This window comes from Salmo trutta, chromosome 14 (assembly GCF_901001165.1).
Source record: "Salmo trutta chromosome 14, fSalTru1.1, whole genome shotgun sequence".
Classification (NCBI taxonomy): domain Eukaryota; kingdom Metazoa; phylum Chordata; class Actinopteri; order Salmoniformes; family Salmonidae; genus Salmo; species Salmo trutta.
This window is the reverse complement of record NC_042970.1, coordinates 16,447,266-16,519,354: the sequence shown is the minus strand read 5'-3', so window position 1 is coordinate 16,519,354 and position 72,089 is coordinate 16,447,266. Positions and strand designations below refer to the sequence as shown.

At 44.1% G+C, this 72,089-nt stretch overlaps 2 protein-coding genes across 8 annotated transcripts in view; both read right to left on the bottom strand.

The window, feature by feature from the left end:
* LOC115207519 (proton-associated sugar transporter A) overlaps window positions 1-4,509 on the bottom strand; it is an 8,265-nt gene extending 3,756 nt beyond the window's left edge. For 2 of the 7 annotated variants that reach the window (XM_029774649.1, XM_029774656.1), the window contains exons 1-5: window positions 4,331-4,509; window positions 2,932-3,418; window positions 2,670-2,762; window positions 2,325-2,549; window positions 1-247 (exon numbers count right to left, since the gene is read on the bottom strand). The exon at window positions 1-247 is cut by the window's left edge and continues 559 nt beyond it. In XM_029774649.1, coding sequence (XP_029630509.1) covers window positions 1-247; window positions 2,325-2,549; window positions 2,670-2,762; window positions 2,932-3,367 — 1,001 coding nt within the window. In that variant the 5' untranslated portion in view covers window positions 3,368-3,418; window positions 4,331-4,509. Of the gene's footprint in view, window positions 248-2,324; window positions 2,550-2,669; window positions 2,763-2,931; window positions 3,420-3,697; window positions 3,820-4,330 lie in introns of those variants that run through there. The other 5 variants (XM_029774653.1, XM_029774654.1, XM_029774655.1 and 2 more) reach the window with 5 other exon arrangements.
* A 38,136-nt stretch (window positions 4,510-42,645) lies between these two features.
* Window positions 42,646-63,879, bottom strand: LOC115207518 (membrane metallo-endopeptidase-like 1). The gene is made up of 24 exons (XM_029774648.1): window positions 63,741-63,879; window positions 57,813-58,107; window positions 57,237-57,281; window positions 56,717-56,776; window positions 56,392-56,553; window positions 56,142-56,222; window positions 55,890-55,985; window positions 53,075-53,193; window positions 52,890-52,955; window positions 52,655-52,789; window positions 52,283-52,372; window positions 51,524-51,660; window positions 50,998-51,091; window positions 50,568-50,696; window positions 50,287-50,385; window positions 49,588-49,671; window positions 49,345-49,448; window positions 49,176-49,234; window positions 46,100-46,219; window positions 45,817-45,950; window positions 45,602-45,667; window positions 45,365-45,460; window positions 43,993-44,069; window positions 42,646-43,903 (listed from the first exon to the last, which is right to left on the bottom strand). The coding sequence occupies exons 2-24, from the start codon at window positions 57,967-57,969 to the stop codon at window positions 43,804-43,806; spliced, it is 2,310 nt and encodes a 769-aa protein (XP_029630508.1). The 5' UTR covers window positions 57,970-58,107; window positions 63,741-63,879; the 3' UTR covers window positions 42,646-43,803.
* Between the last annotated feature and the right edge of the window lie 8,210 nt (window positions 63,880-72,089).

The window sequence follows — 72,089 nt, the reverse complement described above, 5'->3', positions numbered from 1 at the left end:
CCTGCCCCCTGAGGGTCTGGGGGAGAGGGGGGTAGAGGGAGGCTGGGGCTCTTCAGGGAGCCCTTCTGAAGCTGCGTCTTTGGCAGGGGCCGCTCGGGGATGCTGTTGAGGGTCATGCATGTGGCAATGACCAAAGTGACACTGGTGAACATGTATATGACTCGAAGTTGACCTCCCATTGATCTCCCGAAATCAGTGTGGTCCCAGTTAATTCCACCCACGATGTACCCGAATCCACCACCCAGACCTGCATAGAGAGAGTGGGACATAATCATCATAGAGCCGATCATCATATCAATGACACCAATTATACTATCACATCTTAGATATACTGTATATGCTATCGCTATCACATCTTACATATACTGTATATGCTATCACATCTTAGATATACTGTATATGCTATCGCTATCACATCTTAGATATACTGTATATGCTATCACATCTTAGATATACTGTATATGCTATCACATCTTAGATATACTGTATATGCTATCGCATCTTAGATATACTGTAAATGCTATCACATCTTAGATATACTGTATATGCTATCGCTATCACATCTTAGATATACTGTATATACTATCACATCTTAGATATACTGTATATGCTATCGCTATCACATCTTAGATATACTGTATATGCTATCGCATCTTAGATATACTTTATATGCTATCACATCTTAGATATACTGTATATGCTATCACTATCACATCTTAGATATACTGTATATGCTATCGCTATCACATCTTAGATATACTGTATATGCTACCACATCTTAGATATACTGTATATGCTATCGCATCTTAGATATACTGTATATGCTATCACATCTTAGATATACTGTATATGCTATCGCTATCACATCTTAGATATACTGTATATGCTATCGCTATCACATCTTAGATATACTGTATATGCTATCACTATCACATCTTAGATATACTGTATATGCTATCACATCTTAGATATACTGTATATGCTATCACATCTTAGATATATGGTCGTATGTGGTCCCGTGTGGCTCAGTTGGTAGAGCATGGCGTTTGCAACGCCAGGGTTGTGGGTTCGATTCCCACGGGGGACCAGTATGGAGAAAAAAAAAAAGAATGTATATGAAATGTATGCATTCACTACTGTAAGTCGCTCTGGATAAGAGCGTCGACTAAAATGTAAAAAAAAAAGTAAAATATACTGTATATGCTATTGCTATCACATCTTAGATATACGGTATATACTATCACATCTTAGATATACTGTATATGCTATCACTATCACATCTTAGATATACTGTATATGCTATTGCTATCACATCTTAGATATACTGTATATGCTATCGCTATCACATCTTAGATATACTGTATATGCTATCGCTATCACATCTTAGGTATATGCTATCGCTATCACATCTTAGATATACTGTATATGCTATCACTATCACATCTTAGATATACTGTATATGCTATTGTAACCGATGTGAAATGGCTAGTTAGTTAGCGGTGGTGCGCGCTAATAGCATTTCAATCAGTGACGTCACTCGCTCTGAGACTTGAAGTAGGGTTTCCCCTTGTGTTGCAAGGGCCGCGGCTCTTGTGGCGCAATGGGTAACGATGCTTTGGCGGGGTGTCAGTTGTTGATGTGTGCAAGGGTCCCTGGTTCGAGGCCGGGTTGGGGCGAAGAGAGGGACGGAACCTACACTGTTACACTATCATATACTGTATATGCTATCACATCTTTGATATACTGTATATGCTATGTCTACATCGTCAGAACTGCTTTATATGTACATTTTACTGTCTCACATACCAGTAGTGAGTGTTAGAGCCTATTGGTATGTATGACGTTCTCTAACCTACCAGTAGTGTACAACATTTCCCTGACAGACCAGTTGTAAGTGTATAACTCTCTAACCTGCCAGTAGTGTACAACATTTCCCTGACAGACCAGTTGTAAGTGTATAACTCTCTAACCTGCCAGTAGTGTACAACATTTCCCTGACAGACCAGTTGTAAGTGTATAACTCTCTAACCTACCAGTAGTGTACAACATTTCCCTGACAGACCAGTTGTAAGTGTATAGTTCTCTAACCTGCCAGTAGTGTACAACATTTCCCTGACAGACCAGTTGTAAGTGTATAGTTCTCTAACCTGCCAGTAGTGTACAACATTTCCCTGACAGACCAGTTGTAAGTGTATAACTCTCTAACCTACCAGTAGTGTACAACATTTCCCTGACAGACCAGTTGTAAGTGTATAGTTCTCTAACCTGCCAGTAGTGTACAACATTTCCCTGACAGACCAGTTGTAAGTGTATAGTTCTCTAACCTGCCAGTAGTGCATGAATATTGAGGCCACGATCCTGGTCCTCTGGCAGACACACGTCCATCATGTAGGCATGGCTGGGGTTATCTGCCGAGTCCGCACTGAAGTCCATCAGAACCACTCCACAAATAGTCAGTATGATGCCCCACTTGTGATTGGTTGCTGTGTCTGCCACCGCAGCTCCAATGTCCCGCCCATTCAGCACCAGTGTTAAACCAAGCAGAGCTCCTACAAAGGTAAAACAGAGAACTCCATCACTTCAGGATTTCAATATTAGTTTAAAAACAGGAACCCAGTCGCACCAGAGGGGGAGAGCCATGCAAGAAGTGGATAGTGAATGTTCCTTACCTATAGCCAAGGCCAAAATAAACGGTCTCCGCCGGCCAAAGTGGGATGTACAGCGGTCACTCCAAGCTCCCAGGAGAGGCTGGACAAGGAATCCTTAAAACCAGGAAAAAAGGAGAAGGATTTAGGGGCACTCAATGGGAAATGCAGATGGGAACATCCATATAGTCTAACTATACTATTCAAAGTATAGTTAGGTATTATATGTCTTCCAATCAAACAGGACTTTCTGTATCTACTTCATCTCTCCCTGCCACTTCATTACCCAATATAGGACTGGTGAACCACACCAGGCTGTAGAACTGGTCTGGCAGACCCATCTGTAGCAGGACAGGAGTGACATAGGCCGTCTCCATGGCATAGCTGAACTCGATGCCAAACAGGACGCAGCCATTGAAGAGCAGCTCTGGGAAGGTGCGGCGAGGGGGTAGCTCACTGAGGTCCAGCTGATCCAGGGGGCAGGGGGTGTTGGGCGGTGGGGGTGGGGACGGTCTGATCAGCTTCCAACACTTCGGGGGTCTCTGGAAGTTGTTGGCACGGTGACTCAAGAGGCGCGTGGTAGACGATGGGAAGCTGGCCGTCTTGGGCATGGAGCTCCTCCAGAGGCCGTCATTTGTGGTACCCAATGGCCTCTCTGAAGACCTCCCTCCTGGGCTGGCCAAGAGAGGGTCACTGGGGGTGCCCATTCCTGGAGAGGACATCACTCTGCTGGGTGAGCCCAGTTTACTCTGCACACACTAGATGGTCATAAGCTAAAATGCAATCAAAGTTAGAAGACAAAAACTTTTTTTACGAGGAGGAAGAGGCATCTCAATAACATATGTGCAGTCATCATTACATCTATAAAGTACTGAATCATCATAATAGCCTTGGCAAGCTAATTTTAGAGGAAACTCAAGATCAAATCTGCTCATAAGGCTAGTACTGTAAAACAGGAGCTGAAGACACCAAGGTAACCGGCAGTATTAAAGGGATATGCTCCGAACAGGTGTTGTGCCGAAAATCTCCCCCTCCCCTTCGTGTGAACTCACACACACTCAATTCTTCAATGCTGAATCATTTTGGTTGCTCATGTTGACCAGTAGTGTGTGTCACAGAAAGTATTTGACTCTGGTGACAACATTAAGGAAATTAGAAGGGGGGGAATCAGTGAAATGCAGGCTAAACTGACAACGGAGTGAAGAGCACAAATCTCAACTAGCAAGCAAGTCGCAGCAATGAAGAATTGAGTGTGTGCGCGTTCACGCGAATTCCGCAGGAGGAGATGTCCGGCGCAAGACCTGCACGACGCACTGCTGCACTATACTGATGTCGCTATGTACAGCATCTCACAGAGGCTGTTTCCATCTTTCATGGATGTATTATTCCTTGTAAAAAATATATTCTGGTAGGACCTGTAAAAAAAATGTTATGACACGTTCGCCTCAAATAACACATGTTTTAAGATGCTAGGCTACACATTATATCGTTGTGAAACACGTCTTTAAACATGAAAAATATGTAAAACGTGACTGACTGGCTTGATGGGTCTGTTCTTTCCTTTCATTTTAGCTATTCAATTTCTTCCAAAATGTTTGTTCTCAAGGTGGTGATTATACAATTGAATTATCTCATGATCTTGCAGGACGAGGCGTGCATATTGAAACAACATGAAAGAAAATTACCTTATCAGTGTTTCTCTGTCATTTATGTCAGCATTCTCTGTTGGTGAACAAGTCAATCATATTTATGCTTATAATATTTACGTTGAATTAGATCATTCATATTTTTTTCCTGAGATGCATTCATCTCCCTGCTTTAACCTTGGTCCCTATTCCCCTCCGTTAGTCTGTCCCTCACACGTGACGTCACATAACCACTCCTGTTTCTGCGCTAGGTAGACACGCGTCATCAGCACCAACATGGCAGCTATCGCACCGCCATTATCATGAACCATATTTCAAATGATTGTCAACAGCACTGACCAAGAGTTAAAAATATTATATGGATGTGTCGACCATGGCTTATCTAATTTAACATAAAAAATTAACCTAGGTTACCAAGACCCAAACGTATTTACATAGTTGTTTGTGCTGTCCAAACAGGTTTACCTAAATATTTGCATAATAGGCAATAACTTTTCATAAAAAGCTTTCGGGTAGAAGTACAGTAGCCTAGTAGCTTTATTTTCATAAACCAACACGAGAAGCATGAAAGCAGATGCCATGCTGTTTGAGCTCCTTTGATCTCACCAACAGCTGTTCATCACTAGTTACCACAGCCACAAAGTAATAATTATGTCTAAACCCCGCCTATTTCTAAAATGTATCTTCTTAAAATCGGATTTGAAACCTAACCTTAACCCTAACCTTAACCACACTGCTATCTTATGCCTAGCCCTAACCTTAAAGCGGCAATCAGCACTTGAAACAATAACAAAGCTTACTCCCTGCCCATTTCGGTAAAAAGCTGAGGGATGGGACTGGAGAAATGTAACCACTCTCAGATTAATCGACAGAGCTATATATGCAAGGACTGGCCATCCATGATATCAAAACTATAGTTTTAACCATATTTTGAGGCTATATACAGTTTGTCAGAGGAAGGCCCTAAATATTGTCAAAGACTCCAGCCACCCTAGTCATAGATTGTTCTCTCTGCTACCACACAGGAAGCAGTACCGGAGCACCAAGTCTAGGTCCAAGAGGCTTCCCAACAGCTTCTACCCCCAAACCATAAGACTCCTGAACAGCTAATCAAATGGTTACCCAGACTATTTGCATTGCCCCCCCCCCTTTACACTTTTGCTATTCTCTGTTTACTATCTATGCATAGTCACTTTAACTCTACCTACATGTACATACTACCTCAACTAACCGGTGCCCCTGCACATTGACTCTGTACCGGTACCCCCTGTATATTGCTTCGCTATTGTTATTTACTGCTGCTCTTTCATTATTTGTTACTTTTATTTATTATTTTTTACTCATCTATTTTTTTTTACTTAACACGTATTTTTCTTAACACTGTGTTGTTGGTTAAGGGCTTGTAAAGTAAACATTTAACTGTAAGGTCTACACCAGTTGTATGTGGCGCATGTGACATACATTTTATTTTATTTGTTTACATTTACTTTGTTTACAAATATTGGAGCAAAACAATCTTATATTTGGAGTTCTGGTGGGGTACAAAATTTGAACTAACCTCATGAGGCATTTATAAGTTATATTCTTCAAGAATAAATGGGTTCATATAATTCATTTATAAGTTATATTCTTCAAGAATAAATGGGTTCATATAATTCATTTATAAGTAAAAAAAAATGGATGTAGCAACTGCAATAGGCGTGGTCGTTGCACAATCTAATAGTTTACTGCTGTAAGGTTCTGCATTTATTTTCTTAGTCAACCTTGTATTCTGTTTCGTTGTGTCCTTGAACGTAGCCCTGTTTCGTTGTGTCCTTGAACGTAGCCCTGTTTCTTTGTGTTCTTGAACGTAGCCCTGTTTCTTTGTGTTCTTGAACGTAGCCCTGTCTTTCATTTTTGTTCATTGATTTCACCTGTGTTAGTTACTCACCTGGTCTCATCATCACCTTATTTAGTTCAGTTCATTCTGTTTGTGCCTTTGTGAGGTATTGTTCGTTTTGACTCTACTAAGCCTTTTCCTAGCTCCTTTGTGAGAACCAGTTATAGCCTTCAGTCCTAGTTTTAATTCACCTGCCTGTTTGTCTACCTGTGTATGACCATTGCATGCCTGTGACCATGATTCCTGCCTTCTGCGAAGGCTTAATAAACACCTGCTGTGCTCTGCATGTGAATTTACACCTTTTTCTCCCTGAGTATTCATTACAACTCTCATGTCTGAGAAAATAGTTTTACTAATGTAGTCTCCAGTCAATTCAACACATTCAGTGTAAATGGCAAAGATTGAACTAAATCAAGTTGGAATGAACTTGAGTGTTTCTGGAGAGGTACAGTGAGGGGGGAAAAAGTATTTGATCCCCTGCTGATTTTGTTTGTTTGCCCACTGACAAAGAAATGATCAGTCTATAATTTTAATGGTAGGTTTATTTGAACAATGAGAGACAGAATAACAACAACAAAAATCCAGAAAAACGCATGTCAAAAATGTTATAAATTGATTTGCATTTTAATGAGGGAAATAAGTATTTGACCCCCTCTCAATCAGAAAGATTTCTGGCTCCCAGGTGTCTTTTATACAAGTAACGAGCTGAGATTAGGAGCACACTCTTAAAGGGAGTGCTCCTAATCTCAGCTTGTTACCTGTATAAAAGACACCTGTCCACAGAAGCAATCAATCAATCAGATTCCAAACTCTCCGCCAAGACCAAAGAGCTCTCCAAGGATGTCAGGGACAAGATTGTAGACCTACACAAGGTTGGAATGGGCTACAAGACCATCGCCAAGCAGCTTGGTGAGAAGGTGACAACAGTTGGTGCGATTATTCGCAAATGGAAGAAACACAAAAGAACTGTCAATCTCCCTCAGCCTGGGGCTCCATGCAAGATCTCACCTCGTGGAGTTGCAATGATCATGAGAACGGTGAGGAATCAGCCCAGAACTACATGGGAGGATCTTGTCAATGATCTAAAGGCAGCTGGGACCATAGTCACCAAGAAAACAATTGGTAACACACTACGCCGTGAAGGACTGAAATCCTGCAGCGTCCGCAAGGTCCCCTGCTCAAGAAAGCACATATACATGCCTGTCTGAAGTTTGCCAATGAACATCTGAATGACTCAGAGGACAACTGGTGAAAGTGTTGTGGTCAGATGAGACCAAAATGGAGCTCTTTGGCATCAACTCAACTCGCCGTGTTTGGAGGAGGAGGAATGCTGCCTATGACCCCAAGAATACCATCCCCACCGTCAAACATGGAGGTGGAAACATTATGCTTTGGGGGTGTTTTTCTGCTAAGTGGACAGGACAACTTCACCGCATCAAAGGGACGATTGGACGGGGCCATGTACCATCAAATCTTGGGTGAGAACCTCCTTCCCTCAGCCAGGGCATTGAAAATGGGTCGTGGATGGGTATTCCAGCATGACAATGACCCAAAACACACGGCCAAGGCAACAAAGGAGTGGCTCAAGAAGAAGCACATTAAGGTCCTGGAGTGGCCTAGCCAGTCTCCAGACCTTAATCCCATTGAAAATCTGTGGAGGGAGCTGAAGGTTCAAGTTGCCAAACATCAGCCTTGAAACCTTTGACTTGGAGAAGATCTGCAAAGAGGAGTGGGACGAAATCCCTCCTGAGATGTGTGCAAACCTGGTGGCCAACTACAAGAAACGTCTGACCTCTGTGATTGCCAACAAGGGTTTTGCCACCAAGTACTAAGTCATGTTTTGCAGAGGGGTCAAATACTTATTTCCCTCATTAAAATGCAAATCAATTTATAACATTTTTTATGTGTTTTTCTGGATTTTTTTGGTTGTTATTCTGTCTCTCACTGTTCAAATAAACCTACCATTAAAATTATAGGCTGATCCTTTCTTTGTCAGTGGGCAAACGTACAAAATCAGCAGGGGATCAAATACTTTTTTCCCTCACTCTGTTAAAGCGTCAATGTGTGTGAGATGATGGTGGGTTTAGTTTACTAACTAGCTGACTTGGAATTTATAAATGCATAAGCTACTATATTAAGATCAGGGAGGACAATTTAAAAAAAAGAATTCATGAGCATGGCCTTACTTCTATTACAGCATATTGGATGACTGTCATTCATATTACATTCACCCAGTTCAATGTTACATCGAAAGGTTTAGGCTACAACATGACACTAACATTTTCCTTGTACCCATCATGAGGTTGCTACAACCTAGCCTATGAAAAGTTTACAACAGTAGGTTGAGAGACAAATTTGAGTTGACATTCAATACCGCCTTGCACACTCTTGCCTGCATCTAGCTGCTATAGGGTGTAGTCATTAGTCCAACAGTTGCAAACAAGTTTCTATTGTCTTCCCTGTGGCTCAGTTGGTAGAGCATGGTGTGTGCAACGCCAGGGTTGTGGGTTTGTATTCCCACGTGGGGCCAGTACAATTTATTATTATTTTTAAATATATGAAATGTATGCATTCATTACTGTAAGTCGCTCTGGATAAGAGCGTCTGCTAAATGACTAAAATGTAAAATGTATTGGACAAATTCAGGTATGTTTATCCCCGTTTTGTTCTGTTTGCTTCAGTTTAAGAAATGTTTAACAGAATCAGCGGAATGAATACACCCCTGATCACGCGTAAACAGTTCACTTTCATAGCAGCCACATTGTATTCCTTCTCACATGCGCTCTCCTCTCACCTCTTTCCTTCGCTTGTGGACTTCAATGAACAACACATCAGCTGTATGTGACCAGGTGAGAGAACCTTTCCAAGCCAAACTGCTACACACAGCCTACATCGTTGTCACCATATTTTCCAAGGTAACGTCATAGTCATCATAGCTAATATAATTAACTCGTTAGTAAACCGCTTCAATCATGCAGTAACGTTAGTGTACAGTCAGTAAGTGGGCCCCAGTGGCAATAAATTAGTAAAACTAGAAGCTTACCTTGACTTGGAAGAGTTCCAGTGTTGTGTTGGATAGTCATAGCCAGCTAGCTAACATAGCATCCCTCTGTTTGAGCAGGGTGTTTCATTAGGCTGAACTAGCTAGCTGCAATTGTCTGAAAACACAACAGCTAGCTGATCTGCACATGCTCTGAGGGCGCGGCTAGGGATGCCATTTAGGCCAGTAGCCTTGAAAGGGCTAATTAAATAACTCCTCCGTGGAGACAATAAGCACATAGACCTCATTGTCCTCAGGGTATCGCCTCAGCAGCTCAGTGTTTATGCTTGAAGTGTGAGAAAAAGGTGTTTAGCTCGTCCAGTAGGGCGGCGTTGGTGTCCACCACTCGACTAGCTTTCATTTTGTAATCCGTGATTGTTAGAAGCCCATACCACATTCACTTTGTGTCCGACTTGCTGAATTGCTACCACACTTTGTCCCTATACTTGTACCTCGCCATCTTGCTCGATCTGCATAGGTAGTATTTGTACTGTTTAACCATACAATTGTCCCCGGTCACATTGCCATGTTTATAAGCAGCATCTCTCTCCTTCAGTTTTCCGACAAGGCTGCCATCAAGTTGACGAGTGCACTGTTCATTGCTGGCTTCCCTTAAAGTAAATGGATGTTTTGCTAAAATTATATGACTCCTGTATAAATAAAGTAATTTAAAACACTTCACCAGAGAGCATGACTTAGCCACAGAGGATCATTAGCTTCTTAATGTTTTTTTTTGCTGGGGATTGTTTCAAATCATAATTGTGTAGACCTATGCCTATTTTGGTAGCCTGCAATTTGGGCAGCATGCGTTGCAATAGGCCTAGCTGATTTGTAAGTGTCACGTCCTGACCCTTGTAAGATGTCATTTTCTATAGTAGAGTAGGTCAGGGCGTGACAGGGGGTGTTTTTGGGAGGTTTTCTATGTTTCTATTTCTATGTTTAATTCTAGGTTTCTATTTCTATGTTGTTGTTTTTTGGGTTGATCTCCAATTGGAGGCAGCTGGTACTCGTTGCCTCTAATTGGAGATCATATTTAAGTAGGTTTTTTTTTCCACCTGTGTTTGTGGGCAGTTGCATTCTGTTTTAGTCTCTGTACCTGACAGAACTGTAAGCTGATCGCGTCTGTTTGTTATTTTGCGTCAGTGTTTTTGAGTTAATAAATGTAATAATGAGCACTCAACACGCTGTGCTTTGGTCCCCTCTATACGACGCCCGGTACAGAACTGCCCACCACAACTGGATCAAGCAGCGTGCTCGGGAGGAGATGGATACATGGTCTCTGAAGGAGAGGCTAGAGAGGGTTAACTGGACTTGGGGCCAAGTAATAGACAGATATAGAAGCCTGCCAGGGAGGCACGAGAGGCTACAGAAACCCAAATGGTTTTTTGGGGGGGGGGGGGGGCACATGGAGCAGTCGGCGGAGCCGAGGAGTAAACCAGAGCCAATCCGGGAGAATAAAGAAAATTTGGAGAAGGGAGAAATGGGAGAGTTATTGAGTTGGTGGAGGACGCACGTGTTTTTCCCAAAGGCACGTGTCGTCAGTTTGGTGCCATCTGAGTCAGCTCCCTGTACTCATCCTGAGAAGTGTGTGGAAGTTCAGGAACAAGGGATACCGGTTATACACACCAGGTCTCCAGTAAGTCTCAACAGCCCAGTACGTCCTGTGCCTGCTCCTCGCACTCCCCCTCCAGTATGCTTCCACAGCCTAGTACGTCCTGTGCCTCCTCTCCGCACTCGCCTTGAGGTGCGTGTCATCAGCCCGGTGCCACCTGTACCGGTCCCATGCATCAGGCCTCCGGTGCGCCTCCACAGCCCAGTACGTCCTGTGCCTGTTCCTCGCACTCTCCCTCCAGTGCGCTTCCACAGCCCAGTACGTCCTGTGTCTCCTCCCCGCACTCGACCTGAGGTGCGTGTTACCAGTCTGGTGCTACCTATGCCAGTCCCACGCATCAGACCTCCAGCGACGCTCTCCAGTCCGGAGCCTCCAGCGACGATCTCCAGTCCGGAACCTCCTGCGACGGCCTGCAGAAGGATCAGCGGGTGGAGCGGGGGTTACGCCCCGAACCGGAGCCGCCGCCTCTGCTGGAGGTTATGTGGACTGCATTTGAGTGGCCATAGACAATTGTCACCCTCCCTTTTTGTTTTGTGGTTTCTTTTGTTGGTTTTGTTAGTTGCATTCGGAGTCTGCACCTTTGGGGGGGGGTACTGTCACGTCCTGACCCTTGTAAGATGTCATTTTCTATAGTATAGTAGGTCAGGGCATGTCAGGGGGTGTTTTTTGGTGGTTTTCTATTTCAATGTTTAATTCTAGGTTTCTATTTCTGTTTTTTGGGTGGTTGATCTCCAATTAGAGGCAGCTGGTCCTCGTTGCCTCTAATTGGAGATCATATTTAAGTATTTTTTTTTTTTCACCTGTGTTTGTGGGCAGTTGCATTCTGTTTTAGTCTCTGTGCCTGACAGAACTGTAAGCTGATCGTTTGTTTGTTATTTTACTTCAGTGTTTTTGAGTTAATAAATTTAATCATGAGCACTCAACACGCTGCGCTTTGGTCCCCTCTATACAACGCCCATTACAATAAGTTGCAGCTGTCAGTGAAAAGCATCTAAAATATGTGTGAAGATAATGTCTTGAGTATAATTTAAAATGTTGAGAGAAGAAAGTGAGGGGTGTGTTGTGAAGATATGGCGTATCTCTCTCCAGTTGAAGTCGGAAGTTTGCATACACCTTAGCCAAATGCATTTAAACTCAGTTTTTCACAATTCCTGACATTTAATCCTAGTAAAAATTCCCTGTCGTAGGTCAGTTAGGATCACCAATTTATTTTAAGAATGAAGTGTCAGAATAATAGTTTATTTCTTTCATCACATTCCCAGTGGGTCAGAAGTTTACATACTCAATTAGTATTTGGTAGCATTGTCTTTATATTGTTTAACTTGGGTCAAACGTTTCAGGAAGCCTTCCACAAGCTTCCCACAATAAGTTGGGTAAATTTTGGCTCATTCCTCCTGACAGAGCTGGTGTAACTGAGTCAGGTTTGTAGGCCTCTTTGCTCGCACACACTTTTTCAGTTCTGCCCACAAATTTTCTATGGGATTGAGGTCAGAGCTTTGTGATGGCCACTCCAATACCTTGACTTTGTTGTCCTTAAGCCATTTTGCCACAACTTTGGAAGTACGCTTTGGGTCATTGTCCATTTGTGACCAAGCTTTAACTTCCTGACTGCTGTCTTGATGTTGCTTAAATATATCCATATAATTTTCCTCCCTCATGATGCCATCTATTTTGTGAAGTGCACCAGTCCCTCCTGCAGCAAAGCACCCCCACAACATGATGGTGTTCTGCGGCTTGCAAGCATCCCCCTTTTTCCTCCAAATATAATGATGGTCATTATGGCTAAACAGTTCTAGTTTTGTTTCATCAGACCAGATGACATTTCTACAAAAAGTACAATATTTGTCCCCATGTGCAGTTGCAAACCGTAGTCTGGCTTTTTTATGGAGGTTTTGGAGCAGTGGCTTCTTCCTTGCTGAGCGGCTCAGACTCGTTTTACTGTGGATATAGATACTTTTGTACCTGTTTCCTCCAGCATCTTCACAAGGTCCTTTGCTGTTGTTCTGGGATTGATTTGCACTTTTCGCATCCAAAGTACGTTCATCTCTAGGAGACAGAACGCGTCTCCTTCCTGAGCGGTATGACAGCTGGGTGGTCCCATGGTGTTATACTTGTGTACTATTGTTTGTACAGATGAACGTGGTAACTTCAGGCATTTGGAAATTGCTCCCAAGGATGAACCAGACTTGTGGAGGTCTACAATGTTTTTTCTGAGGTCTTGGCTGATTTCTTTTGATTTTCCCATGATGTCAAGCAAAGAGGCACTGAGTTTGGCCTTGAAGTACATCCACAGGTACACCTCCAATTGAGTCAAATTATGTCAATTAGCCTGTCAGAAGCTTCTAAAGCCATGACATTTTCTGGAATTTTCCAAGCTGTCTAAAGGCACAGTCAACTTAGTGTATGTACATTTCTGACCCACTGGAATTGTGATACAGTGAAATAATCTGTAAACAATTGTTGGAAATATTACTTGTGTCATGCACAAAGTAGATGTCTTAACCGACTTGCCAAAACTATAGTTTGTTAACAAGAATAATGACTCCAACCTAAGTAAACTTCCGACTTCAACTATATGCGCTCAGCCCTCCAGAATGTGCTCAGCTGTCTCCCGCCAACTCTTGCGAATTTATTGTGTGATTTGTTTGAACTTTGTTTATTTGTATCAATTCCTATGTATCCCCAGTAGGCCTAGTAAATGTACCATTAATCCCTGTTTCTGTTAATGCATGTGGTCATTTCAGTAATTTACCGTTCTCATTCTCGGAGTGGAAACGTTTGCAAAGTTCACAAACTGCTACACTTGTAAGAAACTAGTTTTGGTTTATTTCATAACCATAAGTTTAAAAAAAAATTGTAATTGTCTTTTGTTTGGAGTGCTCCATGTGAGCAATGACATGTGTCTGGTTTCTCTGTCCTAATAACATTGAAGGAGCACACTTGCTTCTTGGCCTCTCAAGCAACTACAAATGTATTGACACACAACTGACTTGAAATGAAAGGCAATGGGACGGTACATATTTTATTTGAGCAAATATAGCATATAAAATATATATTCATAATTACTTTGCAAATAGTTTTTTTATTTTATTTAGATTCAATAGAAGTATTGTCACCCTTACAAAAGGAAGCTATGTATGTAGTGTTACACCCAGTGAGAGTGTGGCACAAGGAGCCATAGTTTATTTAATTAAAAGATAACTTTTTACACATTTTTCTCCCCAATTGGTAGTTACAGTCTTGTCCCATCGCTGCAACTGCCGTACGGACTCTGGAGAGGCAAAGGTCGAGAGCCGTGCGTCCTCCAAAAAAACGACCCTGCCAAGCCGCACTGCTTCTTGACACACTACCCAATTAACCCAGAAGCCAGCTGCACCAATGGGTCAGAGGAAACACAGTACAAATGGCTACCGTGTCAGCGAGCATGTGCCCGGCCTGCCACAGGAGTCCCTAGAGCCAATGGGACAAGAACATGCCGACCAAACCCTCCCCTAACCCGGACGAAGCTGGGCCAATTGTACGCCGCCTCATGGGTCTCCCGGTCACGGCCGGGAGACGGATCGTTGAGAAATAAATATAGTAGGCCTAGTCTATAGAAAGCTGATGGGATCCTCGTCTTTTTATTAATATAGTCACCGCAACAGCCCTACCTTTAGGTGCCTTTTGGCAAACTCCAAGCGAGCTGTCATGTGCCTTTTACTGAGGGGGGGCTTCCGTCTGGCCACTCTACCATAAAGACCTGATTTGTGGAGTGCTGCAGAGATGGTTGTCCTTCTGGAAGGTTCTCCCATCTCCACAGAGGAACTCTGGAGCTCTGTCAGAGTGACCATCGGGTTCTTGGTCACCTCCCTAACCAAGGCCCTTCTCCCCCAATTGCTCAGTTTGGCCAGGCGGCCAGTTCTAGGAAGAGTCTTGGTGGTTCCAAACTTCTTCCATTTAAGAATGATGGAGGCCACTGTGGGGACCTTCTATTCTGCAGAAATGTTTTGGTACACTTCCCCAGATCTGTGCCTCGCCACAATCCTGAATCGGAGCTCTACAGATAATCTACGGACAATTCCTTCGAACTCATGCCTTAGAAGTTGATTGAAAGGCATGAGCTCTGCTTTGTTTTCTGTGCAGGCTGTACACAGGATGCACCTGAGGTCAGACTCAATCATGGACACTCTTACTGATAATTGTGGCTGTTTTGCGTAATGTATTGTTGTCTCTACCTTCTTTACCTTTGTGCTGTTGTCTGTGCCCAATAATGTTTGTACCATGTTTTGTGCTGCTACCATGTTGTGTTGCTACCATATTGTTGTCATGTTGTGTTGCTACCATGCTGTGTTGTCATGTGTTGCTGCCTTGCTATGTTGTTGTCTTAGGTCTCTCTTTATTTAGTGTTGTTTCTCTTGTCGTGATGTGTGTTTTGTTATATATATATATATATATATATATATAGACCATGGATTAAATTAGGGTTAAGTGCCTTGCTCAAGGGCACATCAACAGGTTGTTCACCTTGTTGGCTCGGGTATTCAAAACCAGCAACCTTTTGGTTACTGGCCAATGGTCAACCTCAAGGGACTCAGGGGAACTTCGCTGGGGACCTCCTATAGACTGGAGGCATGCTCATCGTGGCCAAAGGTCGGCCCAGACAAAGACACAGACGGGGAGAAAAGGTTGAAGCACATTCCAGATATACACCAGACTGAACCATATATAGCTCAGTAATACATTATACAGCTGTAAAAGGGTGTCAGGGGTTGGCCTGTATGGGTGGACATCTCACAGCTGAGTAGATTTGATAAGAGTTCTGATTGCTGTGTATTTGCACAGGTGCTCTTCGCGCTGCTACAACGTGATAGCTGCAGGACCCTTCATAGTCATTGCGGAAATTGACCCACTACTGCTGTTTACTTTGTGCATCTATGTAATCTCACTGAGTCTACATTTAAGATCCTCAGGGGACCTTTTAATAAGAAGAACGCTTTGGTCACTTTTTGTGTGTTGGTATCAGTGATGTATACTGGTTAGTACTGCTGAAGACTCTCCACCAGAGGGCAGTGTGGGACAATATAAATTGCCCCTGGACTGGTATTTGAGGTAGTTGGCATGCATCTGTGTTTGTGTACTATACAGGTGGAGAAAAAGTCCTTTTGTACTTTTCTCAGGATTTACCTGGAGACTATGTACCATTGGAGGACATTTCCAAAGCTCTCGACATCAGCCAATGTACAGGCAGGGAAGAGACCACAGGTAAGAGGAGCTGATTGTGGACTTCAGGAGGAACCAGGCTGAACACGCCCCCATCCTCATCAACGGCACAGCCATGGAGATGGTCAAAAATGTCAAATTCCTCAGCATTCACATCTCAGAGAAGTTGAAATGGTCTAACCACATGGACACTGTCCTGCCTGCAGCTACGGAACCCTGACCTGTTCACCGGACATGCTACCTGTCCCAGACCTGCTGTTTTCAACTCTCTAGAGACAGCAGGAGCGGTAGAGATACTCTGAATGGTCGGCTATGAAAAGCCAACTGACATTTGCTCCTGAGGTGCTGACCTGTTGCACCCTCTACAACCACTGTGATTATTATTATTTGACCCTGCTGGTCATCTATGAACATTTGAACATCTTGGCCATGTTCTGTTATAATCTCCACCCGGCAAAGCCAGAAGAGGACTGGCCACCCCTCATAGCCTGGTTCCTCTCTAGGTTTCTTTCTAGGTTTTGGCCTTTCTAGGAAGTTTTTCCTAGCCACCGTGCTTCTATACCTGCATTGCTTGCTGTTTTGGGTTTTAGGCTGGTTTTCTGTACAGCACTTTATGACATCAGCTGATGTAAAAAGGGCTTTATGAATAAATTTCATTTGACACCGTAGTGAAGAAGGCACAGCAGCGTCTCTTCAACCTCAGGAAGCTGAAGAAATTTGGCCTGTCGCCGAGGGCCCTCACAGTGTTCTACAAGAGCACCATCGAGAGCATACTGTCAGGCTGCATCACAGCCTGGTGTGGCAACTCCACCGCGGAAGGCTCTTCAGAGGGTGATACGTGCTGCTAACACACTATTGGGTGTACACTGCCTACCCTACAGGACACCTACATCACCAGGTGTCGCAGGAAGGCCAAGAACATCATCAGGGACCCCAGCCGCCCAAGCCATGCCCTGTTCTCCCTGCTTCAATCACTCAGATGCAGGCAGTACAGGAGCATCATGGCAAAAACTGAAAGGCTGGCGAATAGTTTCTACCCTCAGACCATCAGGCTGCTGAATAGCCACCACTAGTCAACTATCTGCTCCCCCCTCCCCCTGTTACTCCCCCTATGGACATCCCCCTGCTACTCCCCCCCCATGGACATCCCACCTCCCACCACACCCTCAACTCTAACTTACCTTACCTTCTACTCCCCCCCATGGACATCCCCCTGCTACTCCCCCCCATGGACATCCCACCTCCCACCACACCCTCAACTCTAACTTACCTTACCTGCTACTCCCCCCCGTGGACATCCCACCTCCCACCACACCCTCAACTCTAACTTACCTTACCTGCTACTCCCCCCCGTGGACATCCCACCTCCCACCACACCCTCAACTCTAACTTACCTTACCTGCTACTCCCCTTATGGACAACAGACTTTACCAGCCCAATGACATTCATCACTGTTGCTGTTGTTAATATGTATATTATAACTTTTTAGTTTTTATTTCACTCAATGACCACGCTGCTGCTCCCCCTATGGTCATTCTAACCCACCCCTTCAATGGTCACGCTATTGCTCCCCCTGTGGTCATTCTAACCCACCCCTTCAATGATCACGCTGCTGCTCCCCCTGTGGTCATTCTAACCCACTCCTTCAATGATCACGCTGCTGCTCCCCCTGTGGTCATTCTAACCCACCCCTTCAATGATCACGCTGCTGCTCCCCCTGTGGTCATTCTAACCCACCCCTTCAATGGTCACGCTGCTGCTCCCCCTGTGGTCATTCTAACCCACCCCTTCAATGATCACGCTGCTGCTCCCCCTGTGGTCATTCTAACCCACCCCTTCAATGATCACGCTGCTGCTCCCCCTGTGGTCATTCTAACCCACCCCTTCAATGGTCACGCTGCTGCTCCCCCTGTGGTCATTCTAACCCACCCCTTCAATGATCACGCTGCTGCTCCTCCTGTGGTCATTCTAACCCACCCCCCCAACAGTCTTTACGCTGCCTCCATCCCACCCCCTCAACAGACTTTACTCTGCCTCCACCCCACATCCCCAACAGTCTTTACTCTCCCTCCACCCCACCCCCTCAACAGTCTTTACTCTGCCTCCACCCCACCCCCCAACAGTCTTTACTCTGCCTCCATCCCACCCCCAACAGTCTTTACTCTGCCTCCATCCCAACCCCTCAACAGTCTTTACTCTGCCTCCACCCCACCCCCCCGACAGTCTTTACTCTGCCTCCATCCCACCCCCCAACAGTCTTTACTCTGCCTCCATCCCAACCCCTCAACAGTCTTTACTCTGCCTCCACCCCACCCCCCCGACAGTCTTTACTCTGCCTCCATCCCACCCCCCAACAGTCTTTACTCTGCCTCCATCCCACCCCCCAACAGTCTTTACTCTGCCTCCATCCCACCCCCTCAACAGTCTTTACTCTGCCTCCATCCCACCCCCCAACAGTCTTTACTCTGCCTCCATCCCACCCCCCAACAGTCTTTACTCTGCCTCCACCCCACATCCCCAACAGTCTTTATTCTGCCTCCACCCCACCCCCCAACAGTCTTTACTCTGCCTCCACCCCACATCCCCAACAGTCTTTATTCTGCCTCCACCCCACCCCCCAACAGTCTTTACTCTGCCTCCACCCCTCAACAGTCTTTACTCTGCCTCCACCCCACCCCCTCAACAGTCTTTACTCTGCCTCCATCCCACCCCCTCAAGTCTTTACTCTGCCTCCACCCCACCCCCAACAGTCTTTACTCTGCCTCCACCCCACCCCCAACAGTCTTTACTCTGCCTCCACCCCACCCCCTCAACAGTCTTTACTCTGCCTCCACCCCACCCCCCAACATTCTTTACTCTGCCTCCATCCCACCCCCCCAACAGTCTTTACTCTGCCTCCACCCCACATCCCCAACAGGCTTTATTCTGCCTCCACCCCACCCCCCAACAGTCTTTACTCTGCCTCCATCCCACACCCTCAACGGTCTTTACTCTGCCTCCACCCCACATCCCCAACCGTCTTTATTCTGCCTCCACCCCACCCCCCCAACAGTCTTTACTCTGCCTCCACCCCATCCCCCAACAGTCTTTACTCTGCCTCCATCCCACCCCTCAACAGTCTTTACTCTGCCTCCATCCCACCCCCCAACATTCTTTACTCTGCCTCCACCCCACCCCCTCAACAGTCTTTACTCTGCCTCCATCCCACCCCCCAACATTCTTTACTCTGCCTCCACCCCACCCCCTCAGTCTTTACTCTCCCTCCACCCCACCCCCTCAACAGTCTTTACTCTGCCTCATCCCACCCCCAACAGTCTTTACTCTGCCTCCACCCCACCCCCCCAACAGTCTTTACTCTGCCTCCATCCCACCCCCCAACAGTCTTTACTGTGCTTCCATCCCACCCCCTCAACAGTCTTTACTCTGCCTCCACCCCACCCCCCCAAGTCTTTACTCTGCCTCCATCCCACCCCTCAACAGTCTTTACTATGCCTCCACCCCACCCCCAACAGTCTTTACTCTGCCTCCATCCCACCCCCTCAACAGTCTTTACTCTGCCTCCATCCCACCCCCTCAACAGTCTTTACTCTGCCTCCATCCCACCCCCTCAACAGTCTTTACTCTGCCTCCATCCCACCCCCCCAACAGTCTTTACTCTGCCTCCACCCCACATCCCCAACAGTCTTTACTATGCCTCCACCCCACCCCCAACAGTCTTTACTCTGCCTCCATCCCACCCCCTCAACAGTCTTTACTCTGCCTCCACCCCACCCCCTCAACAGTCTTTACTCTGCCTCCATCCCACCCCCCCAACAGTCTTTACTCTGCCTCCACCCCCTCAACAGTCTTTACTCTGCCTCCACCCCACATCCCCAACCGTCTTTATTCTGCCTCCACCCCACCCCCCCAACAGTCTTTACTCTGCCTCCACCCCACCCCCTCAACAGTCTTTACTCTGCCTCCATCCCACCCCCTCAACAGTCTTTACTCTGCCTCCATCCCACCCCCCAACAGTCTTTACTGTGCTTCCATCCCACCCCCTCAAAAGTCTTTACTCTGCCTCCACTCCACCCCCCCAACAGTCTTTACTCTGCCTCCACCCCACCAACAGTCTTTACTGTGCTTCCATCCCACCCCTCAGTCTTTACTCTGCCTCCATCCCACCCCCCCAACAGTCTTTACTCTGCCTCCATCCCACCCCCCCAACAGTCTTTACTCTGCCTCCACCCCACCCCCCCAACAGTCTTTACTCTGCCTCCACCCCCCAACAGTCTTTACTCTGCCTCCATCCCACCCCCCCAACAGTCTTTACTCTGCCTCCATCCCACCCCCCAACAGTCTTTACTGCGCTTCCATCCCACCCCCCCAACAGTCTTTACTGCGCTTCCATCCCACCCCCAACAGTCTTTACTCTGCCTCCACCCCCCAACAGTCTTTACTCTGCCTTCACACCAATGGACATGTATTTATTCACTGCCACAGTTGTATTATGTATACAGTGCTATTTCTATAGTTTTTTTTACAATTTTCATTCTATTATTTCACTTGTCCTCCATGTCGGTGCTCAAAGCCTAATATGTACCCTGCAATCACACCTGCAACCCTGTACATGTGACTATTAAACAATCTGAATCTAAAACAAGAGAGAAGCTTTCAGCATGCATCTGCCATCGTCAGTGAGTGAGCTGAGCATCATTGGGTGAGTGAGCTGAGCATCATTGGGTGAGTGAGCTGAGCATCATTGGGTGAGTCAGTGAAACTGGAAAGCTTTTTTAGGATTATAATTTCCTCATATTGTACAATATGTGTGTCTCCACACACCTAGGTCTAGGCTATTGATTGATTGAAGACAAGGTCATTTTTATTGATCTCAGTGTCAAAGTAGCCTGTCATTTCGATCATTTGTGAGGTATTCAGAAATATTCGGTTCAAGTCTTCAGTCATCTAAAATGATGTAGAATTGCATGAAATGCGTTTATAAAGGCCACTTTTTCCCAAACCCGAGGCTACTTTTGCACGCTCCTCTACTCTACTGCTCTATGCCAGTAAGCAAAACCGATGATAATGCAGACAATGCTTTATTATAAAGGAGATTGTTTTATGTGTTCTGGTACCTCAGAGCACCCAGAGTCACCCCCTCTCAGGCTCAGTTTTTGTTCCGGCACATCTCAATGTACAATTGAAGCACTGGTGAGAGGTCCAGTAATTCTCTTTTGTCCAGGCAAATAATCAAATGGAACAGCACAATTACTGAACAATTTTACTTTCAACATTTTAAAACAAACATTTCCCCATTGATTCTCTCCCCTTTCCTCTTCTTTTCCTTCTGTTAGTTCTCAATAAACAGGGGGTCATACGTCAAGGCCACTGAGGGGCTGGTCACCCGGTGATTGTTAGGGGATGTCTGCATGCCAAAGAGGCCTAGCATGTGGGACTCAACCACAGGCTGCCCCCTGGAAGGGCAATGTGCTGCTAACACTTCACGGTGCCAGAACAAGCAGATTGGGATTCATCGGGAACACAGCAGTCCTTTATGTTTTATTACAGGGTTGAAGAGGTGGGGGAAATCAGGCTACAGGCTCCAATGCCGGCACTACAATCACTGTAATGCTGCGGACTGTAAGCCTGGAAAGAGATACATTTTTTCAGATACCAGCCATGACAAGATGGCTATCATGAATTAAAAATTACAACATGAGTTAAAAAAGCATGTGGGTGTTTGATAATCACAGAAGCACAAGTTTAGACTTCATCTGACAATGCAGAGAAATACAGACGGAAATCCAGAAAGGACCCCACCTCGCCCGGGGTGGGTGTGTTTATATGCCAACATAGGCCAGGCCAGTGGACCTGTCTGGCAGTAAACACAGTGTCACTCACAGGCTCTTATCTGTGTCTGGATCAGAGCTGGAAATCCTCCAGTTCTCCCAAGGGGATCAGGCACCGGCACCTCCGGCTCTGTGCCCCTGGCCAGGGGCCCCAGGGGTGAGGCACATTGTTCTATGTTTTCCCTCAGGAAGCCAGGAGGGTCCCCCTGGACAGGGCTTGGTGGACATTGCACAGGGCATTGTGAAGTGGTCCCTACATTTTACACTACAGTCAAGCGTCTGTGCTGCACTTCAAAGAAGCCATGTGTTTCTCTTATTAGAAGATTGAATTTAGTTAATGTCATTGAACCTTATGTGGCAGGGGCCAGTTCCTGTGGCTCAAGGCCAAGCCCTGTTCTCAATGACGTATTAAAATGAAATTGTTTGAGTCAACACTTAGCTGCCGTAGTTGGCTGTTAATTCCTGCCATTAGCTAGGTTTGCAGATTTTCATGCGAATATCAAAAAAATCTGCATAAAAACAATATGCGCATTTTCCCACCAGCGATTTGTTTCCATTAAATTGACTTGATGCAGATAAAAGCTGTGTGTGATGACGTAATGCACATAAAAATGACTTTTGCAGTTAAATTCTCATACACCGAATTAAAAATACAAGGAAATGGGTTTCTATTGCATTTTCAAATCTACTGATCGTTTTGTCACAAAACAAATTGCCTTATATAGAGAATGTGACCACTCTGGTCTTTGCACGTCTGCTCTAGCCAACAGCTCGCAGACAGTGTGGATAGACTACCTACATGATGAGATTCCTATTATGGACCCATTTGTATTTGTCAAACGGCAGCCAAGCATCAATCATCATGCCACTAAGACCCTCAATATTTATTGTAAAGCAGCATCAAGCTCATCAATCACCGTGCACTTTCTCCACCCTGTGAATATTCATCATAATTTATTTAATATGTAGCCTAATAAACTGCATGCTTTACGGAGTTGTAGTGGGAGGACCACACAACATACACTACAAGACCAAAAGTATGTAGAAACCTGCTCGTCGAACATCTCATTCCAAAATCATAGGCATAATAATATGGAGTTGGTCCCCCCTTTGCTACTATAACATCCTCCACTCTTCTGGGAAGGCTTTCCAATAGATGTTAGAACATTGCTGCAGGGCTTGCTTCCATTCAGCCACAAGACGAGTCTGACGAGAAGGTTATCCTGCTTTCACTGGAACAGACCCAGATCCACACCTTTTGCATGAAGAAAAGATGCAGGAAAAGGGGACTCAGATTGGGCAGTCTTCTGAGAATCCGTAGCCGAGTGAGTGAACTGCCATCCGTTCTTCTTGCTAACGTGCAATCATTGGAAAATAAAATTGATGACCTACGATTAAGATTATCCTGGCCTCCCGGGTGGCGTAGTGGTCTAAGGCACTGCATCACAGTGCTAGCTGTGCCACCAGAGACTCTGGGTTTGAGCCCAGGCTCTGTCGCAGCCGGCCGTGACCAGAAGGCCCATGGGGCGGCGCACAATTGGCCCAGCGTCGTCCAGGTTAGGGAGGGTTTGGCTGGCAGGGATATCCTTGTCTCATCGTGCACTAGCGACTCCTGTGGTGGGCCGGGCGCAGTGCGCGCTGACCAGGTCGCTAGGTGTACGGTGTTTCCTCTGACACATTGGTGTAGCTGGCTTCTGGGATGGATGCGCGCTGTGTTAAGAAGCAGTGCGGCTTGGTTGGGTTGTGTTTCGGAGGACGCATGGCTCTCGACCTTAGCCTCTCCCGAGTCCGTACGGGAGTTGGAGTTGCAGCGATAAGACAAGACAGTAACTACTAACAGTTGGATACCATGAAAAAGGGGGGTAAAAGTAAATTAAAAAAAATTGAATATCCTACCAATATCCTACCAAAACTGTAACATCTTATGTTTCACCGAGACGTGGCTGAAAGACGAAATGGACAACATAAAGCTAGTGGGATTTTCTCTGCAAGACGAGGAGTGGGGGTGTGTGTCAATTTGTCAATAACAGCTGGTGCGCAATGTCTAATATTAAAGAAGTCTCGAGGTATTGCTTGCCTGAGGTAGAGTACCTTATGATAAGCTGTAGACCACACTATCTACCAAGAGAGTTCTCATCTATATTATTCGTAGCTGTCTATTTACCTTTACCATTACAGAATGAAGCTGGCACTAAGACCGCTCTCAACCAACTCTATAAGGTCATAAGCAAAGAAAACGCTCACCCAGAAGCGGCGCTCCTAGTGGCCGGGACTTTAATGCAGTCAAACTTAAATCAGTTTTACCAAATTTTTACCAGCATGTCACATGTGCAACCAGAGAAAAAAATTAATCCTAGACCACCTTTACTCCACACACAGAGATGCATACAAAGCTCTCTCCCACCCTCCATTTGGCAAATCTGACCATAATTATATCCTCCTGATTCCTGCTTACAAGTAAAAACTAAAGCAGGAAGTACCAGTGACTCGCTCAATACGGAAGTGGTCAGATGACGCGGATGCTACACTACAGGACTGTTTTGTTCCGGGATTCATCCAATGGCATTGAGGAGTACAACACCTCAGTCATCGGCTTCATCAATAAGTGCATCGACGACGTCGTCCCCACAGTGACTGTACGTACATATTCCAACCAGAAGCCGTGGATTACAGTCAACATCTGCATCAAGCTAAAGGCTAGAGCTGCTGCTTTCAAGGAGCGGGAGACTAATCCGGACGCTTATAAGAAATCCCGCTATGCCCTCAGACGAACCATGAAACAAGAAAAGTGTCAATACAGGATTAAGATTGAATCCTACTACACCAGCTCTGACGCTCGTCGGATGTGGCAGGGCTTGAAAACTATTACGGACTACAAAGGGAAACCCAGACGCAAGCTGCCAGGTGACATGAGCCTACCAGACGAGCTAAATTAATTTTATGCTCGCTTTGAGGCAAGCAACACTGAAGCATGCACGAGAGCACCAGCTGTTCTGGATAACTGTGTGATAACACTCTCGATAGCCGATGTGAGCAAAACCATTAAAGAGATCAACATTCACAAAGCCGCTGGGCCAGATGGATTACCAGGATGTTTACTCAAAGCATGCGCGGACCAACTGTTTTCACTGACATTTTCAACCTCTCCCTGACTGAGTCTGTAATACCTAGATGTTTCAAGCAGACCACCATAGTCCCTGTGCCCAAGGAAGTGAAAGTAACCTGCCTAAATGATTACCGCCCCGTGGCACTCACGTCGCTAGCCATGAAACGCTTTGAAAGGCTGGTCATGGCTCACATCAACAGCATCCTCCCGGACACCCTAGACCCACTCCAATTCGCATACCGCCCCAACAGACGCATACCGCCTCTTTGTGATAGCCACTCCAATACCTTGACTTTGTTGTCCTTAAGCCATTTTGCCACAACTTTGGAAGTATGCTTGGGGTCATTGTCCATTTGGAAGACCCATTTGCAACCAAGCTTCAACTTCCTGACTGATGTCTTGAGATGTTGCTTCAATATATCCACATAATTTTCCTCCCTCATGATGCCATCTATTTTGTGAAGTGCACCAGACCCTCCTGCAGCAAAGCACCCCCACAACATGATGCTGCCACCCCCGTGCTTCACGATTGGGATGGTTTTCTTCGGCTTGCAAGCCTCCCCCTTTTTCCTCCAAACATATCGATGGTCATTACGGCCAAACAGTTCTATTTTTGTTTCATCAGACCAGAGGACATTTCTCCAAAAAGTACAATATTTGTTGCCATGTGCACCGTAGTCTGGCTTTTTTATGGCAATTTTTGAGCAGTGGCATCTTCCTTGCTGAGCGGCCTTTCAGGTTATGACGATATAGGATTCGTTTTACTATGGGTATAGATACTTTTGTACCTGTTTCCTCCAGCATCTTCACATGGTCCTTTGCTGTTGTTCTGGGATTGATTTGCACTTTTCGCACCAAAGTACATTCATCTCCAGGAGACAGAACGTGTCTCCTTCCTGAGCGGTATGACGGCTGCGTGGTCCCATGGTGTTTATACTTGCGTACTATTGTTTGTACAGATGAACGTGGTACCTTCAGGCATTTGATAATTGCTTCCAATGATGAACCAGAATTGTGGAGGTCTACAATGTTTTTTCTGAGGCTGATTTCTTTTGATTTTCTCATGATGTCAAGCACTGAGTTTGAAGGTAGGCCTCGAAATACATCCACAGGTACACCTCCAATTGTCTCAAATGATGTCAATTAGCCTATCAGAAGCTTCTAAAGCCATGACATTTTCTGGAGTTTTCCAAGCTGTTTAAAGGCACAGTCAACTTAGTGTATGTGAGTGGAATTGTGATACAGTGAATTATAAGTGAAATAATCTGTCTGTAAACAATTGTTGGAAAAATTACTTGTGTCATGCACAAAGTAGATGTCCTAACCGACTTGCCAAAACTATAGTTTGTGAACAAGAAATTTGGGGAGTGGTTGAACAGGTTTTTATGACTCCAACGTAAGTGTATGTAAACTTCCGACTTCAACTGTATGTGAGAATGTTGTTCATTGAGTACAGCTCAGCATTCAACACCATAGTGCCCACGTAGCTCATCACTAAGCTAAGAACTCTGGGACCAAACACCTCCCTCTGCAACTGGATCCTGGACTTCCTTACGGACTGTCCCCAGTTGGTAAGAGTACGCAACAACACGTCTGCCACGCTGATCCTTAACACTGGGGCCCCTCAGCGGCGTGTACTTAGTATACTCCTGTATTCCCTGTTCACCCACGACTGTGTGGCCAAACACGACTCCAACACCATCATTAAGTTTGCTGACGACACAAAAGTGGTAGGCCTAATAAACGACGAGACAGCCTATAGGGAGGAGGTCAGAGAACTGGCAGTGTGGTGCCAGGACAACAACCTCTCCCTCAACGTGAGCAAGACAAAGGAGCTGATCGTGGACTACAGGAAAAGGCGGGCCGAACAGGCCCCCATTAACATCGATGGGGCTGTAGTGGAGCGGGTCGAGAGTTTCAAGTTCCTTGGTGTCCACATCACCAATGAACTATCATGGTCCAAACATACCAAGACAGTCGTGAAGAGGGCACGACAAAACCTTTTCCCCTTCAGGAGACTGAAAAGATTTGGCACGGGTTCCCAGATCCTCAAAAGGTTCTACAGCTGCACCATCGAGAGCATCCTGACCGGTTGCATCACCGCCTGGTATGACAACTGCTCGGCATCTGACTGTAAGGAGCTACAGAGGGTAGTGCGAACGGCCCAGTACATCACTGGGGCCAAGCTCCCTGCCATCGAGGAAAGCCCATAAAATTGTCAGACTCCAGTCACCCAAGTTATAGACTGTTTTCTCTGCTACCATATGGCAAGCAGTACCGGAGCGTCAAGTCTAGGACCAAAAGGCTCCTCGACAGCTTCTACCCCCAAGCCATAAGGCTGTTGAACAATAAACAAAATCACCACTGGACACTTTACATTGACCCCCCCCCCCCTCCCTTTTGTACACTGCTGCTACTCGCTGTTATTTATCTATGCATAGTCACTTCACCCCCATTCACGCCACCTGTATATAGCCTCATTATTGTTATTCTTATTGTGTTACTTTTTATTATTACTTTATATTTTAGTCGACTTGGTAAATATTTTCTTAAATCTTCTTGAACTGCACTGTTGGTTAAGGGCTTGTAAGTAAGCAATTCACGGTAAAGTCTATACTTGTATTTGGCGCATGTGACAAATAAAGTTTGATTTGATTTGAAGAGCATTAGTGAGGTCGGGCACTGATGTTGGGTGATTAAGCCTGGCTCGCAATCGGCGTTCCAATTCATCCCAAAGGTATTCGATGGGGTTGAGGTCAGGGCTCTGTGCAGGCCACCATTTCTGTATGGACCTCGCTTTGTGCACTGGGGCATTATAATGCTGAAACAGGAAAGGTCCTTCCCCAGTGCTTCATTTGTAAATTGAAATGTCTGGAACAAAAATTGAGCCCGAGAGGCTGGGTGACCCGGTTGCTCTGAGGCACCAGAACGCATTCAAAAAATATATTTTATAGTAATGCATTGCTTGCATTATCATCAGCTTACTGGCATAGAGCAGTATTGTAGAGGCACTTGCAGAAGTTGCACAAATGGAGAATATTTTTTGTTGCCTAGGGTTTGGGGAAAATGTGGCCTTTATAAATGTATTTCATGCATTTCTACATCATTTTAGATGGGGAGACACACATATTATACAATATGAGGAGGAAATTATAGTCCTAAAAAAGCTTTACATTGATGCTCAGTTCAATCACTGGTGATGGCCGATGCTTGCTGTGCGTTCCAGACTGTAGGCATATAGTGATTGGGCTACACGGAATCTACAGCTAGGTAATTAAAAAGATAAACTATTCATCATCTGAGGCTAAATTGTAGGCCTACTCATGGTGTAGTATACGGAATTATTTAATTCCTTTCTGAACAGACAGCAGTAATTCTATAACTTTGGCAAATGTATTTCAATGTATATTGGCTGCTGCAGCACCTCCAGAAACGGTGAAGTGCAACGCTGGAGAGATGAGAGTTGCAGGCTCATGCCTATCAGTAGAGAGTGGGAGAGAGATCATAGAAAGTGAATCTCATTCTAGTTCTGTGCGAGATACAGGCGTGCTTCTCTCTCTCACTACAGCAATGGCCACACTTTGGTCTATATAGGCTACAATGTAGGCAGCTCAACACGAATCAATTACCAGTTTCCACATTACGTTTTTAGGGGGCAGCCAGGGGGATTACAGAGGAATCAACTTCAATTTACTGATTGCTTTAATTAAATTTTTTACATTACAAACAGTGAAAAAATTTTTTTCATGCTATGAGAGGTACCAGATCCTGGCAAATGGGTTCAGAAACAAAACTGTCAAAAACTGAGAGGTGCCGAATCCTGTTCTGGCAGGATTCAGCTCACATTAAGCACTGGCCTTCCATAAACTGTTGCCACAAAGTTGGAAGCACAGAATCATCTAGAATGTCATTGTATGCTGTAGTGTTAAGATTTCCCTTCACTGGAACTAAGGGGCCTAGCTTGAACCATGAAAAACAGCCCCAGACTATTATTCCTCCTCCACCAAACTTTACAGTTGGCACAATGCATTAGGGCAGGTAGCGTTCTCTTGGCATCCGCAAACCCAGATTTGTCCGTCGTCGGACAGCCAGATGCTGAAGCATGAGTCATCACTCCAGAGACCTCCTTTCCACTGTTCCAGAGTTCAACGCGTCGAGCTTTACACCACTCCAGCCTACTCTTGGCATTGCGCATGGTGATCTTAGGCTTGTGTGCGGCTACTCGGCCATTTAAACCCATTTCATGAAGCTCCCGACTAACAGTTCTTGTGCTGACGTTGCTTCCAGAGGCAGTTTGGAACTTGGTAGTGAGTGTAACAACTGAGGACAGATGATTTTTACACGCTTCAGCGCTCAGCAGTCCCGTTCTGTGAGCTTGTATGGCCTACCTCTTTGTGGCTGAGCCATTGTTGTTCCTAGATGTTTCCACTTCACAATAACAGAACTTACAGTTGACCGGGGCAGCTCTAGCAGGGCTGAGATTTGACGAACTGACTTGTTTGAAAGGTGGCATCCTATGACGGTGCCAAATTGAAAGCCACTGAGCTCTTCAGTAAGGCCATTTAACTGACTGTCTATGGAGATTACGTGGCTGTGTGCTCGATTTTATACACACGTCAGCAACAGGTGTGGCTGAAATAGCCAAATCCACTCATTTGAAGGGGTGTCCACATATATATATATATATATACACACATACAAAAGTATCATTGCTTGACTCCAAGTTTACTTCAGGGACTGGTACGTCCTCAGAAATGCAGCATAGAACACGTACAACTCAGAAGGCACAAAGAAAGAGGAAATGAAAATAGTGTCTTTGTCTGTAAAACAAAAAAGAGTAGATATACTAAAATCCACCTATAGTGGAAAACACACACACACACACACACACACATATATATATATATAGCAGCACTACGTACTAGCTATGGGAAAAACAGGATGTCTTCCCCTGGATTTGAGCCTACAGACACACTGACTGCCTACTGTTTGGTCTGGAATGACATCTCCAAACTGATTTTAACGTTTCCTCTCGACTGTATTTAGAACTAAAGGGAGGTTCTAGAGCGCTGGCTTTCACCTGCTGATGAATGTGAGAGAGTTATAAATGTCCTACAACAATAGCTACTGTAGCAGGCAGAATATCAGAGAAGAACATGTGGCGGAAAAGCCTACTACTGTAATCTTGGAGCTGTCACGGGTGTCGTAGGGTTTAGACCAAAACGCAGCGGGAAAATGTATACTCATCTTCTTTTATTTAATTAAGGACAAAGAAGGAAAACACGTATACAAAACACGACGACAAAGAACAGGCCGGTAAGGCACAAAGCTATACACAGCAACAATCTCCCACAAAATCCAATGACAAACACACTCCTAAATATAGGACCTTCAATCACAGGCAACGATAGACAGCTACCTCCAATTGAAGGCCCCAATCCCCATTACCAAAACATAGAAATACAAACACCTAGACAGAACATAGAACGATAACCAAAACCCTGGACTAATAAATCAAATAACCCTCTACATACATAACCACCCCGAACCATATAAATCAAATACCCCCTCTACATGAACACATACACAAACACACCCTGAACCACATAAAACAAATACCCCCTGCCACGTCCTGACCAAACTATAAGAACAAATAACCCCTTTACTGGTCAGGACGTGACAGGAGCTGTGTGCTTAATCATACTGTTACTCAGTTTACTTACAGTACCTGTCCCAGTATTTGCTGAAAAAAGCCTGTTTGTGGGGGAAAACTAATTCTGATTGGCTGGGCCTGGCTCCCCAGTGGGTGGGCCTAGCTGCCAAGTGTGTGGGCTGCACCCCTGCCTAGTCATGTGAAATCCATTAATCAGGGCTGAATTAATTTTTTTCAATTGACTGATTTCCGTATATGAACAGTAACTCAGTAAAATCTTTGAAATTGTTGCATGTTGCGTTTATATTCTTGTTCACTACTTTTGTATATATAGGGTATGTACAGTCGCTAGTGAAAGTCTATACTCTTCTTGCACATTCTTCACATTTTGCTGCCTTCAAATTTTATCTAAAAAGGGATTAAATATGATTTTTCCCCCTATCGAACTACACGACCTACGCCACGTTTTTAAAGTGAAATAAAAATAAGACATTTTCCAAATGACTAAGAAATACAAAATGAGGATATCTTGATAGTGTGTGTCTTCACACCCCAGGTTAATACTCGGTGGAAGCACCTTTGGCAGCTGTGAATCATTTTGAATAAGAGTCTACTAACCTTGCACAATTCTTAGGGAAACATGTATCCATTGTTTTTGTAAACATTGCATTAACCATTTGGCCTATATTAAAAAATACATTTTTTTGTCAAATCGAATAGCACACAACACAGAATGAAACCCTCTGTATTTTCAAGTATTATGGTGGCAGCATCATGTTAAGTGTCATCCACAGGAACTGGGGAGTTTGTCAGAATATGAAAGGAGCAAAGCCCAGGTGAAAAGGTGAAAAGGCCTATAAGGCCTCATTCTTCTGAAAACCTAACCCTGGGATAGAACTTCATTGGACTCTATGTAAACTGGAAACCATATATCCTGAGGCTGCATTTATTGTAGATGGGGATTTTAACAAGGCTAATCTAAAAACAAGGCTCCCTAAATCTTATCAGCATATCGAATGCACGACAATACCTGGCAAAAATCTGGATCATTGTTACTCTAACTTCCACGACGCATACAAAGCCCTCCCTCGCCCTCCTTTCGGCAAATCTGACCACGATTCCATTTTGTTGCTCCCAGCCTATAGACAGAAACTAAAACAGGAAACGGCCATTTTCAGATCTGTTCAACGCTGGTCCGACCAATCTGATTCCACACTTCAAGATTGCTTCGATCATGTGGACTGGGATATGTTCCGGATAGCATCGAACAACAACATTAATGTATACACTGATTCGGTGAGCGAGTTTATTAGCATATGCATTGGGGATGTTGTACCCATGGCGACTATTAAAACCTACCCCAACCAGAAACTGTGGATTGATGGCAGCATTCGTGCAAAACTGAAAGCGCGAACCACTGCTTTTAATCAGGGCAAGGCGACCGGAAACATGACCGAATACAAACAGTGTAGCTATTCCTCCGCAAGGCAATCAAACAAGCTAAGTGTCAGTATAGAGACAAAGTAGAGTCGCAATTCAATGGCTCAGACGCGAGAGGTATGTGGCAGGGTCTACAGTCAATCACGGACTACAAAAAGAAAACCAGCCCCGTCGCGGACCCTGATGTCTTGCTCCCAGACAAACTAAACAACTTTTTTGCTCGCTTTGAGGACAATACAGGGCCACCGATACGGCCCACTACCAAAACCTGCGGGCTCTCCTTCACAGCAGCCAACGTGAGAAAAACAATTAAACGTGTTAACCCTCGCAAGGCTGCCGGCCCAGACGGCATCCCTAGCCGCGTCCTCAGAGCATGTGCAGACCAGCTGGCTGGTGTGTTTACGGACATATTCAATCAATCCCTATCCCAGTCTGCTGTTCCCACGTGCTTCAAGAGGGCCACCATTGTTCCTGTTCCCAAGAAAGCTAAGGTAACTGAGCTAAACGACTATCGCCCCGTAGCACTCACTTCCGTCATCATGAAGTGCTTTGAAAGACTAGTCAAGGATCATATCACCTCCACCCTACCTGACAGCCTAGACCCACTCCAATTTGCTTACTGCCCCAATAGGTCCACAAATGACGCAATCGCAATCACACTGCACACTGCCCTAACCCATCTGGACAAGAGGAATACCTATGTACGAATGCTGTTCATCGACTACAGCTCAGCATTTAACACCATAGTACCCTCCAAACTCGTCATTAAGCTCGAGACCCTGGGTCTCAACCCCGCTCTGTGCAACTGGGTCCTGGACTTTCTGATGGGCCGCCCCCAGGTGGTGAGGGTAGGAAACAACATCTTCCCCCCGCTGATCCTCAACACTGGGGCACCACAAGGGTGCGTTCTCAGCCCTCTCCTGTACTCCCTGTTCACTCATGACTGCGTGGCCATGCACGCCTCCAACTCAATCATCAAGTTTGTAGACAACACTACAATGGTAGGCTTGATTACCAACAACGACGAGATGGCCTACAGGGAGGAGGTGAGGGCCCTCAGAGTGTGGTGTCAGGAAAATAACCTCACACTCAACGTCAACAAAACAACGGAGATGATCGTGGACTTCAGGAAACAGCAGAGGGAGCACCCCCTTATCCACATTGACGGGACAGTAGTGGAGAAGGTGGAAAGTTTTAAGTTCCTCGGCGTACACATCACGGACAAACTGAAATGGTCCACCCACACAGACAGTGTGGTGAAGAAGGCACAACAGTGCCTCTTCAACCTTAGGAGGCTGAAGAAATTTGGCTTATCACCAAAAACACAAACTTTTACAGATGCACAATTGAGAGCATCCTGTCGGGCTGTATCACAGCCTGGTACGGCAACTGCTCCACCCACAACCATAAGGCTCTCCAGAGGGTAGTGAGGTCTGTACAACGCATCACCGGGGGCAAACTACCTGCCCTCCAGGACACCTACACCACCCGATGTCACAGAAAGGCCAAAAAGATCATCAAGGACAACAACCACCCGAGCCACTGCCTGTTCACCCCGCTATCATCCAGAAGGCGAGGTCAGTACAGGTGCATCAAATCTGGGACCGAGAGACTGAAAAACAGCTTCTATCTCAAGGCCATCAGACTGTTAAACAGCCATCATTAACATTGAGTGGCTGCTGCCACCATACTGACTCATCTCTAGCCACTTTAATAATACAAAATTGATGTAATAAAGGTATCACTAGTCACCTTAAATAACGGCACTTTATATAATGTTTACATACCCCACATTACTCATCTCATATGTATATAATGTAATCTATACTATCTACTGCATCTTCCCTATGCCGTTCGGCCATCGCTCATCCATATATTTATATGAACATATTGTAACGGGCATCGTAAGGATTAGACCAAGGTGCAGCGGGAACAGCTGCCTCCAATTGAAGGTCAATCAACAAACCCTAAACATAGAAATAGAAAGACTAGACTGAACATAGAAATACACTAACATAGAACAAAAACCCCGGAACACTCTAAACAAACACCCCTCTTACATAAGCACATAGACCAACAAACCCCTCTTAACAAACACCCCCTGCCACGTCCTGACCAAACTACAATAACAAAAATACCCCTTTACTGATCAGGACGTGACACATATTCCTATTCTTTCCTTTACACTTGTGTGTAAAAGGTAGTTGTGAAATTGTTAGATTACTTGTTAGATATTACTGCATGGTCAGAACTAGAAGCACAAGCATTTCGCTACACTTGCATTAACATCTGCTAACCATGTGTATGTGACCAATAAAATTTGATTTGATTATATTTCATTTTTCAGTGAGAAAATTACACACACTTTTATGCCAAAGACACACCAGAATGGCTTTCCATCAGGTTTTGAGTTGTCCAGCCTCAGGTTTTGAGTTGTCCAGCCTCAGGTTTTGAGTTGTCCAGCCTCAGGTTTTGAGTTGTCCAGCCTCAGGTTTTGAGTTGTCCAGCCTCAGGTTTTGAGTTGTCCAGCTTCAGGTTTTGAGTTGTCCAGCTTCAGGTTTTGAGTTGTCCAGCTTCAGGTTTTGAGTTGTCCAGCTTCAGGTTTTGAGTTGTCCAGCTTCAGGTTTTGAGTTGTCCAGCCTCAGGTTTTGAGTTGTCCAGCCTCAGGTTTTGAGTTGTCCAGCCTCAGGTGTTGAGTTGTCCAGCCTCAGGTTTTGAGTTGTCCAGCCTCAGGTTTTGAGTTGTCCAGCTTCAGTCTTGACTTACATTTGCTTGAAAGGCAGAGACAAGGGTTGAATATTGCTGTGTGCCAATCATTCCCAACCAAATTTACTGAGCTTAAGCAATTGAAAAAAACAAACAATGGACATACAGTATGTTGCCGTCAGAGTTGGTAGAATATTATTCAAAATGATTCACAGCTGTAATGGCTGCCAACAATGGGCTAAGGCAATGCCTCTCAGGGCTAGAGGCGTCACTACAGACCCTGGTTCGATTCCAAGCTATATCACAACCGGCCATGATTGGAAGTCCCATAGGGCGGCGCACAATTGTCCCAGCGTAGTCCGGCTTTGGCCGTGGAGGGCCGTCATTGTAAATAAGAATTTGTTCTTAACTGATTTGCCTAGTTAAATAAAGGTTAAATAAAAATAAAAAGTGCTTCCACCAAGTATTAACTCTGGGGTGTAAAGACATACACAATCAAAATAATTTAGGTTTTTATTTTATTCTTAATTTGGAAAATGTTTTATTTATATATTGCACTTTGAAAATGTGTTGTGTAGCTCTGAAGGACAAAAATGTGAAGACTGTGGAAGGGTGTGCAGACTTTCACTAGGTACTGTATGTATAGGTTGTACCACATTACAGACTTTCACTAGGTACTGTATGTATAAGTTGTACCACATTACAGACTTTCACTAGGTACTGTATGTATAAGTTGTACCACATTACAGACTTTCACTAGGTACTGTATGTATAAGTTGTACCACATTACAGACTTTCACTAGGTACTGTATGTATAAGTTGTACCACATTACAGACTTTCACTAGGTACTGTATGTATAAGTTGTACCACATTACAGACTTTCACTAGGTACTGTATGTATAAGTTGTACCACATTACAGACTTTCACTAGGTACTGTATGTATAAGTTGTACCACATTACAGACTTTCACTAGGTACTGTATGTATAAGTTGTACCACATTACAGACTTTCACTAGGTACTGTATGTATAAGTTGTACCACATTACAGACTTTCACTAGGTACTGTATGTATAAGTTGTGCCACATTACAGACTTTCACTAGGTACTGTATGTATAAGTTGTACCACATTACAGACTTTCACTAGGTACTGTATGTATAAGTTGTACCACATTACAGACTTTCACTAGGTACTGTATGTATAAGTTGTACCACATTACAGACTTTCACTAGGTACTGTATGTATAAGTTGTACCACATTACAGACTTTCACTAGGTACTGTATGTATAAGTTGTGCCACATTACAGACTTTCACTAGGTACTGTATGTATAAGTTGTACCACATTACAGACTTTCACTAGGTACTGTATGTATAAGTTGTACCACATTACAGACTTTCACTAGGTACTGTATGTATAAGTTGTACCACATTACAGACTTTCACTAGGTACTGTATGTATAAGTTGTACCACATTACAGACTTTCACTAGGTACTGTATGTATAAGTTGTGCCACATTACAGACTTTCACTAGGTACTGTATGTTTAAGTTGTACCACATTACAGACTTTCACTAGGTACTGTATGTATAAGTTGTACCACATTACAGACTTTCACTAGGTACTGTATGTATAAGTTGTACCACATTACAGACTTTCACTAGGTACTGTATGTATAAGTTGTGCCACATTACAGACTTTCACTAGGTACTGTATGTTTAGGTTGTACCACATTACAGACTTTCACTAGGTACTGTATGTATAAGTTGTGCCACATTACAGACTTTCACTAGGTACTGTATGTATAAGTTGTGCCACATTACAGACTTTCACTAGGTACTGTATGTATAAGTTGTGCCACATTACAGACTTTCACTAGGTACTGTATGTATAAGTTGTGCCACATTTAAATTCAACTAGCAATTTAGTGGCTTATGGGATTGTAATAAAGATTTAGAATCAATGACTGCACCCTGATGTTGTTGAGTGTTTTGCAGAGCTCTGTGAACACTGTAAACACTCCTTGTAAAATAAAGCATCTACTTCAGTCATCAGATGTGTACAGAGCTGGTTATAGAAGACCTTACAATAACCATATCATTTTTGACATGGAGAGCTGAAACTCACATAAACAAGCTATCAACTCCTCATTTATCCATTTTTTTACACAACCTGAAAGAAATAGGACCATTAGAATGACTTAGATTTATCTAGGCACAAGTTTATCTACTCTATGTAAAATGTGAATAAACAGTGTTAAAATATCCAACCTGCATTCCACAATAAACTCCAAACACTACATGTGATGCTTAGACAAGTTAATTTAATACATTTTACTTAATATCTTCAATAAGTATAGCATTTGTTTTTACATCAAGATATACAGTGACATAATAAATTGCATATTACTAATGCAATTCTTATGCAATATGCAATTTATCACAAAACAGCACAAATTCAGAACATTGTAAAGTACCCACCATTTAATATAATCAAAAGTTTGAAAATTACTCACTAGTTTGAGAAGTAAGGATTTAGCTCAATAGCTCTATAATAATCACAATTAAACATGGACAATGGAGACTTGAAACTTGAAAATCTCAGGTAAACAATCAATTGATAGCGCTAATAAGAGATTGTGTCACAAAAATAGCTGTTGGTCTAGATAATTATAAAGCGGTATGAGCTTTCACCTGTGAATAACAGAGAAGCACACAGCAATGACAAGGTATCATTTTGTTGCTTCAGAAATGTATTTTCTGCATGTTCCATTTTGGTTTAGAGTTATATCATAAGGTAGTTACGCAAGAAGAAAGACTATCTGGTATTGGATGTTCAATCTGTATTATTTATTTATTTAATTCTCATGGTCTAAGGAATACTATAGTGGGGAAATGTCCATCTATTATCACAGGTTAAAGGAGCTATACTAAATAGTACAGCTTCTTTAACCTGTGATAATAGATGGACATTTCCCCACTATATATATATATATAGTACCAGTCCAAAATTTGGACACACCTACTCATTCAAGTGTTTTTCTTTATTTGTACTATTTTCTAAATTAGAAAATACTAGTGAAGACATCAAAACTATGAAATAACACACATGGAATCATGGAGCAACCAAAAAAGTGTTAAACAAATCAAAATATATTTTGTTTTTGAGGTTCTTCAAAGTAGCCACCATTTACCTTGATGACAGCTTTGCACACTCTTAGCATCCTCTCAACCAGCTTCATGAGGTAGTCACCTGGAATGCATTTCAATTAACAGGTGTGCCTTGTGAAAAGTTAATTTGTGAAATTTCTTTCCTTCTTAATGCGTTTCAGCCAATCAGTTGTGTTGTAACAAGGTAGTGGTGGTATACAGAATATAGCCCAATTTGGTAAAAGACTAAGTTCATATTATAGCAAGAACAGCTTAAGCAAAGAGAAACGACAGTCCATCATTACTTTAAGACATGAAGGTCAGTCAATGTGGAACATTTCAAGAACTTTGAACATTTCTTAGAGTGCAGTAGCAAAAACCATCAAGCGCAATGATGAAACTGGCTCTCATGAGGACCACCACAGGAAAGGAAGACCCAGAGTTACCTCTGCTGCAGAGGATAAGTTCATTAGAGTTACCAGCCTTGCAGTGCAAATAAATATGTTAATAAGTATGTTAATAAGTATGTTTCACAGAGTTCATGTAACAGACACATCTCAACATCAACTGTTCAGAGGAGAATGCGTGAATCAGGCCTTCATGGTCAAATTGCTGCAAAGAAACCACTACTAAAGGACACCAATAATAAGAAGAGACTTGCTTGGGCCAAGAAACACGAGCAATGGACATTAGACTGGTGGAAAACTGTCCTTTGGTCTGATGAGTCCAAATTTGAGATTTTTGGTTCCAACTGTCGTTTCTTTGTGAGACGCAAAAGGTGAATGGATTATCTCTGCATGTGTGGTTCCCACCGTGAAGCATGGAGGAGGAGGTGTGATGGTGTGGAGGTGCTTGCTGGTTACACTGTCTGTGATTTATTTAGAATTCAAGGCACACTTAACCAGCATGGCTACCACAGCATTCTACAGCGACACGCCATCCCATCTGGTTTGCGCTTAGTGGGACTATCATTTATTTTTCAACAGCAGAATTACCCAAAACACACCGCCAGGCAGTGTTTTGGCTATTTGACCAAGGAGAGTGATGGAGTGCTGCATCAGATGACCTGGCCTCCATAATCACCTGACCTCAACCCAATTGAGATGGTTTGGGATGAGTTGGACCGCAAAGTGAAGGAAAAGCAGCCAACAAGTGCTCAGCATATGTGGAAACTCATTCAAAACTGTTAGAAAAACATTCCTCATGAAGCTGGTTGAGAAAATGCCAAGAGTGTGCAAAACTGTCATCAAGGCAAAGGGTGGCTACTTTGAAGAATCTCAAATATAAAGTACATTTTGATTTGTTTAACACTTTTTTGGTTACTACATGATTCCATGTGTTATTTCATAGTTGTGATGTCTTCACTATTATTCACTAATATTATATGTAGAAAACAGTAAAAATAAATAAAAACCCTTGAATGAGTAGGTGTGTCCAAACTTTTGACTGGTACTGTATATGTGTGTGTGTGTGTTATCCTCAAAAATATTTATTGTGCAGATGGTATTGACACCACTATACTGTGCCTTATGGCTTTAGCCTTAGGCTGTTTAAATGTAAGTTACTATTTTTAAACTTTTTCCAGAGGAAAAACCAACAACAAAATCAAAGGTACATCCCAGAGTATAGTGTTCCGTTTGAGACACAGCTTTGCATGGTCACTGTTGGTTATTTGAATTCCTTGTTATCTATGGGGAGTCATTTTGACTGTCATTATACTACAACACCACTCACATCCTAGTCCCAAAGCTATTGGAATCCCCTGCACTGTACACCAGTCTACAGTAAGCCATTACAACAAGTAAACAGGCAGAGTGAAGGTAGAAAAAGTTTCAAAGGCAGATACAGTATATCATGAACATTCAATAAATCAGTCTCTGATGAGACATAACAGTCATGTTCAATTGACCAAGGCATCCTGACTGTGTTGAGCTCTCAGCAATATCGGTGTGTTTGTTATCCTCAGCAGCGCTTTAAAACCCTTTCTTTGTTCCACCACCATGCCAGCCTGTTTAATCATTTTGTCCGGTTCTCTGTTCCGCTCTCCTGCTCTGCTCTTTACTTCTGCTGCTTGTTAATCAACATAGAAACAGCCCTGGCCCTGACTGAGAAGCCATTTCCCCAGAGTGTCCATCTGTCCGTCTGTGTTATCATAAGACCCCTTACAGTGGTTAGTTAACATGCTCCTGACAGTCCTCATACATGCTACAGCACACAGCCTTTCCATCCCCAGGCCACTGATCAATGGCAGTGATCAAGAGATACCACTTCACCCCTCACCGACACTTGTGGAGTTTCCTGTGTCTTTATTCATACCCACATTCCACCTCGTGTGTGTGTGTGTGTGTGTGTGTGTGTGTGTGTGTGTGTGTGTGTGTGTGTGTGTGTGTGTGTGTGGAAATCACAATAAAAATAAATGAAATGAAAATAGTTTTTGGACAAATGGTGAACATGTGCTGCCTGTCCTGGAAACCGTTGTGGAACACCTCGTAGTAATCTCTGAAATGTTGGCATTTTAGACAGCCAAGTCAGACCATGAAAGATAATAGGCCATAAAAGGCACTGCTACACACAGTATCCCATTTTAGTAGAATACATGATTCTATTTCATTCCTCCATTTCTTGCACACCCAATATGGAAAGGGGGATCCAGATGCAAAAGTAACAGATGTTTTGTCTCTTTGTAGATTAAAATATATATATATATAAATAATGGAGGAAGGAGAAATGGAGGAAAGGGACATGATTCCCAAAACACCGCTGTTTAGGGCCCCATGTGTATGTAGAGGTTTCCTTCCTCTGTACAGAGAATGTCTTGTTTTACAGGTGGGACGCCATGCAGCTGAGGCATGACTACACATTCCTCATTAAGTCACTAGCTAGTCCAAACCCATGAATGTATTATGGGATGTTGGGAACAGTTTTCAGTTCTTTTTTCTATGCAGAAAACATAAAAGCATTGTATACACTTAAAGACTTCTCTGTGCACCTTTTTGAAATGTTCCTCTCTAAATGTTCCTTCCTGACCATATCCTCATAAGGCCCAATGCCCTGAGATAAGGAACACTGGTTGATCAAATGTTTATCTCTGAAATGTTACACAAGACATACAGTAATTAAAATCACTTAGAGTTTCGACTTACAGTTGTGACCGTGTATTGAGTATCTATCATAAATAAGATACTGATCACTCCGTGGCAGATCATCATCACTATAACTCTCAAAGAAAACAGTGCTAGCCTAGCAGTGCTAGCCTAAACTACTTTCCAAGCAATTATATATTTGTAGATTTCACATTTATATACACTACCGTTCAAAAGTTGGGGTCAATTGGAAATTTCCTTGTTTTTGAAAGAATTTTTTTTTTTTTTGTCCATTAAAATAACATAAAATTGATCATAAATACAGTGTAGACATTGTTAATGTTGTAAATGACTATTGTAGCTGGAAACGGCAGATTTTTTATGGAATATCTACATAGGCGTTCAGAGGCCCATTATCAGCAACCATCACTCCTGTGTTCCAAAGGCATGTTGTGTTAGCTAATCCAAGTTGATCATTTTAAAAGGCTAATTGATCATTAGAAACGCCTTTTGCAATTATGTTAGTACAGCTGAAAACTGTTGTTCTGTTTAAAGAAGCAATAAAACTAGCCTTCTTTAGACTAGTTGAGTATCTGGAGTATCAGCATTTGTGGGTTGGATTACAGGCTCAAAATGGCCACAAACAAATAACTTTCCTCTAAAATGTATCAGTCTATTCTTGTTCTGAGAAATGAAGGCTATTCTATGTGAGAAATTGCCAAGAAACTGAAGATCTCGTACAACGCTGTGTACTACACAGCATTGGGGCGGCAGGTAGCCTAGTGGTTAGAGCGTTGGGCAGTAACCGAAAGGTTGCTAGATCGAATCCCAAGGACTGGGAGGCCCCGGTGCACAACTGAGCAAGAGGACAAGTACATTAGAGTGTCTAGTTTGAGAAACAGATGCCTCACAAGTCCTCAACTGGCAGCTTCATTAAATAGTACCCGCAAAACACCAGTCTCAAAGTCAACAGTGAAGAGGCGACTCTGAGATGCTGGCCTTCTAGGCAGAGTTCCAAAGAAAAAGCCATATCTCAGACTGGCCAATAAAAAGAAAAGATTAAGATGGGCAAAAGAACACAGACACTGGACAGAGGAACTCTGCCTAGAAGGCCAGCATCCCGGAGTTGCCTTTTCACTGTTGATGTTGAGACTGGTGTTTTGTGGGTACTATTTAATGAAGCTGCCAGTTGAGGACTTGTGAGGCGTCTGTTTCTCAAAATAGACACTCTAATGTACTTGTCCTTTTGCTCAGTTGTGCACAGGGGCCTCCCACTCCTCCTTCTATTCTAGTTAGAGCCAGTTTGGCATGTTCTGTGATGGGAGTAGTACACAGCGTTGTACGAGATCTTCAGTTTCTTGCCAATTTCTCGCATGGAATAGCCTTAATTTCTCAGAACAAGAATAGACTGACGAGTTTCACAAGGAAGTTTTTTTTTTAAATCAGCTGTTTCCAGTTACAATAGTCATTTACAACATTAACAATGTCTACACTGTATTTCTGATCAATTTGATGTTTTTTTAATGGACAAAAAATTTGATTTTCTTTCAAAAACAAGGACATTTCTAAGTGACTCCAAATTTTTGAACGGTAGTGTATGTTTTAGCCATCCTTTTTAGATTTTCTAAATGTTCATATAAGATTAAAGCTGCAAATGTTTAACAGTCTGTCTTCAGGTAAATTGCTTTATTTCAAAGAGTGACGTAGCCAAGCCAGCAATAGTTCACCGCTGCTCTACATTTTCTCACAGAGCCTTTATTAATTTCGTAGTCACACTGTAATGAGAAACTTCCCACTGGGCACAGACGTCAATTCAACGTCTATTCCACGTTGGTTCCACGTAATTTCATCGTGGAAAAAACGTTGATTCAACCAGTGTGTTATTATTCACTTTGCCTCTTGCTTCGTGGAAAAATGTCTTGAAAAACAAATGTTTCATATCAGACAGGATCGTACAAGGCAACACGGTGCCTAAAGATACTCGGTGCACATAGATTTAAGCCACTAAATATGTGGGCTTCAAAGCGCTGTGGATTTGCCACCCGAATGACTTGACAAAAAGCACAAAGAGTTGCTTAGGAAATTCTTCAAAAAGTCAGTTAAAGCATTTAAAGCCAGCTCGGCTGAAACCTATTCTACAAAATCTTAGGAATGTCCTACATTTTCCCGACTATTCATGTATCAACTGACCCCCCACAGTGGAGATTCAAATGTATACATATACACTCTTAGAGAAAAAGGTTCTGGATAGAACCAATAAGGGTTCTATGCTTGCTTCATATATGGCACCCTTATTCTTATTCACTGAACTAAAATTAGTTCCATTTAGAACCCTATATGGATCCCAAGGGTTCTATATGGAACCAATTTTGGTTCAGTGAAGAACAACCCCTAAAGGTGCCATATATGAAGCAAGTATAGAAACCTTTTTTGGTTCTACCCAGAATCTTTTTTCCTGAGAGTGTATACAACAAAACCACAAGTAAAACTGTTCACCCACAGACAACATCTTCAAGCTGAGTAGCCATATAAGCACATACTCCTTGCAAGTGTTTTTCCTGTCTAATCGTAGTTTTAATCTGCTTCAAGTGGTGATACTCGGGTGTAGTTTGGTCAGTTATCCAGTCCATATATAAACTGTATTCTGCATTTACACACTGTTAAAACACTTGTGTAGATATCTATGTTAACTTGTGCCATGTAAATCTATCAGACATACTCTAAGGCAGGATGCCTCTGTGGTAGTTAAGCATGTTATTTTGTTCAGTTGCCCCCAGTCAAGAAATAATTAACAAGAGTAGAAGAAGGCAGGAGCTGGCTACCACACCCGACATTTTATCTCAGGGTTCATGGGAGTACCCGGTTTGCACTGGAATGCCTCTGAGAATGCACCAAAATTCTGTAGGGAGCCAAGCACCCTGTGAGAAAAGATAAAGAGTATTAACAGATTAATGACAGAAAATAGGTTGAAAAAGCCAAACGCTCCATTTTTACAGTTGGTCGTTACCTGTATTCCAGGGGACTGTGGGAGTCCGTTTTGATGGACTGGCTGGCATATTCAGGCCGATAGGCACCACACCATACCTGGAGGAAGAAGATGGATCACTAATGAAATAATTCCATTTTGACACAATAAAAGCAGATACAGTATTACTGTGCCCATAACACATTTATTTTCTCAACTACACCTGTTCGTATTTTACAAGTGAAGATATTTTGGGACTGAATGTAAACCCTAAAATGATGAGGAACATGATATGCCAGAGAGAACACCTTAAGGGGTAACAAGTATTTTTTCCAAGGCGCTGTTCGACAGGCCATCTGAATAATCCCAGCAGGGATTATGCTTGACTTTAGCTTTGACCTGGTTTTGGATGAAGACTGTCAAACACTAGTCTGGCTTTGCTCTGGCCTTGTTTTCCCTGGCACAGTACCACAGTGGTCTTTATTTTGGCAAAATATTCTGGACCCCTAGGTAGGTAGCTTGATATAATGATCTGGGGTAGTTTTAAACCCCTTGGTCCAGCTGTTTATTTATTGAAACCCAAGTATTTAGGAAAATATACAGTTTTGGGGCTTTTGTTGACAGTGGTCTCTAGACCAGTGTTTCTCAATGGTCCGTGAACAGCAGTGGAGGAAGGGTGGTGATATACACTATATATACACAAAAGTATGTGGACACCCCTTCAAATTAGTATATTCAGCTATTTCAGCCACACCCGTTGCTGACAGTTGTATAAAATCATACAATTACATTTCATACAATTACAGCATACAATTACATTCTAGACGATTCTGTGCATCCAACTTTGTGGATCGCTGACTGCGAGTCAGGCCTAATCGCCTAACATCAGTGCCCAACCTCCCTAAAGATCTTGTGGCTGAATGAAAGAAAGTCCCCACAGCAATGTTCCAACATCTAGTAGAAAGCCTTCCCAGAAGAGTGGAAGCTATTATAGCAGAAAAAGGGGGACCAACTCCATATTAATGCCCATGATTTTGGAACTGTTCGACGAGCAGTTGTCCACATACTTTTGGTCATGTAGTGTAAGTTTTAGTTGATGCAATAAAGGTTGAGAAACAGTGGTCTACTCCAGACAACTCAATTTATTAAAGGGATGCTTTGGGATTTTGTCAATGAGGCCCTTTATCTACTTCCCCAGAGCCAGATGAACTAGTGGTTACCATTTTATATGCTAGTAGATACCCATAGACCTCCAGTCATTGTGCTAACGCTAGTAAGCATTGGCTCGCGAAACTACCTCTAACTTCCTTCTTACTGGACACAGATACATAAAAATGGTATCCACAAGGGAAAGTAGATAAAGGGACTCATTGCCAAAATCCCGAAGTATCCCTTTAAAGTGGTGTTTACTCACTTGGGCAAAGTTAAGAAAGAAAAGTTGTTTGTGGTCCATGTCCAGACCAGGTAAACGATGCTCTTCACCTTCTCTCTCCATCCACTTCATGTAGGCCTGACCACAAACACACAAAAACATTCAAATGTCAAATATAATTAGATACTATTTAATCAGAAATCCATTTTTGTTAGAAAGTGGTTCATCGTGTTGTCATTGTGTTGTGGGGGTTGAATGGGTTTTGTGAGGGTGTCACACCTTATAGGCTTGCCGAACTCCTCCGTTGTCAGCGATGTTCTCCCCCAAAGTGCTAATTCCACTGACCTGGGGTCACGCAGAGACAGTCATTAACACACTCCCAAAAACCATTCATCGTCAATAATCTTTTCTAGTGAAGCTAAAATGAAGTATTAGTCAGTACACCCAAATAAATGTTTGATTTTCCTATCCTTCTGCTACAATGGGAAACTCACATTTTGTCCACCTGCGAGTTTCCAGTTGAAGTTGCCATATTGTTGCACCATGCATTGTGATTGGTCCTTGAAGTGCTCAGCAGAATAATTACTCCACCAGTTAAGCATGTTACCATCCTTATCAAAATTACGGCCTTTTTTTAAAGATAAAACATGGAATTAATTGTGATGCAGTCTCATTTAAATTTGACCAAAATTGAATTAATACTCTATACTAATCATGATTATGCAACACATTGGACACAAACATGGACAGTGACTATAAATATGAGGACTGCCTCACCATTGTCATCAAATCCATGAGTGATCTCATGTCCAATGACCATCCCTATTCCTCCAAAGTTCAGGGCCTGGAGCTGCTGCTTACTGAAGAAAGGAGGCTGCAGGATACCTGCAGGGAATACTAGGATAAAGAACAGAGAGAAACCAACAGAGAACAGATCAGGCCAAATGAAGAAAGAGAGTCTATCATCTTGCAACCTTAGGAGCAAGCCAATTAAACCGAATTTCAGCTTCATATCTGACTAATCATCACTGCACATTACCAGTCCATGTGTTTGCGGCATTGTCTGAGTGGAATTCAATGTGGCTTGCGCCCCAACCCCATCTCTTTTAGCCACAAAGCCTGTGTGCACTGGAGCCTGAAACTAGTTCCATTCTATCAACAGCGGAAAGCATTACCGCCAGTCATTATTCTCAATGAGGTTAAAGTGGCAGTGAGACAGAACACCGGGGCACACGGCAGAGCAGGCTCACATACAGAGAGGGCTCACATACAGAGAGGGCTCACATACAGAGAGGGCTCACATACAGAGAGGGCTCACATACAGAGAGGGCTCACATACAGAGAGGGCTCACATACAGAGAGGGCTCACATACAGAGAGGGCTCACATACAGAGAGGGCTCACATACAGAGAGGGCTCACATACAGAGAGGGCTCACATACAGAGAGGGCTCACATACAGAGAGGGCTCACATACAGAGAGGACTCACACATACAGAGAGGGCACACACATACAGAGAGGGCTCACACATACAGAGAGGGCTCACACATACAGAGAGGGCTCACATACAGAGAGGGCTCACATACAGAGAGGGCTCACATACAGAGAGGGCTCACACATACAGAGAGGGCTCACATACAGAGAGGGCTCACATACAGAGAGGGCTCACATACAGAGAGGGCACACACATACAGAGAGGGCTCACACATACAGAGAGGGCTCACATACAGAGAGGGCTCACATACAGAGAGGGCTCACACATACAGAGAGGGCACACACATACAGAGAGGGCTCACACATACAGAGAGGGCTCACACATACAGAGAGGGCTCACACATACAGAGAGGGCTCACACATACAGAGAGGGCTCACACATACAGAGAGGGCTCACACATACAGAGAGGGCTCACACATACAGAGAGGGCTCACACATACAGAGAGGGCTCACACATACAGAGAGGGCTCACACATACAGAGAGGGCTCCACACATACAGAGAGGGCTCACACATACAGAGAGGGCTCACACATACAGAGAGGGCTCACACATACAGAGAGGGCTCACACATACAGAGAGGGCTCACACATACAGAGAGGGCTCACACATACAGAGAGGGCTCACACATACAGAGAGGGCTCACACATACAGAGAGGGCTCACACATACAGAGAGGGCTCACACAATACAGAGAGGGCTCACACATACAGAGAGGGCTCACACATACAGAGAGGGCTCACACATACAGAGAGGGCTCACACATACAGAGAGGGCTCACACATACAGAGAGGGCTCACACATACAGAGAGGGCTCACACATACAGAGAGGGCTCACACATACAGAGAGGGCTCACACATACAGAGAGGGCTCACACATACAGAGCAGGCTCACATACAGAGAGGGCTCACACATACAGAGAGGGCTCACACATACAGAGAGGGCTCACACATACAGAGAGGGCTCACACATACAGAGAGGGCTCACACATACAGAGAGGGCTCACACATACAGAGAGGGCTCACACATACAGAGAGGGCTCACACATACAGAGAGGGCTCACACATACAGAGGGCTCACACATACAGAGAGGGCTCATGCCTACAGAGAGGGCTCACACATACAGAGAGGGCTCACACATACAGAGAGGGCTCATACCTACAGAGAGGGCTCACACCTACAGAGAGGGCTCACACATACAGAGAGGGCTCATACCTACAGAGAGGGCTCATACCTACAGAGAGGGCTCACACATACAGAGAGGGCTCACACATACAGAGAGGGCTCACACATACAGAGAGGGCTCACACATACAGAGGGCTCACACATACAGAGGGGGCTCACACATACAGAGAGGGCTCACACATACAGAGAGGGCTCACACATACAGAGAAGGCTCATACCTACAGAGAGGGCTCATACCTACAGAGAGGGCTCATACCTACAGAGAGGGCTCATACATATAGGCTCATAAGACTGTTAAATAGCTAACAGAATAGCTAAACAGACTCTTTGAGACTATTTTTGTACTGTGTCTATGCACACTCACAGGACTCTAGACACACACACTCAAACTGACATTCCAACACACACATATAAACTCTACACACACGCACTCACATACAGTCAGCATTTACACTGCTGCTACTCTATTTCTCATATCGTGATGCCTAGTCACCTTACTCCTATACATATCTATGGTATTGGAACTGACTTCTTACTTTCTTGTGTTCTTCATATTTGAAATGTTTTATTTATTGTGTGTTTTTGACTACCTTATGTTATTTTTAGTGGTATATTGATATTGATTACTGCACTGTTGGGTTTGGAGCGTGCAAGAAAGGCATTTCACTGTACTTCTGCATGTGACATTAAAACTTGAAACTTCATACAGCATAGCACTCACATCAGAGCCAAACCATAATAGTCACCTGGTGGTCTGTCTGTCAGCTTTCAATAAGACTACAAATAGACCCACAGGAATGGCTTGAAGAGTTGTGTAATATCTCACTATGGTTCAGGGGTAGAAATTCATGTTCAATGTAATGTTTAATGTTCTGTATGTAACGCAATATTATTACAACCAAATGCAAATGAGTCCCTATTCAAAATACATTCCTTTTATTTGCTCCAGTTAGCTGCAAGCTGCATGCATTTACATCCTTTCTTAAATCAGGAGTTGACTATCTTTCAATCATTCAAGAACTTGTAAGAAATAAATCCTTTGCTAGTATAGAAACAAATACTGTAGTCACAATTATTGTTAGTAAGGGATATCCTTAAGTCAGGATTGGCTGGCGATAGATAACTTCAGATGGATGAGGAAAGATGCAGCCAGTGTGTTGGCTGTTGTCATATTACCTATCTGGTTTCTGTTTGGTGAGTAGAAAGCATTGACCACAGCAGCACCAATGATCCACCTAGAAAAAAACACTAGAATATAGATCTTAACATTTAAGAGGGAATGTGTAATGTGTACATGTGTTTATGTTCACGTGTGTCTATGTGAGTCTAAATGAATGTATCTTACATGTCTGGGTTGACTGGCTCTCTCAGCTTCTTCAAACTCTTGTGTGCTTCAGCCTGCAGGTTCTCAAGGATGTTCTCAAAGTAGTTCTCCTCACTGAAGTTCAGCTGCAGACAGACCAGGCAAAGATAATCAGAGACAATCTAGACAACAATTTGTATATCCATTTCACTCTGAAAAGGAGGATTTATCATAATCCTTTGAGGCCCAAAGGGGCTAATGTGTGGGCAGGTCTCACAGACATACATGGGCATACTCCTGGTCAAGCTTCAGATTGCTCTCTTCCAGAATGTGGTCAGGATAGCCAATATGCTCCTTAATGGCCATGGCCTGTAACATAGAGCAGTAGAACAGTCAGCTGCTAAGTTCTTTCTTTTACATATTCAAAACACTGATGATGTACAGGTAACTGCCAAAATAATGGAAACACTTGAGTAAATGAGAGATACAAAGTATATTGAAAGCAGGTACTTCCACACAGGTGTGGTTCCAGAGTTAATTAAGCAATTAACATCATGCTTAGGGTCATGTATAAAAATGCTGTGCAGGCCATTATTTTGGCTACCATGGCCATGCCCCTATAGGATGACAATGTCCCCATCCACAAGGCACAAGTGGACACAATGGTTTGATGAGCATGAAAATGATGTAAACCTTATGCCATGGCCGTCTCAGTCACCAGATCTCAACCCAGTTGAACACTTATGGGAGATTCTGGAGCGGCGCCTGAGACAGTGTTTTCCACCACCATCAAATTATGGAATTTCTCGTGGAAGAATGGTTTCGCATCCCTCCAATAGAGTTCCAGACACTTGTAGAATCTATGCCAAGGTGCTTTGAAGCTGGTGATGGCCCAACACCCTATTAAGACACTTAATGAATTAGTTTCTATTATTTTGCAGCTAGCTGTACATTGTATGTTTGTTTGCAATACTATGTTTGTACCTTCTCTCTTGCTTTTTCCTTAGACTGGTCATCCATCCAGCTCAACTCCTCTAGCGTCTCCACGTACGCTTCCTGGATCTTACTGATGAGGTCACTAACCTGCCCACACAAAGAGATAATATATTAATTTACGGGGAAAGCAAACACAAACACACACACACACACACACACACACACACACACACACAGATTGCAGACTAAATTGCTGTAGTGACAGTGATTATAGAAGCCGGAGCAGATTTTCCTGTTTTGTCTGCATCCTGTCTACAGGAGTGACTCACCATGCGTTTACTCTCGCCAGCAAAGGTCTCTCGCACATACAAAGCCCCCACTGCGTTCTCCATGCTGCCCTGGACGTAACGCACACAGTCTCTCCACCGCGCCTCCTCTACGGTCGTCCCATACAGGGCCTGACCACACAGACAAACCGCAAAGTTGCCACACGTTTATACATGAATTAGCTTTTCAATGTGTCTGTTTCTAAGGGCTCATTAAATCTGTATCGTTGAAGTGTTACAGATTGCGCAATATATATTTTAAGGTAATTTCCGATTGAGCCGACATATGCATGCAGCGTTTACCGTGAATGATTTCTTCGCTTTCGCGGGAACATTGCCTTTAAATTTCCATCACAATGTAATGCTGAATTTCCACGATATGGATTGAATGGAGCTAAGGGTGCTCCTAGACGTGCTCATATCTCTGTCTCACCTTTCTATAGTGTGCCCTGGCATCTTTGAAGCGGCGACTCAGGCTGCTGACTCTCTCCATGACAACCTGCCAGGTGAGGTAGTTCTGCATGGTTCTGGAGGAGGAGACATTTCACCCAATAATGTCAGTCAATCACTCAACCAATGGATATACTGTACGTGACACACAGTGCTAGATGATGCAACCACAAATCTACACTTAGAAAAACGTTTTCCGAAAGGGTTCGTCGGCTGTCCCCATAAGATAACCATTTTTGGTTCCAGGTAGAAACCTTTTGGTTTCTTTTTAAAACCCTCTGGGGAAACAGTTTTACATGGAACCCAACAGAGTTCTGCCTGAAACCAAAAAGGTTTCTTCAATGGGTTCTCCTATGGGGACAGCCGAATAACCCTTTTGTTTTAGGTTCTAAATAGCACCTTGTTTTCTAAGAGTGTACCGTTCTGCATGACTCACATGATAAATCACAGTAGATAAAATATTGCTAGAGGCACATTTTAACTATGGTCTACACATCATCAGTTCTGACCTGACAGTGTGTTTGGAGAGCACTTTGTTCATCTTCTCCAGGTAAGGAGAGCTGTAGACCACCACCTCCTCTTCCAGCTGTACCTTCACAGCCACGCTGGACAACACACCACGCACAAACCTTGTCCAGTTAAAACCCTGGAAGAAATAGCATTGTTTTTGTTAGTAATATTAGTCTTGAGGCTTGCTCTGCAATCTACAAGTGTATTTTGTAGCGATCTTAACCTTACAACTAGCGACCTCGTCAAGAAGCTTTGACCTCTTGGCATAATGGCTAAGGTGTTGGGTTGACAGTCGCTGGAACCAGGTTTGAGTCCCGGTCGAGGCAACCCCCCAAATTTACTACATTGGTGTCAGAAGTGGGATGGTGCCTGTGAGGCCATCAGAGAGGCGTGTACATGTGAGGGACTTGGTATAGAGAAGCGTGGGAACACGCTCTCCCGACGGAAGGGGGTAATGTAACAACCTTAATGTATGCACTCACTACTGTAAGTCGCTCTGGATAAGAGTGCCTGCTAAATGACTCAAACGTAAACCAACACCTAGCAAGATCATCAAGGGGTTTGGACCTCTTAGCGCAACGGTTAAGGTGTTGGCTTGACAGTCGCTGGGCCCGGGCTCGAGTCCCAGTCGTGGCTATCCCCCGAGTTCGCTACAATATATATATAGTATAAGGCTTTGTCTACTTTATATAGACAATGCCATTCGATTTAGGTCTCAAGTCGTATCCACTTGAAATCACTAGAGTTGAAGCACTTACGTTGAGATTGAAGGACTCCTGCAGCTCAGTCAGGGTCATCTTTTTGTAGAGAATCGTGACATCCTGACGCTCCTCTGCAGGGGATGTGGCCTTTGACATGACGAGACAGAAAGCATAGGCCTACAGTCATGTCTGATGTATTTAAATGTAAGGTGACAAACACTGTATTTAGCCATAATGTTGATCTATTCAAGTTTTTAACATGCAGATGACATGTAGTACAGTATAGTTGATTTCATCCATCTCTATTAGCTGTTTCTTGTTGAAGACTAATTAATTTAATAAGAGGGGGTACATCCACCTCATATGTGTTCCTGTCTCTTTTAACTTCTGTCACAGTTCCAGTTCCTGTTGTGGCAGGCTGGCACTCACATTTGCGATATCCGTTTCCAGCTCCAGCACTTGCAACATCTCCTCCACCACACGATCATCTTCCTGGGTCAAGTTCCTGTCTTCACGGGCAATCCTCACCATGGAAACCATGAACTGCAGGTAGGCCTCTCGAACCTAAAGAGCCACATGACACATACATGCAAAGATGACCTAGTCTTTTCCAGTGCAATGTCATTAACAGTACATTAATACACAATACTGTTTATGAAAGTACCCTTTTGTAGTTTCCATCATTGAAGTAATACTCTCTGGATGGCATTCCTAGTCCTGGCTGGTCAATCTGTAAAATAAAAACAGACTTGTTAGTTTTCTTACCACCCAATCAGAATGGGGGAAGATTTCATAAAAAAAACAAGCACTGAACTTTTGGGACATTGCGTATTCAAACACTGTCCTTACGTAGATGATGTGGCGTCGGGAGTCACGGTCATCAGTCCACACATACATATCCAGCAGGACCTTCTTGTGGTAACGAGAGATGAGGGTGGCTAGAGTGTCCTCCAGGCTCCAGGCCTCCTCTGGGATAATACAATTAAACAATTAAACATAAATACAGTACCAGTCAAAAGTTTGGATACAGCTACTCATTCAAGGGATTTTCTATTTCTACATTAGAGAATAACAGTGAAGACATCAAAACTATGAAATAACACCTATGGAATCATGTACTAACCAAAATAGTGTTAAACAAATCAAAATACACTACCGGTCAAAGGTTTTAGAACACCTACTCATTCAAGGGTTTTTCTTGATTTTTACTATTTTCTACATTGTAGATGTCACGACTTCTGCCGGAGTTGATGCCCCTCCTTGCTCGGGTGGTGCTCGGCGGTTGACATCACCGGTCTTCTAGCCATCATTGATCCGTTTTTCATTTTCCATTGGTTTTGTCTTGTCTTCCTACACACCTGTTTCCAATCCCATAATAGGGAAGACATCAAAACTATGAAATAACACATATGGAAGCATTTAGTAACCAAAAAAGTGTTAAACAAATCAAAATATATTTGAGATTCTTCAAATAGCCACCCTTTGCCTTAATGACAGCTTTGCACACTCTCTGTATTCTCTCAACCAGCTTCATCTGGAATGCTTTTCCAACACTTTTGAAGGAGTTCCCTCATATGCTGAGCACTTGTTGGCAGCTTTTCCTTCACTCTGCGGTCCAACTCATCCCAAACCATCTCAATTGGGTTGAGGTCGGGTGATTGTGGAGGTCAGGTCATCTGATGTAGCACTCCATCACTTCTTGGTCAAATAGCCCTTCTTGGTCAAATAGCCCTTACACTGCCTGGAGATGTGTGGGTCATTGTCCTGTTGAAAAACAAATGATAGTGGGACTAAGTGAAAACCAGATGGGATGGCGTGTTGCTGCAGACTGCTGTGCTAGCCATGCTGGGTAAGTTTACCTTGAATTCTAATAAAACAGACAGTGTCACCAGAAAAGCACCCCCACACCATCACACCTCCTCCTCCATGCTTCACGGTGGGAACAGCACATGCGGAGATCATCCATTCACCTACTCTGCATCTCACAAAGACAGGGCGATTGGAACCAAAAATCTCACATTTGGACTCATCAGACCAAAGGATAGATTCCCACCGGTCTATTGTCCATTGCTCGTGTTTCTTGGCCCAAGCAAGTCTCTTCTTATTATTGGTGTCCTTTAGTAGTGGTTTCTTTGCAGCAATTCGACCATGAAGGCCTGATTTATGCAGTCTCCTCTGAACAGTTGATGTTGAGATGTGTCTGTTAGTTGAACTCTGTGAAGCATTTATTTGGCTGCAATCTGAGGTGCAGTTAAGTCTAATGAACTTATCCTCTGCAGCCAAGGTAACTCTGGGTCTTCCATTCCTGTGGCGGTCCTCATGAGAGCCAGTTTCATCATAGCACTTGATGGATTTTGCAACTGCACTTGAAGAAACTTTCAAAGTTCTTGAAATGTTCCACATTGACTGATCTTCATGTCTTAAAGTAATGATGGACTGTTGTTTCTCTTTGCTTATTTGAGCTGTTCTTGCCATAATATGGACTTGGTCTTTTACCAAATAGGGCTATGTTCTGTATACCACCCCTACCTTATCACAACACAACTGATTGGCTGAAATGCATTAAGATGGAAAGACATTCCCCAAATGAACTTTTAACAAGGCACACCTGTTAATTGAAATGCATTCCAGGTGATTACCTCATGAAGCTGGTTGAGAGAATTCCAAGAGTGTGCAAAGCTGTCATCAAGGCAAATGGTGGCTACTTTGAAGAATCTCAAATATAAAATATATTTTGATTTGTTTAACACTTTTTCGGTTACTATATGTGTTATTTCATAGTTCGGAAATCTTCACTATTATTCTACAATGTAGAAAATAGTAACAAATAAAGAAAAACCCTTGAATGAGTAGGTGTGTCCAAACTTTTGACTGGTTCTATACATTAAATCTAACATTCAACATCTGGTTGGCAGAGAGTAGACTGACTACCTCTCACACAGACAAGTTTAGATGGCCACTGCCGCACAATTTACAGTGCAGTCATAAATCTGTCTGTGCAGATGCACTAGATGCACTTCCGCGTTGTAAATTCTGTTTGAGAACCTACATTTAATTACACTGGCGGCAGTCAGGTTTAGTGCAGAGAAAAGCGGTCTATTTTAAGAATCAGTCACAGTCCTGATTGGGAAGCTGCCCACTCAACACATCCACCCCCCGTCACTACACCTGACTGCCCTTCAGTAGAGCCCGGGGGGCCCGCCTGGATGACCATGTCACATGTCACTCACAATCATATCACTCATCATTTCAGTTGGTGAACGTGGGACCAGAAGTCCCCACAACAATAGTAAACAAACAAATATTGGACCAACTGGGGACTTTTTGTTAGTCGCCACAAGGTCAAATGCTATTTCTAGGGCATTTAGGTTAAGGTTAGAATTAGTGTTAGGGTTAGAATTACGTTTAGGAGCTAGGGTTAGTTTTAGGTTCAGGGTTAGGAGCTAGGGTTAGGGTTAAGGTTAGGTTTTGGGGTTACGGTTAGGGTTAAGGTGAAGGTTATGGTTAGGGTTACGATTAGGGTTAGGTTAGGTTTTGGGTGAAGTTAATGGTTAGAATTAGGGTTAGGTTTAGGGTTAGGGGTCAGAGAAAATAGGATTTTAAATGGGACTGAATTGTGTCCCCCCATATGGTAAGTTATACAAGACTGTGTGTGTGTCAGTACCAGCAGTGCTGTTCCAGTCCTCCGAGGCAGCAGGCCAGTCTCCTATGCTGTCAATGAGAAGCATGAGCGGCTGGGAGTCGCGCTGCTCTATCAGAGCTACAGAAGACAACACGACACTATTAGCAACACACTGTCAGTCAATCTTACATACAGTACTGTTAATGAATGTTACAGAGTATGCAGCTGATTCCGAGACCAAACGTCTGTGGAATAATGTTAGTTTGGAGTTTGGTTGAGAGGAGCCCTACTCACTCTCATTCATGCAGGAGCTATAGAGAGTTTTGGCCTTCTTGAAGGCGTCACGGTCCTGATCACTCTCAGTCTCAAAAACTCCTGTGAGGAGACGACCAACAGAAACAAAAATGTACCTCATTCTGTCTAGTGATGTGATCTAACACAGAAAGTAGATTTGATCCTGCAAAAAACACTATCTGAGCATAGGTCTCTTTTCCCGCACAATGGCTGACCCTGAGGTTCCTATGGAAACATGTCGCTGTCTGACCTTTGAGCACAATCTCAAGCCTGTCTCTGAGGATGTCGAAGACACTGTGCCGGGAGCTGGTCTCTGGGATGACATGACGCTCCAGCCAGCCCCCACAAGCATATTGGTAGAAGTTCTGACACGGCTCCACCGTCGCATCCATGTTCTGCAAGAGACGAGCGGCTGTGGAGGGTAAAGTCAGCGGGGGACGGATAGGGGAGAATGTGAATAACATAGAAGGAAAGGGAATATTATGATGCAGTTATCTGTTATGTTGATATAAAATTGAGTGATGAATTTTGTTTTTGGAGGACGGACAACCCCATACGCCGGTGGAACTGCTCACCTGCTGTGACGCACTCAGGAGTTGTGCAAACATTGCTGGGGCCAGAACGATACTTCTGCCCTGAAAACATCAAGAAATAAATACTATTGTCATTCCTGGCAGAGAGTAGGAATTTATTAGCAGCAGCATCAAGGGATTGTAGATTCCTCTGGCAAATCATTGCTTGATACTGTCTGTCTGTCTGTCTGTCTGTCTGTCTGTCTGTCTGTCTGTCTGTCTGTCTGTCTGTCTGTCTGTCTGTCTGTCTGTCTGTCTGTCTGTCTGTCTGTCTGTCTGTCTGTCTGTCTGTCTGTCTGTCTGTCTGTCTGTCTGTCTGTCTGTCTGTCTGTCTGTCTGTCTGTCTGTCTGGTCTCTGAAATGGCTGTGTCAGCAATGACTCTGTTCTCTCGCTTTTGTCCGACACTGCTGATGAGGCAGCAGAGGGAATTAAAAGGGGATCATCCTCTGTCCAGTTTACATCGTACCGTATCCTATAACATATAAACACATACAGTATTTCAACTCAAGTGTCAAGACTCACCCTCAGTGACTGAGCTCCTTGACACACCAGGTATATTGGACCGCTCTGCATTGGAGATAAAAATACATTAAAAACACTTGTTCAGAGCAGTTACTGTACCTAGTACACACAGGAGGTTGGTGGCACCTTAATTGGGGAGGATGGACTCGTGGTAATGGCTGGAGCGGAATAAGTGGAATATTATCAAATACATTAAATACATGTGTTTGATGCCATTCCATTTGCTCAGTTACGGCCATTATTATGAGCCCTCCTCCCCTCAGCAGCCTCCACTGCAGTACAGTAGGCTAGAACGCATTGCCTAATTTTATTCTGAAAATTGGTTGCCTATTTATGCCTCAATAGATTTCACAAAACACTCTGGAATAGTTGTCAAAAGATGCTAATAAAGTTTTCTGTTACTCTCCTATTTGAATAACCTACTGCTTGAATGTGCTTTCAAACAATACTGATCATAACATAAACACCTGAAACATCACTCGTTATGGTATTTCTTCAGCCATTTCCAGTGAGGTCAGTGTAATTAGTGGAGGTCAAACTCTATTTTTATTTTGATTGTAACTGGGTTGAGCCTACCTCTCAGAGCCGATGTGTAGAGGACTATCAGTCCAGCTAGGGCACAGCTGACCAGCAACAACAGCACAGACAGCCCAATCTCTGCAACAGTCCAACGACGATTCCCTGGTTTGGTAGATTTTTCCATGATATCCATTTGGCTTTCGGATTTGCCCATTCTCAGCTCTCCGGGCTCTCTGGAAAAGTAGTGTGGAGAGTGACCGGAACGGGGTACAGCCAGAGAGCCTGCGGTGCGTCCCTGTGTGTGAGTGGGCTGTGTAAACTGATGCAGTGCAACGCCAGTCGCTCAAGTGACCTAGAGCGAGTGAGAAAAACATAGTTGAACCTTTGACTTATCTCTTCTCCATATGAAAGTGTCTCCTTTCTATGCTAGTAGTCTAATCAATCACACACTTCCATGGTTCCATTACTGCGCAACATTGTAATGAAATGATTTTGCGTGTCAAATACATGGTGTTCCCTTTGGTGCTGTGATGTGGTATTGAACCAGCCTTAGCTGACACTGCATGACAAATTGTGATCTCGGGTGGGGTACTTCGCTATTTTCAGAAAATTACGAGGTTGGGACATAGTGTAATATTTGCTAAATTAGACTTGAGACATTTTTAGCCTTGCAAGTGGCCTTTCTAGGCCTATGTTAGATGTAAAGTTGGTTTCTTAAAGCATTTTTAATGGAATTATGCATTTGTGCATTTAGATTTAAAAAAAATTATAGACCTAACTGAATAGGTGTAATGTGGCCCTTTATAATTCTACAGTTGGCTGTACACTTCTCTACAACATGCTTCCAGAGCAATATTTCCTATTCATCGCAATGTTTTATTTGAACACAATATTGCAAATGAGCATTTCTGGGGAACAAACCCTGAATTACTAATACCTTTCACTTTGCATCTATTCACTTATCGGCACCTGTTCCTCCTATACCAGACTCCTCCAATACCAGCCTCCCCCAATACCAGCCTCCTCCAATACCAGCCTCCCCCAATACCAGCCTCCTCCAATACCAGCCTCCCCCAATACCAGCCTCCTCCAATACCAGCCTCCCCCAATACCAGCCTCCTCTAATACCAGCCTCCTCCTATACCAGCCTCTTCCAATACCAGCCTCCTCCAATACCAGCCTCCCCCAATACCAGCCTCCTCCAATACCAGCCTCCCCCAATACCAGCCTCCTCCAATACCAGCCTCCTCCAATACCAGGCTCCTCCAATACCAGCCTCTTCCAATACCAGCCTCCTCCCATACCAGCCTCCCCCAATACCAGCCTCCTCCCATACCAGCCTCCTCCAATACCAGCCTCCTCCAATACCAGCCTTCCTCCCCCAATACCAGCCTCCTCCAATACCAGCCTCCTCCCAATACCAGCCTCCTCCCATACCAGCCTCCTCCAATACCAGCCTCCTCCAATACCAGCCTCCCCAATACCAGCCTCCCCCAATACCAGCCTCCCCCAATACCAGCCTCCTCCCATACCAACGTCCTCCAATACCAGCCTCCTCCAATACCAGCCTCCCCCAATACCAGCCTCCCCCAATACCAGCCTCCTCCCATACCAGCCTCCCCCAATACCAGCCTCCTCCCATACCAGCCTCCTCCAATACCAGCCTCCGCACATACCAGCCTCCTCCAATACCAGCCTCCTCCAATACCATCTTCCTCCAATACCAGCCTCCTCCAATACCAGCCTCTTCCCATACCAGCCTCCTCCCATACCAGCCTCCTCCCATACCAGCCTCCTCCAATACCAGCCTCCTCCAATACCAGACTCCTCCCATACCAGCCTCCTCCAATACCAGTTCCTCCAAAACCAGCCTCCTCCAATACCAGCCTTCTCCCATACCAGCCTCTTCCCATACCAGCTTCCTCTAATACCAGCCTCCTCCCATACCAGCCTCCCCCAATACCAGCCTCCTCCAATACCAGCCTCCTCCCATACCAGCCTCCCCCAATACCAGCCTCCTCCAATACCAGCCTCCTCCCATACCAGCCTCCCCCAATACCAGCCTCCTCCAATACCAGCCTTCTCCCATACCAGCCTCTTCCCATACCAGCTTCCTCCCATACCAGCCTCCTCCCATACCAGCCTCCTCCAATACCAGCCTCCTCCAATACCTTCTCCTCCAATACCAGCCTCCTCCCATACCAGCCTCCTCCAATACCAGCCTCCACCAATACCAGCCTCCTCCAATACCTTCTCCTCCCATACCATTCTCCTCCCATACAAGCCTCCTCCAATACCAGCCTCCACCAATACCAGCCTCCTCCAATACCTTCTCCTCCCATACCATTCTCCTCCCATACAAGCCTCCTCCAATACCAGCTTCCTCCCTTACAAGCCTCCTCCCATACCATTGTACTCCCGTACAAGCCTCATCCAATAACAGCCTGTTGCACACTTTCTCTAGATGACTTCTATTAGGAGTGACAGGAGGCAGGGCTGTAAATAAGAGGTTCATGTCGCTGTGCCCCAGTAACTCCTCTTGATGAATACTCATGGGCACATGTCTGGCACTGCTGTGATGGATGACTGGGGGGAGAGAGGAGGGGGGAGGACGGAGGGGGAGGATGAAGAGGAGGGAGGATGGAGGGGAGGGAGTTGAGGGAAGATGGAGGGGTAGAGGAGGGGAGGATGGATGGATGGGGAGGATGGAGGGGAGGGAGGGAAGATGGAGGGGTAGAGGACAGGCGGATGGAGGGACAGGATGGAGGCGGGGGAGGATGGAGGGGGAGGGAGGGAGGATGGAGGGGTAGAGGAGTGGAGGATGGAGGGAGAGGATGGAGGGGAGGAAGGATGCAGGGGAGGGAGGGTGGAGGGGGAGGATGTAGGAGATGAAGGATGGAGGGGTAGAGGAGAGGATGGAGGGGGAGGATGGAGGGGAGGATGGGGGGTGGAGGGCTAGAGGAGGGGAGGATGGAGGGGAGGATGGAGGGGTAGAGGAGGGGAGGATGGAGGGGAGGATGGAGGGCTAGAGGAGGGGAGGATGGAGGGGAGGATGGAGGGGTAGAGGAGGGGAGGATGGAGGGGAGCATGGAGGGGGAGGATGTAGGAGATGGTGGATGGAGGGGTAGAGGAGAGGAGGATGGAGGGGGAGGATGGAGGGGAGGATGGATGGATGGGAGGATGGAGGGGGAGGTTGGAGGGGAGGATGGAGGGGAGGATGGAGGGGTAGAGGAAGGCTAGATGAGAGGAGGATGGAGGGGAGGATGGAGGGGGAGGATGGAGGGGTAGAGGAAGGCTAGATGAGAGGAGGATGAGGGGGAGGATGGAGGGGTAGAGGAAGGCTAGATGAGGGGAGGATGGAGGGGGAGGATGGAGGGGTAGAGGAAGGCTAGATGAGAGGAGGATGGAGGGGGAGGATGGAGGGGGAGGATGGAGGGGTAGAGGAAGGCTAGATGAGAGGAGGATGGAGGGGGAGGGTGGAGGGGGAGGATGGAGGGGTAGAGGAAGGCTAGATGAGAGGAGGATGGAGGGGAGGATGGAGGGGGAGGATGGAGGGGTAGAGGAAGGCTAGATGAGAGGAGGATGGAGGGGGAGGATGGAGGGGGAGGATGGAGGGGTAGAGGAAGGCTAGATGAGAGGAGGATGGAGGGGGAGGATGGAGGGGGAGGATGGAGGGGTAGAGGAAGGCTAGATGAGAGGAGGATGGAGGGGGAGGATGGAGGGGGAGGATGGAGGAGTAGAGGAAGGCTAGATGAGAGGAGGATGGAGGGGGAGGATGGAGGGGGAGGATGGAGGGGTAGAGGAAGGCTAGATGAGAGGAGGATGGAGGGGGAGGATGGAGGGGGAGGATGGAGGGGTAGAGGAAGGCTAGATGAGAGGAGGATGGAGGGGGAGGATGGAGGGGGAGGATGGAGGGGTAGAGGAAGGCTAGATGAGAGGAGGATGGAGGGGGAGGATGGCATACTGTTGTATGTTGGAGGAGCTGCAGGTCTTCACTGCCCATCTCTAATAGACTGGCAGGAGCTGTCTGTCTCCATTTCAGAGCTGCGTGTCTCTGTTGCATTGGTCTGAAGCCGAAAAAGAAAGGAAATTCACAGGAGCACCACAATGCCTACTCCACCCATGCTCTACCAAGGTTTTACAGCACCACAATGCCTACTCCACCCACGCTCCACCAAGGTTTCACAGCACCACAATGCCTACTCCACCCATGCTCTACCAAGGTTTTACAGCACCACAATGCCTACTCCACCCACGCTCTACCAAGGTTTCACAGCACCACAATGCCTACTCCACCCACGCTCTACCAAGGTTTTACAGCACCACAATGCCTACTCCACCCACGCTCTACCAAGGTTTTACAGCACCACAATGCCTACTCCACCCACGCTCCACCAAGGTTTCACAGCACCACAATGCCTACTCCACCCACGCTCTACCAAGGTTTCACAGCACCACAATGCCTACTCCACCCACGCTCTACCAAGGTTTTACAGCACCACAATGCCTACTACATCCACGCTCTACCAAGGTTTTACAGCACCACAATGCCTACTCCACCCACGCTCTACCAAGGTTTCACAGCACCACAATGCCTACTCCACCCACGCTCTACCAAGGTTTCACAGCACCACAATGCCTACTCCACCCACGCTCTACCAAGGTTTCACAGCACCACAATGCCTACTCCACCCACGCTCTACCAAGGTTTCACAGCACCACAATGCCTGCTCCACCCACGCTCTACCAAGGTTTTACAGCACCACAATGCCTACTCCACCCACGCTCTACCAAGGTTTCACAGCACCACAATGCCTACTCCACCCACGCTCTACCAAGGTTTCACAGCACCACAATGCCTACTTCACCCACGCTCTACCAAGGTTTTACAGCACCACAATGCCTACTCCACCCACGCTCTACCAAGGTTTCACAGCACCACAATGCCTACTCCACCCACGCTCTACCAAGGTTTCACAGCACCACAATGCCTACTCCACCCACGCTCTACCAAGGTTTCACAGCACCACAATGCCTACTCCACCCACGCTCTACCAAGGTTTCGGTAATAATAATAATAAATAATAATAAGTAATTGATATTTTTTAAATATATTTAGATATTGCATATTTGATATCTAATAGTGATTTGATTGTATTGTCATCATCAAGGACCAATGGTGGTGCTCATTTATGCATTCAATTCCGTTGATATAGGTATTACCCTCATACGTCTTGGAGAATAGATTAGATTTAGTCATCTAGAAAAGATACCTTCTATTTAGGCCATGAGCCATGAGACATGCGCAGCGTTTCACTTAGTGAATGAGAGCAATGATGCAGTGTTATGGTGTGGATCTGTATGTGTCAAAAGGAAACCTTCGGGTGGAAAATGTAATGGATTAAAATGTTCCTTTCTCTAAAGATATTTTCTCATTAGTTTGGATGACATGTTCGGTGATTGGTACCATAGCTACTTCTCTAAACTCTCACCTCTGTGCCAGTGTGTCAGGTCAACAGTATAAACAGTGTACGAACAGTCTAACATACTCACGTCTACACATATTGCTTTGTTTAGAACTGTAGAATTATATAGAAAATATAACATTGGAATATTTCAACTATTTTGAATTGTTGTCTAGTAGTTTGCTAAAATTACATTTCAGGTGGCTTTGGAGGTATTTGTTGGATGCACAAACATAGCATTCATGGTGGAAATAATCCTTATGGTAGTCAAGACGCATGATACAGTTTTCATTAAAAATAGAACAGAAAAGTGTTATCTGACTGGGAGCAAAAAGAGACATATATTTTGTAATCTAAATTAAATGACCAGCAAAGATCTTACAAATGAGACTCCAGTTGAAATCCTATGAAAAGCTGAAGCTATAGGAGCTATGAAGGTATACCTGTGTATGAGCCTGTCCTGGTACAAGGTGTTCAGAGGTGTGTAGCGAGGAAGTGCCTGTGAGGCAGTGCTCCTTACCTGTATCTGGTCAGTAGAACTGCCTGAGACGTCCCTTACAGCAAGCTGTAGTTCCCAGACACCCCTACTGAGCTGTCACCCAGAGCTGGTGTGTGGAGAAATGAGGCTGTGGAACTGGATACTGGAGAGAGACTATCTGGTCCAGTTCGCAGCTCAGGGAGTGTGTTTGTGAGAGAGAGAGAGAGAGAGAGAGAGAGAGAGAGAGAGAGAGAGAGAGGGGGGTGAAAGAGTGAGAGATGGAGGGAGGGGAGGGGTATAGGGAGAGATGGTAGCAGGCTGCCAGTGAGATAGTGACAGTGATAATAAGAAATCATGAGGAGAAGAAGACTGTTGGGAGGGGGACAGAGAGAGAGAGAGAGAGAGAGAGAGAGAGAGAGAGAGACAGTAAGGGAGAGCGAGAAGCAGAAGAGAGGATCGGAAGATCGCAGTAGGCATCAGTTTCCTCCTCAGTGTTTCATTTTCTCACAGAGGTTTCTATTGAAGGTCCCCAGCTGCTGAGTGAATCAGTGAAAAGGACAAAGGGATGCTGAGAGACGGGAAGCTGCCTGGGAGAGCAACTGGAGAAAAGCATTGGCTTACAGGAATCTGCGGAGGGAGTGTAGGGAATGTAATATTGTCTCTTTCGTGTCCCAGGCCGAATGAGCAGGTTAAAACCATGTTGCCCCTCTCATGGCTCTACCCTCCAGCCCCAGCCCCAGGGAGGGCACTACTGCTTGGGGGAAGTTAGTTAGCTGCTGCCTGGTGCCGCTGCTGGCTGAGACATGAACCCTGCCCTGGTGTCAGATTGAAATGGCGTGGCGCCCAGGCTCATTATCAGGCTGATTAACCACAGTAATGAACTGATATTAGAGAGAGAGAGACACTGTGACCAACAACTAACATCCTTCTTCATTCACAAGGTGGCACTGAAAGAAATAGGCTACATAGTGCATATGGCTGGGGGAGTGTGAAACAGACAGACGGCTATAGGAACTAAATGTATGAGATCTCACAGCAATATTTGTATTCCATTCCATTAGAAATGGGTCCTTGTGTCAAATATTCTATTGTTAGGCCCTGAGCCTGGGAAATCAAATTTTGCAAATTAGCTCATAATTCTGGAATCATTCAGTTGGAGGGAATGTTGTTCCTATAACTTAGAAATCATTCAACCCCCAAGTGACAGAACCATTGATAGCTACATGAATAAATAAACTGAAACTCTCAGAAGGATGATGTGCTCTATGCATTCAAGACTTTATTGAAATGTGATGGTCTCTTTTCGCTGAGATTTCCTGAACAGTCTTGATTTCAGGTTCAGCGGGAAAGAAGGGGCCAGGAGTTGCTTTTAAATATTGAAGTTCCCCTGTTTTCATGCCCTGGGTAAGTGTCCCCATTTCCTAACTTCATAATTACATATGGTAACTCAGTTAAACAATACAGTGTACATGTGTGTAACTGCTAACTTAATAGAGAGGACCGCAAACAGCTGGTGAAGAACAGTACAGGTACAATATCTGGCTGCGTCCACACAACATTTTAATAGTTCAAATGAAGTTTTCAGGGAGTCGTGACCTTTGTTTTTCAGTAGCCAACTAGCAGCTTATTGATATGTACTCTATTGTATGTTGATAGTCGTCTTAGGGATAGCAAGCTGTTTACCAGACATGGCTTGTCATTCTTGTTAATCCTTATATGGCTGATTGTCTGATTGTCTGGATGCTCTCTGTACTCCACCTGTGTATGAAGTGGAGACTGCTCCCAGTGCTCGGCAAAGGCGTGTGCTAATTTTATTCAAGTGCAGGAGCTCAAATTCAATCATTAGAGATTAATTCAAAGTGTTTAAGGCAGTGTATGTTTGTGCTTGCTCAGGCCGTAAATTAATGCTTTACTGTCTAAATGATTAGGAACTTTGAAAAACAAGCTTTGAAAGCTTTTTAATTAGGCTATTAGGAATGAAGTCAAGTCATGTTTTTGATGGAGCAGCTAGCATGAGTTTGCTAAAAGCCTGCTGCACTAGCACTCTCATTTGATCTGAATTGTGTTGGGAATTGCAGATACTGTAGGTCTCTGGGGGAAATTGAAAGATTGGGACACCTAGATTGTAGTATAAATGATACTTGTTGTTTTTATCAAGAACATACTGGACATTTATGTCTCTTTAATATAACAAATCAAAATTATATCATTTTCAGTTCCATATAAAATGTCCTCTGTTTTGCACATTTGTGATGACTGTTTTTTCCCCATCATTTATCTTCCTATTCTAGGCATGTATTTATTTATGTTTCACCATGTAATGTTCCATTTCTTTTTCTGGAATTTGTTTATTTCTTGCTGGAACATATAGTATATTACATAAGCCTATGATAATGGTTGTAATAATCAGTTGCAGATTTCACATTTTATGCTATTTATTAATTATATCCCTGCAGAATTCTAAAGGATTATTGCTCTGAATGTCCACAGCCAACACACCATATATGAGCTTATCATTGCATAACTTTAGAATTAGCATTGTTTTAGATGTGAATCCCATTAAGTCATGCTGTCACTAAATTGATACGATCCCACATTCAAAATACATTCAGTCCCATGTCTGTCAAACATGATTTGTCTCTGTAGACAGGTCCAAACAAACGAGTGTTCTGGGGTTACGTAACAACGATTACCTCCATGGTTAAGAGCTGGGTAAAATAAACCCATTCATTATGGTTTGACAGGAGTGGCCTGCCTGCCTGCCTGCCTGCCTGCCTGCCTGCCTGCCTGCCTGCCTGCCTGCCTGCCTGCCTGCCTGCCTGCCTGCCTGCCTGCCTGCCTGCCTGCCTGTCTGTCTGTCTGTCTGTCTGTCTGTCTGTCTGTCTGTCTGTCTGTCTGTCTGTCTGTCTGTCTGTCTGTCTGTCTGTCTGTCTGTCTGTCTGTCTGTCTGTGACAGCGTTAGTCCCTACAGACTGGCTGTCAGGGTGGTGTCAGGCTGTAGATTCATGGGCTGATGGTCACCCCTGATGTTCTTGCTCTGCTGTGATTAACCACTAGGTTCTTCCTCTACAGATTTACTGCTGTCTAATACTACATAGAGACACATGGCTCTGCAGGTTTGTCAACTCAAATAAAGCCCTCATAACAAGTCCTGGTCAGCATACAGTTGAAGTCGGAAGTTTACATACACTACGGTAGGAGTCATTAAAACTTGTTTTTCAACGACTCCACAAATGTATTGTTAACAAACTATAGTTTTGGAAAGTCGGTTAGGACATCTACTTTGTGCATGACACAAGTAATTTTTTCAACAATTGTTTACAGACAGATTATTTCACTTATAATTCACTGTGTCACAATTCCAGTGCCTTTAAACAGCTTGGAAAATTCCAGAAAATTATGTCATGGCTTTAGGAGCTTCTGATAGGCTAATTTACATCATTTGAGTCAATTGGAGGTGAACTTGTGGAGGTATTTCAAGGCCTACCTTCAAACTCAGTACTTCTTTGCTTGACATCATGGGAAAATCAAAAGAAATCAGCCAAGACCTCATAAAAAACATTGTAGACCTCCACCAGTCTGGTTCATCCTTAGGAGCAATTTCCAAATGCCTGAAGGTCCCACGTTCATCTGTACAAACAATAGTACGCAAGTGTAAACATCATGGGACCACGTAGCCGTCATACCGCTCAGGAAATAGACACGTTCTGTGTCCTAGAGATGAATGTACTTTGGTGAGAAAAGTGCAAATCAATCCCAGAACAGCAAAAGACCTTGTGAAGATGCTGGAGGAAACAGGTGCAAAAGTATCTATATCCACAGTAAAACGAGTCCTATATCAACATAACCTTAAAGGCCGCTCAGCAAGGAAGAAGCCACTGCTCCAAAACCGCCATAAAAAAGCCAGACTACGGTTTGCAACTGACATGGGGACAAAGATCGTACTTTTTGGAGAAATGTCCTCTGGTCTGATGAAACAAAAATAAAACTGTTTGGCCGTAATGACCATCATTATGTTTGGAGGAAAAATGGGGAGGCTTGCAAGCCGAAGAACACCATCCCAACCGTGAAGCACATGGGTGGCAGCATCATGTTGTGGGGGTGCTTTGCTGCAGGAGTGTCTGGTGCACTTCTCAAGACATCAGTCAGGAAGTTAAAGCTTGGTCGTAAATGTGTCTTCCAAATGGACAATGACCCCAAGCAAACTTCCAAAGTTTTGGCAAAATGGCTTAACCTGTCTGGGCTAGGGGGCAGTATTTTCGTAAACGTACCCAACTTAAACAGGTTACTACTCAGGCCCAGAAGCTAGGATATGCATATGCATTAGTAGATTTGGATAGAACACACTCTGAAGTTTCTAAAACTGTTTGAATGGTGTCTGTGAGTATAACAGAACTCATATGGCAGGCAAAAACCTGAGAAAATTCCAAGCAGGAAGTGGAAAGTCTGAGAATTGTTGTTCTTTTGATTCTCTATCGAAGCTACGGTGTCTGTGGGGGACGTTGCACTTCCTAAGGCTTCCATTGGCTGTCTAAAGCCTTCAGAAAGTGGTTTGAGCATTTTCCTGTCACTGGGAAGATAATAGGAGCTCAGTTACTGAGTGGTCTACCTGGCAACAAAGGGATTGGATATGCGCGGTCACGCGAGCACACCGTTCCTTCTTTTTCTTCTTGAATGAATATGCTATTGTCCGGTTGGAATATTATCGCAATTTTACGTTAAAAATACCATAAAGATTGAACAGCGTTTGACATGCTTCTAAGTACGGTAATGGAACATTTTGACTTTTCGTCTCTCGTTCCGCGCTCATGCGTTATGTCTTTGGATAAGTGATCTGTACGCACAAACAAAACTGAGGTATTTGTACATAAATATGGATTATTTTGAACAAAAACAACATTTCTTGTGGAAGTAGCAGTCCTGGGAGTGCATTCTGATGAAGATCAGCAAAGGTAAGAGAATATTTCTAATACTAATTATGATTTTAGGTTGCCCCGAACTTGGCGGGTGTCTGAATAGCTCACCGTGATGGCTGAGCTATGTACTCAGAATATTGAAAAATATGCTTTCTCCGTAAAGCTATTTTAAAATCTGACACAGCGGTTGTATCCAGGGTTAGTCTATCTATAATTCTTAAAATAATTGTTATATATTTTGTCAACGTTTATGATGAGTATTTTTGTAAATTGATGTGCACATTCACCGGAAGTTTTGGTGGGAATACATTTTCTGAACATCACGCGCCAATGTAAAATGCTGTTTTTGGATATAAATATGAACTTTATCGAACAAAACATACATGTATTGTGTAACATAATGTCCTAGGAGTGTCATCTGATGAAGATCGTCAAAGGTTAGTGCTTCATTTAGCTGTGTTTTGGGTTTTATTGACACATGTCCTTGCTTGGAAAATGGCTGTGTGATTATTTTTGTCTATGTACTCTCCTAACATAATCTAATGTTTTGCTTTCACTGTAAAGCCTTTTTGAAACCGGACAATGTGGTTAGATTAACGAGAAGTTTATCTTTAAAATGGTGTAAAATAGTTGTATGTTTGAGAAAGTTTTGTTGTTTTTCAATTTGCCGCCCTGATATTTCACTGGCTGTGTCCCGCAGGTGCGACGCTAGAAGTTAAGGACAACAAAGTCAAGGTATTGGAGTGGCCATCACAAAGCCCTGACCTCAATCCTATAGAAAATTTGTGGGCAGAACTGAAAAACCGTGTGCGAGCAAGGAGGCCTACAAAGCTGACTCAGTTACACCAGCTCTGTCAGGAAGAATGGGCCAAAATTCACCCAACTTATTGTTGGAAGCTTGTGGAAGGCTACCCGAAACATTTGACCCAAGTTAAACAATTTAAATGCAATGCTACCAAATACTAATTGAGTGTATGTAAACTTCTGACCCACTGGGAATGTGATGAAAGAAATAAAAGCTGAAATAAATTATTCTCTTTACTATTATTCTGACATTTCACATTCTTAAAATAAAGTGGTGATCCTAACTGACCTACGACAGGGAATTTTTACTAGGATTAAATGTCAGGAATTGTGAAAAACAGAGTTTAAATGTATTTTGCTAAGGTGTATGTAAACTTCCGATTTCAACTGTATCTCTCCAGGCCCACAACTACCTGATATGATTTCTCCTTCTCATCATGGTCTCTCCAGGCTTTCTCAACATCTCTCTCCTGGTTATGATTATTGAGTCTCTGTATGGGTGGTTGTACATTAGTATGCATTGCCTGTTAGGTTGTCTTTCCTTTTACAAACGCTGTCTGCGCAGTCTTTAATCCCTCTCTCACTGAGGCGAAACCCTAGAGCATAATTACTTTGATGATAACCAGCCATTTGTGAAGACCGAGAGTTCTCCTCGTGAGGGTCATTGAGTAGCAAGGATAATGTTTGTCTAAGTGCGACTGTTCTTGTACGTGCATTTGTGTGTGTATGTGTTTGTGTGTGTGTGTGCGTGCGTGCGTGCGTGCAAACATGTGCATGTGTATATATTTTGTATTTGCCTGTGCTCTGCAGGTATTTGTTTCTATGTGTGTCTGTTGTATTCCAGTGGCAATCATTTATTTAAATATGCCATTAACCCTTTACACTGGTGGGAATTGGCATACAGTGTCTTGCGAAAGTATTCGTCCCCCTTTGCATTTTCCCTATTTTGTTGCCTTACAACCTGGAATTAAAATATTTTTTTTAGGGGGGGGGGGTTGTATCATTTGATTTACACAACATGAAATAAGAAATAAGACAAAAAAAATGAAAACCTGAGCATTCATAACTATTCATCCCCCAAAGTCAATACTTTGTAGAGCCACCTTTTTCAGCAATTACAGCTGCAAGTCTCTTGGGGTATGTCACTATTGGCACATCTAGCCACTAGGATTGTTTCCCATTCTTCAAGGCAAAACTGCTCCAGCTCCTTCAAGTTGGATGGGTTCAGCTGGTTTACAGCAATCTTTAAGTCATACCACAGATTCTCAATTGGATTGAGGTCTGGGCTTTGACTAGACCATTCCATGACATTTAAATGTTTCCCCTTAAACCACTCGAGTGTTACTTTAGCAGTATGCAAGACATTTAAATGTTTCCCCTTAAACTACTTGAGTGTTACTTTAGCAGTATGCTTAGGGTCATTGTCCTGCTGGAAGGTGAACCTCTGTCCCAGTTTCAAATCTCTGGAAGATTGAAACAGGTTTCCCTCAAGAATTTCCCTATATTTAGTGCCATCAATCATTCCTTCAATTCTGACCAGTTTCCCAGTCCCTGCCGATGAAAACGTCCCCACAGCATGATTCTGCCACCACCATGCTTCACTGTGGGGATTGTATTCTCGGGGTGATGGGAGGTGTTGGGTTGCGCCAGACATAGCGTTTTCCTTGATGACCAAAAAGCTCAATTTTAGTCTCATTTGACCAGAGTACATTCTTCCATATGTTTGGGGAGTCTCCCACATGCCTTTTGGCGAACACCAAACGTGTTTGCTTATTTTTTTCTTTAAGCATTGTCTTTTTCTGGCCACTCTTCCGTAAAACCCAGCTCTGTGGAGTGTACGGCTTAAAGTAGTCCTATGGACAGACATTCCAATGTCCGCTGTGGAGCTTTGCAGCTCCCTCAGGGTTATCTTTGGTCTCTTTGTTGCCTCTGATTAATGTCCTCCTTGCCTGGTCCATGAGTTTTGGTGGGCGGCCCTCTCTTGGCAGGTTTGTTGTGGTGCCATATTCTTTCAATTTTTTTTAATAATGGATTTAATGGTGCTCCGTGGGATGTTCAAAGTTTTGGATATTTATTTATAACCCAACCATGGTCTGTTCTTCTCCACAACTTTGTCCCTGACCTGTTTGGAGAGCTCCTTCGTCTTCATGGTGCCGCTTGCTTGGTGGTGCCCCTTGCTTAGTGGTGTTACAGACTCTGGGGCCTTTCAGAATGGGTGTAAATATACTGAGATCATGTGACAGATCATGTGACACTTAGAGTGCACACAGGTGGACTTTATTGAACTAATTATGTGACTTCTGAAGGTAATTGGCTGCATCAGATCTTATTTAGGGGCTTCATAGCAAAGGGGGTGAATACATATGCAATCACCACTTTTCCGTTTTATATTTTTTTGAATTTTTTGAAACAAATAATTTTTTTCATTTCACTTCACCAATTTTTAGTATTTTGTGCATTACATGAAATCCAAATAAAAATCTATTTAAATGACAGGTTTTAATGCAACAAAATAGGAAAAACGCCAAGGGCGATGAATACTTTGGAAGGCACTGTATATGGGCTAAATTAAAATGTTTCTTACAGAAGAAATATGAAAAGCATAAACATGGTAGCAATTGAAAGGGAACTGTTTGGAGTTTATGGGAAAATGACTAGACCAAAGATGAGG

What these genes read in the sequence shown, in the direction of transcription:
- LOC115207518 (XM_029774648.1), bottom strand. Translation starts at nt 57,969, where the DNA reads ATGGGCAAATCCGAAAGCCAAATGGATATCATGGAAAAATCTACCAAA. An exon ending in CCCGACGCCACATCATCTAC is followed by an intron (nt 52,956 to 53,074) that starts GTAAGGACAGTG and finishes TTTATTTTACAG; the next exon opens with ATTGACCAGCCAGGACTAGG. An exon ending in GAGCCAGTCAACCCAGACAT is followed by an intron (nt 49,235 to 49,344) that starts GTAAGATACATT and finishes GTTTTTTTCTAG; the next exon opens with GTGGATCATTGGTGCTGCTG.